The sequence below is a fragment of the Scatophagus argus genome, chromosome 6 (assembly GCF_020382885.2).
Source record: "Scatophagus argus isolate fScaArg1 chromosome 6, fScaArg1.pri, whole genome shotgun sequence".
Taxonomy (NCBI): Eukaryota; Metazoa; Chordata; class Actinopteri; family Scatophagidae; genus Scatophagus; species Scatophagus argus.
The window spans coordinates 2739651-2811739 of NC_058498.1; the positions used below are offsets into that span (position 1 = coordinate 2739651).

The following is a 72089-nucleotide window of genomic DNA, read 5'->3' on the forward strand; positions in this document are numbered from 1 at the left end:
TGAGCAAGCAGCAAGAGAATAAAGTTCACAGACTTTATCATCCCCTGTGCCAAACCCACTTCTCTCTTTTGTTTTGTGACAGATGTGTTATATAAACGTCTCTGGAGTAATCACATGGAAGATGACAATTTACAACAACAACTTTATTCAGCCTCCCATTCATAATATTTGTCCGTTCACCTCATAAAGCCTCTGTTTCATAAGTTCTTTTTAGTGTTGCTGTCTCCTGGATGGTGTTAGTTCAGTAGCAGAGTTGGAGCGTTGGATTGTTTTGATCCCTGCACCTGGAATTGGGAACATTGCATGAAATGTACAGTTCATTAGCCAACCCAAAGCCATTTGCTGGAATAAATAGGCTTCAAAGCCTTCTGTTCTTAATTTATCTCCGACAGGTTGTTTTGAGGTAATATATATATATCTATCTAAGTGTGTGTGTGTAGGCGTGTGTGTGTGCATGAAAAGAGACATGTGCTTTTGTGTTTGGCTTGGACAAATATACCAGGCTTCCGATATTGCTTTTAAATGAATACTGAATAGCATTCTGCTTCTTTCCATTAAGTGTGAGTATCAGAGAGGTAAATAGAGAACATGAGTCTTAAAAAACATCACACTCCACAGTGACGAGCATTTGTTTGGGTTTGGATGGAGTGTTCATAGCTTACATGGTCCCACAGAAGCTTTTCTAGTAGATCTAAATAAGTACAAGGAAGCACAACACTGAAGTTTTTGCGGCTTGTTTTGGATGCAGTGATGCTTTCTGCCCTAGAAACATCGCTGTTATGCATCAGATGTTATGTATGAAGCACATGCACTGAACTGGAAGGGTAGTTCATCGTCTGTGTGAGTCATAATCTCAAGGTGCACTTCATTTGTTAATGAAAAGTTATTTTCAGAGCGGTTTGCAGAAATAATGGGCAGATATATTTTAAGAGCAGGCTGAGACTTTGCTAAGGTTAGCCGGAGAAGGCTGAGATTTACGTCAGAATTCTGCATGGCGTACGGACGGTTATAAAAGAGTTATATTGGTGTTCTGAAAGCCCTTCAGCCAGGAGGGTCACAGAATCACCGTTTATAATGTGTTATGGGGACATTCAGGGTGGACACATTCTTAATGCTACACTACATAAACTCGCATAATGCTTTCTGATGCACTGCATCAACACTCATAAAACATCACAGGTGTGACTTACAACGAGGGTCTTATGGAGGCTCTGGACTGGTTATAAATTAGAGGCTGAGTGACAGGCTTATAATGCATTATGGCTACCTATACACACCTCAACAGTCCGCTGTAGTAAGCACTCAGTGTGTTGCAGCAGTCCATACAGCATCATAATAATGACTCATGAAGCAGTGCAGATTACTTTAAATGCCTGAACCTCCAACAATGAAACGTTATGATGAAGCCTGCAGTGCATAGCAGTGTTGACTTTACTGTCACACACGGTGATAAAACTTATGATACTGCCCTTCCTTTTTTGAGACCAAAAAACGTTTATGCCCCCCCGTTTGATAAAACTCTGCCGCCACAATTAAAAGTGTGTAACACAAGTGTAAGTACTTAAAGTCTAAAAAACAAACAATTAAAACAATTAAAGCAAGGCTTTGTAATTAATATGTTACATTGATACTTGAATACATCTTGGTAAGATGAGCAGGGGTGACATCTTGGTCATTATTTCCATAATTAAACCTACTCTGTTCTATGATGCAGCTGCATGTCTCATAGCTTTGGGATACATATCGCAATATCTTATCATATTCCTGATGGGGAATAATTACTGCAGAAAGAAGAATGTGACTGAAGTGCACATTGTTATGAAAGCTCAATGTGTCCATTTCTTCTAACAAATAAAATATGACAAAAATAAGTCATGATGTGGAGGGAAGAAAATCAGTCCCCTTGGTAACAGCGGTGCATGAGGGACAAGAGCCACACTGTATTTTCCTTTTTCTGTTTGATCCTTAAGAGTTTAACGTCAAATGGCATCTGTTTGGTTAGACTGGGCACCAAAACTACTTAGATTTAGGAAAAGATCATCTGTTATCCAGTTTCCTGGATGAAAATTCTGTTTGTCTGATCCATCCGTCATTCCCGACCTCCTCCATGTGTGGATTCTTCATACGTGACACTGAATAAATGCAAAGATTTTGTTGTGATAACACAGAATGACTTGGTGACGTGTTACTCACACGTGGTGAGACCAGGCAGCGCAGATGGCATGTGCATCAACATATCACTGCCAACCTGAAATCAGTGCTTTGAATGTCATCTCAGCATATCTGGCCTTGAATTTGTATAAGGCTTGAACACATATATGATACACTACACATATGCACTAATACTGGCACACTGACCAGCAGCTTTAATACATTAATACTGGAAATGGAAAACAGCCTTCAGCCATTTATTATGGTTGAATTTATATGTGTGTCAGCATGTGCCTTTTTCTGCAGACAAAGGTCATCAAGTGAAGTTGATGAGGAGAGACGTGGACATGTTGATAAATCTGTCAATAAGATGATTCCCCCCCCCCCCACACACACACACACACTCCTTATGCCTTCTGTCCTCCATTTTCACAAATCTGTGCCTCTGTGGCTGTTGCGAGCTGCATTCTTCGTCTGCAGCATGGTGCAGACACGTGCTGCCGCTGAGCTATTTATAAAAATCCCTGACAAATCCATGTAGTCAGGAGGAAGCAGTATATGTTCTATTCAGCCATGCAGCAAGGCCGGCTCCTGGAGGAAAGAGGCTAAAAACGGCAACAGCACTCTAATGTCTCAGATATACTCAAGTCCGTCTCATGAATCTAAAAGTACAGACTACATCCGCCAGTCCTCTGGGATCTGAGATGCCCATTGGGGTTGGTGGATTAAGAAGTAAAAAAAAACTAGATCATGGAAGTTGTGTCTGTGTGTGCGCGTGTGTGTGTGAACATTTTCTCTGATGTTACCTAACTTGGTGCAATGCAGGTTTTCAGATTTCCCTCCATGTCCTCATTTCTGGATTCTGACAGAAGACACCCTGCAGTTCTACATCTATGTGTAGCGTTAGCTGACACGCTGCAAAGTGATTATGAAACGAGGTTTGTAAGACTATGAATAGATTAGGCTGATTTCCAAGAGGAGGTTTTATTTTTGTTTCGTCTCTTTTTGTCAGTTATGCATATCATGATGAAAACCATGCTCGTTGCCAGCAGGTGAACACTATATCCATGAACACACAGGTGCACATATCAGGCGAAGGAAAAAAGACATGCTGTGTGTGTGTGTGTGTGTGTGTGTGTGTGTGAGTGAGAGGGCGGGGGGGCTGTCATCTCTCAAGTTAAAAGAACAACTCAAGTACAGGTCAAATCCCTGCTCTCACTCCGGCTGACTGCAAGTAAAAATAGCAACATGTCAAGTTGAATTTTTTGGAAAGTTCGGGTGGCATCCAGTTAAAGCTGATCACGTTTTTGTTCTAAATGTGGGACAGTCTCCCAACATACATCATCACGATTTAATATAGCACACTTTTTGGTGATCGTGGTACCAATGCAGTCCTATACAAAACTTTATACTTTACATTTGAAATACAGCACACAAATCAAAACTGCTGTTGATAGGAGCGTGTTTACCACAACCATCAAAACTCCTTAACCTGACTAACCTAAACTATCACCAGGGGCTAATAAACACTTAGTAAGAATGACTGAAAGAAAAAAAATTGAAAAACAGTCATTTTAGAGCGGTAATTCGATGTATACATGATTCTGGCTATGTGAAACTTTAGCAGACATTACAGCGACTGAGCCAGATATTCCCTCCTGTTTTTCGGGCTTTATGCTAAGCTAGCTAGCTAACAGCTTCATATTGACCGAGTGCGGTATCCTATCTATCTATATGTGGTTTATATCTTTTCACCAAACTCTCAGCAAGAGAGTTTGTCCAACAATTCCTTCCAGCAATTCCTTTAGAGTTCACTGTAAAATAGTTCACAAATGTCTGTTAATGTCTGATACATCAGTTAATTAATTTGAATTCATGAACTTGTTGTGTCAGCCTCTCTGGCTCCTCCCATTTGTCATACACACTAAAAGAAGATCATTCATTGGTCTGATCCCTGCAGAGCTGCTGAGCTGTGTTGGTAGCTGTGGGGCCTTGTTTTCCTGATTTGTTTCTTTTCTAGGATACACAGGGTCAAAAACACTCAACTGAACCCTGCCCTGAAGGAATAAAGTTCCTCAGGGATATTAACAGTCTTTTGTTTTTCTCTTTGTAATCACATTCATTGTCTAGCATACACTCTCCATTCATTCCAAGACACACTTTTAGCTTTTTTCAGGCCAATTAAGATGCACTGTGACTCAGATCACAAGACGTCCATGGACTCTGACCAGCGATTCGTTTTTGGCAGGTCCACAGTCGTCAGATTTGGAACTTGAGTCACACGAGCGCAACTGTGGTCTTGCACTTGTGTGTTTGCGTGTGTGTATTTGTGTGTGCCCCGACCCGAGAGCGGAAACCCGACTGCCCACAGAAGTATGTGTCAGACCATCTGATGTGTTGCTACCATGAGGAACAACATAAGGAGGAACATTTCTGTCTTGGCAGACGTGTGCTGTGCTCAGCTGGCTCAGGTGGGTTTCGGGACTGGACCGTCCGCCACACACTGCCCTGAGGAGTCGCTGGCTTCTGCTCTCATTCAGAAACGCCTGCAGCTACGAACAAACATCACTTCTCTCTGACACGTGTTTGTGTTTGTGTGTGTGCGTGTGTGTTGCTAGAAAATGCAACTCAATGCAGAAGCGAAAGTGAGATTTAATGTTGGTGAGGGAGAGAATGATGAGCCTTTTTTGACAACAGATCTTTTTAAAGGGACAAGACTTGTTTAAAGTGATTTTATATTCCCACAAGTGTTGTGCCTGAGGACACTCATCACTGCTGTTTACAGTAAACACAGTTCTGTTGTGTCAAGGCCAGCTCAGAAAACGATTCTGAGAATGCAGCGTGGGGAAAATAATGAGAAAATGCAACAGACCTGAGGTCAGATGAGTAAATGGTGCAGATGAAGATAAAGCATGCAGTTCCCACACATAAAATATAATTTTGTCAAAGACTCATTCAATAACAGTAAGATAAATCGAATAATTGATCATCTTCTTGTCATTTGATTAAAAAAAATATGACCAAATCACTGCTAATTATGGCTTACAGGAACTTGTGATGAATTAATAAACATGTTTCACATGAAACCACATTTACGAGTAATGGTCACATGTGCAGCTGTTATGAAATTGTTAAATAACTGAGTCGATGTGGCACAATGTGTACATTCGCACTTCTTTACTGCATGTATCTATAACCCAAATCTATCTATATATAGATGTAGACTACACGTGTGTGTGTGTGTGTGTGTGTGTGTGTGTGTGTGTGTGTGTCTATATCCTCATAGGCTGTAATATACAGCAGGCAGATATTTTGTTCTGGAAACAGGTCATTAAGAACTTTCTTGCATTTATTCATGAATTACAAAATGGAAGATGATTTCGATGAAAACAGTGTGTGTTCACAGCACATCAGTCTTTGTGTGGATTTCCGTCTCTTCTCAGTTGCTTCATACATCTGTCCCTTTGTCCCACAACAGTTCAAAATGTGTACACTATTTTAATATTCGGTCTAATTATGTTTTTCCAATATGGCGTCCACCTCTGCTTACAATCAATAGGCACATAATATGAGAAAACTATTTAGTCTGAGTCAAAGATGAGTGAATCGTGTTCCTTTAGATCCTGTACATCACATGTGGTGACACCTGAGCGCATTGCTCACCTTGACAGTCTGACAGGTCAGCCTGGGATAAAGCTGCCCTCCCCGGGGGCTTTTCAGTCCATAACGCCCTGCTACTGTTTTCATCTGTTTTCTAGTCAGAAAGGAACGCTCATGCAAGGTGGGATTAATGTCACAGGTCCTCCTCTGTCTATTTATTTGTGTGTAGTTCACAAGCTTCAGCATCTTATAATTTAATCTTCAAGAGAATAGGACTGCGCTGCGCAGACCTTACAGGGACACTGGACATTATCTGTCTCTGCAGCCTGTTTGCTAACCTGAAAAAGATCGCCCATCTGCCCATCACGATCGCCCATCACAAATATGACTGTGTTTATAATTTTATCCTCTTTCCACTCAGGTTCCCTCATGTTCATTTGGATTAATGTTAGTCTCCAGCCTGCAGGTGCTCTGCTGTTGCTACTTTTATGTTTCAGACTTATACTGACAAACATGTAAAAGCTTTTATTAACACTGCAGTGTTTAATGTTTCAATTCACCTGATATGCAATATTATCAAATAAATGTACCAGTTTGTTTTCCATCGTTATTTTGATACTATTATCTCAGTGTTGCTTGCATTGCTTTTGGGCTCAGGTTTGACAGTCTGGGTTGTCCTCGATGTGGACAGCCTCTCTGTGATGGGCAAGCAGCTGGTTTGGGAACACCAAGCAGGTTTTGGGCAGCTTGGGACAGATTATTAATTAATCATTCTTGATAAACAATGACTGGTTTCTTCTAATGGAGATTAAATGAGGTTTAACAGTTATGTGATTACAGATTACCGTAATTTCCGGACTATTGAGCGCACCTGAACATAAGCCACACCCACTAAATTTAAAAAGAAAAAAAACTGTACATATATAGGCCGCAATTGTCTATAAGACGCAGGTGTCCACGTTGTGAGTCTCTCTTTTGTTGTCGCTCTCAATGTCGCTTTCGTCTTGAGGCAAAATCCATAAATTAGCCACATCATTGTTTAAGCACCACGGTTCAAAGCGTGTGAAAAAAGTAGCAGTGCATCTAATTTATAGTAGCAGGACGGTCAATTAGAATATCCATCCATCCATTTTCTATACCGCTTATCCGTCAGGGTCGCGGGGGAGCTGGAGCCTATCCCAGCTGACTACGGGCGAGAGGCGGGGTTCACCCTGGACTGGTCGCCAGTCAATCGCAGGGCCAACACACAAAGACAGACAACCACACACTCTCACACTCACACCTAGGGGCAATTTAGAGTAGCCAATTAACCTAATGTGCATGTTTTTGGTATTGTGGGAGGAAGCCGGAGAACCCGGAGAAAACCCACGCAGGCACAGGGAGAACATGCAAACTCCACATAGAAGGGCCCAGACCAGGATTTGAACCCGGAACCCTCTTGCTATGAGGCGACAGTGCTAACCACTGCACCACCGTGCCGCCCCAATTAGAATATTTGACACTAATTCAGTTTTTAAAAACCTTTTCAGTACACTAAGGCTGCTTGATAGTTGAGATGTTTCTCTGACTTGTGATTAGAAAATACATACATTTAGTAGCCAAACGTCAAACTTTAGCTGACTTGACTGAGCCATACAGCTCTGTCAACAATGTCACCACTTGATACTGGATAGGGATGGCAACACCACTGGGACAAACCAAAGGCAGAACTTTGGTAGAACCATTTATTTCTTCAGTTGGTATTGATCTTGAGTTATTGAACTAAAGTAAAATCACCAGCTTTTATTCAACACAGTGTGTTTAGACACCCAATCAGCTCATATCACAATATGGAAAGCCAATTGAAATCTTTATATTCTGTATAATAAAGCTGGTGTGCATCTTTGCTTTCACCTCTGACAGATCTCAAAACTCACCATAGCCTACTTGAAGTTCAGGGCCAAAGGGAAGGCAAATGAGGCCTCCCAGTCCTCAGCCAAGTGGACTCAGAGCAATGTCAGATTACACTCAAGTAAACCTGCCTGTCGGCTGGATGGGGCTATTAAAAGCACATGGATGCCAGCTGTGTTTCAGGGCGATAAGGGCGACAACACTGACTTTCTCTTCATTCTCTTCTGGAGAACATTTTGCTTGGTGATAAAATTAGAATTTTTCCCTCACTGTAGGCCATATCCACACATGACGGGATGCGCCTGGACTGAGTGGTACTGCTGAATTTCTTGCTTGGGGTGGGATAAGAATTAACCACTGAGAAATTATTTGTGCTTTATTTGGGCTGTGCTAATGAACTGAAAATATTCAGCGCAGTGTGAAGGAGAAATATTCCATGACTCAAGGAACAAAGATAATATTAGTAATATTAAGGTACAGGAAGGCTAGAGGTGATTTCTTAATCCTGTGGCTGACTAAAGATAAGCAAAATGATCTGTTTCTGTTTGTAAACTCTGGTTGGATGTGCTAATCCACTGCAAATATCCAGCCACCCTTATCACCACGCGTAACAAACCGTGTGATACAGGTGAACAGAACTCAAGTGTGTTTTTGAATCTGGACATATGATTTTGTTCCCTTAAGTGCTGAGTACTGAGCGCATCCCTCTTATGGCTTATCCCGCCTTTAGCCATTTATGTAATCAGTTTGTTCCAGGGATTTATTTTGCATTGCAGAAAGCGGCTCTGCTCCGAGGCCCGTGGCTCTGACTACTAAAAGCATTGCTCTTTGGCAGGATTTGAATCTGTGTTGTCATATGCGGGAACAGACTGACTTGCAGTGTTGAGTTACAGTAGCGCACTTGCTTACTTGCTGGAATCACCGCATGTGGTGACGACGGTGCTGCTCACTGTGACAGTACAATCGATTATCTCGTAAACCATTCACAGCAGAATTTGTATACTCTTGTATTGGCTGCATGCCCAATTTGCCAAACTTCAAAACAGGTTCAGTCACTTGCTTCTAAGCTCGCAGATAGTTTGGGTTTTATTTTCTTTTTAAATATCCACATCTGAGAGTTCTGCTGCAGCCTGAATTCAGTGGCCCTGAACAGAATTTTGTTTCTTTGTGCTCACAGCACTGAAAATTACATTAACAAACACCAGCAAATTGTCTCTCCACAATCACTGTTCTGGTTCCTCTGGATCATTCACAGACACAGCTGTTCAGTAGATCAGCTTCAGACCAAACCAAAGGTCCCAATGAAAACAGAATTGATATCACGTCTGTTGATCAGAGTAAGTTTTATGAGAACCAGCGAGAGGCATAGTTAACATTGCGAAGCCAGGTCCCCTTCAAACCACGGCCATCTTACGGCCTTTGTTAGCAACAAAGGAAGTAAAGCAACAAAGAGTCCAAACCACACGTCCTCCAAAAACATATACATAATATAATATACATTAAACTGTTTTGTACTTATCTTTATGGATGAATGTTGCTGTTCAAAGCTATTTTATTGAGTGGCCCCTCCTTAGTAAGCAGTATGCACATCATGCATGTCTAAAACTTTTACTGTGAAAGGTAGAAAAATGGAAGGAGACTGTTTGTATGTGCTTTGGTAGACATGAGCGGAATTAAAGTTTTATATATAATAAAATATATAATATGTTATATAATAAAAGATCAGAAACAGGTTGAGCAGTCAATTTGGCCCTGCAAAAAGGTAATAAAATCCATGTGCTTCTAATGCTCTCTAATTAACACCTGAAATATGATGAGTATCACGGTCCATCACACAAAAAGACAGGGCAAACAGGAGTAGAAGGGTTCAAACCTGAGACAAGTGTTGCGGAGGTGTTTAGAGACACCTCACACTGAGGTGGCACTCGTGTGGGCTTCAAAGACCTACTCCATCTTTGATAGCTCTGGTGAGTGACATTTACTGGGCTGAAAAGCCCTCAGAGCTTTCAGCATCAGGGAGGGGAAGGTGGGAGGGCGTGAACTGATTTTCAGTAGTGCTCACAGGAAATGGTACTGAAAGCATGCATGATAAGCAATCACTTAGGCAGAAATTTGGGCATGCAACCGCACAAACTGTACACAAACTCTCCTAAGATTAGCTGGATGATAGACACCAGGAGGGCACTCTTGCACGGAGCATGTATTTCTCTGCTGCGATAGTTTGTTTACAGTTTCTAATATTAGCCACATTGCCTCTTCAGCTGTGTTTTCCCCTATTTGACAGTAAGCCTCCATTCAAGCGGCAGATAATAATCACTCCCATAAACCATTAACAATGACAAAGATCCACATAATGCCCAGAGCTCTGTGTCCACAGCAGAATTACATAACTCTTTGTCATTCCAGTAGATGAATATGGATCCTTACCTTGAGTCCGGTGTGTACTGAGCTGCTGGACTCTTCCTCTCCTTCTTTCTTATCACTGCCTCTCCCCAGCCTGTGTTTCGCCAGAACGCAGCCTCCGTCTAGCAAACACTGGTGTGTATTTCTATGAATCTGCACAGCTCAGAACTGAAGATATCTAGCGTTTGTGATGCCAGCGAGTGGGAGCTACACGCGGCATGCTCAGTGGCGTGAAATCGGGGGGTGGGGGGCAGTGGAGATGGATGGAGGCAGAAGCAGAGGGGGGAGGAATCAGAGAGAGACGGAGGTGGAACAGGGCTTTGTTTCCACAGGGAACTCTCCAAGGACAACATGAACACATCTGTCAAGTGCAGAAGTGCTGCTGGATGATGTTGTGGTTGAAGAGATGGAGACGTAAATGTTCCGTGCAGGAGGGAGGATGGGGGTTGGTGTGGAGGTCGTAAAAAGACTGGAAACTACGTGATGATGAACATATTTGCTTTTGTGCTGAAAGACCCAGTCGACTAATTGATTTACATTCATTTTATCTGATCCATCAGAACTGGTAATTGGTAAATGATATTTTTGACTGTGCTGACTTTTTAGAAACTATATTTGATAAACAATCATTAGAACATGTGAAAAAAAAACATGAGAGTAATGACAGGACTAAAAACTGGATTGGAGTGTTAATTAAGACATTAATTAAAATCACAACAGTTTCTTTACATTCAGACACTGCTGCATGTCCCGATAGAAACATGCTCTCCGTTAAATTATTTTAGGTGAATGTTCATAGCAAACTGCACACAGAAACGGTGTACAGAATAATGCAAAGTGAAAGACTTCCACTTTAAGTGTCTTCAGGCTCACCTCCATGTGTCCGTCTGTGCACAGAAATGTTACGTAACACAGCATCTACAGTGTAAAGTAAAATCCCAACATTTATGTTCACTCTTGCAGTCAACAACAAGCAAATTGTTTCACTCAAAGGTTAGCACAGACTGCACGTGCACAGAGGCAAAGTACACAGGAATCGCATTTGCACCGTTTTTTGTCTATCCTCAAAAACATATGGAAGATGGTATGTGACAAACGTTACGGCATAAAGAAAGAAGTGAGAGTGGAGAGCATTGATCTTATCACCATCTGAAGAGGAAGATATGATCTGCAAGGAGCAAGAGTGTGGAGGAGGCAGCCTGGCAGAGGACAGATAATTCCTGCCACTGAATAGGCAACCAAGTGTTAAAATCACACACACACACACACACACACACACACAAACAGACAAGAAGACATGCAAAAGCACTGCCTACACACACATGTTCTCAGTCTCTGTCCTTCTGTCTCTGCTCAGTTTCAGACATGGGCACACACACACACACACTTTATGTGTGGGGGGTAAAATGATTTACCTGACACGATTTCATCTAGTGAAAAACATTTACAAACATTATCATCAAACACATTATCATCGAAAAAGGCTCTGAAATTAGCTTAAACACAGTCAGGCATCCACTGATCAGTACCGTTATAGTACTTATGTAATGCAACATGAAACTTGTACCCACCCTCACACTGGATATACATGGTCCTGCATATGTGTACATGCAGGTATAGACACTACAGCCTGCACTTTGCAAATTTATCAGATTTACTGAAGAAAGTGAAGTTAGTGTGTGTACTTCCTTTCCATATTGGCATTGATTATTCAATAGAAACTAGCCTGCTTATTGTATAGGCTACAGTGCACTACACATATTCAGGGTCTCAGAAAAGGTTTAACAGGATCCGACCATGGCTCACCTCCAAAAACAAAGAAAAAAAACCTTTCTGTAACTTGTAACTTGTGTAACTTAAAAGGTTAAAGCCTGCAATTTATTTAAAAAGGTAAGAATACTAGATGAGATTCAAGATGAGATTTGAGGTCCAGACAAGATGTGTGGGATTTCCACAAGTACACCTGTATGTTCTGAGGAACGTCTAAAGGAGTACAAGTCTAGTATCTTTGCATTTTGACACTTGGACAAACTACAGAGAAGGAGGCTACGTAATACCTAGAAAGGAAAAAAGAAAAATGCTGTTCATACGAGCTCTTTCACAACTCTCTTTTTTCTCTGCTAATGTCATTGGCGGGGGTTAAAATTTACAGCGAGCAAAAACTCAAAGTATGTGTAATTCAAAGCCCTTTTGAAACATGAGGAAGTGGACCATAAAGGGAGAGCCATGAAAAATAGTCGCCCACATTGCTGACAAGGGATGTGTGACCTTCATGACGCTGCAGCTGCAGACCTGCTTGTATCACAGGTTTCCCCAGTCAGACGCCGCCTCCTGCTCTCTCCGTGTCTTTGGATGACTAATCGGAAATCCTCTCCCGGAAGCAAACATTTCACACGTCCTTCATCAAGTAATTTGTCTTTTGTATTGTCTGACATGCGCGTCCTCCCCCGTTGGCATTTTAGACGCCTCGAATGCCATTTGTTAAAACATGAAGGCTTGACCCATAGAGAATGTCCTAAAATTATGTCTTGCTTTCCTCCACAACATGAACAAATCTTATTTAAATTTTTTCAAAATGATTTCACAGAGTGTGTTTTACACAACAGTGCATAACTAAGCCTAAATTCCATTGATTTTTCCATTTCACTGTGATATCATTGTCTCATGGCAGAGGTACCTACAAAAGCCCTGAGAGTCAAATCAGGAAAAAAATCTTTTTTATTCCTCATATGTGAAAATTGGCAGATTAAAGCTGACGATGCCTTTAGTCCTATTGGTGCACCTCAGTGAACAACACAACAAACAAAGTGAATCTGACACTAGATACAATAGCTCATTCTTTTTTGTGTGGTTTTTATTAATCACAGGCGCATGAAAAATCCACCACTTTGATCCTGACTGAAATCTCTAAACAGCAGCTGTACGGCTTGTCAGTAACTTTTGTTTTGTCATTCATGGTTTGCAGAGGCTGAGTCCTTTGGTGATCCCCTGATTCTTCCTGTGGCACCACTGTGAGGTCGATTTTAGGTTAAGGTTTTTTAAAAAATATCTCGACAACCACTGGATGGATCTTGTTGAGAGCTTCTTGGTGATCTTGGTGATCCGCTGGCTTTTAATCTTTGTACAGTTCTTCATTTTATGACCAAATACCTCCAAAACTAATGACATTTCTATCAACCTCAGCTGTACTTTGAGTTTAGTGCAAACTGGCAAACGTAATTGTGCAAACACAAGTGTGTTAACGTTGTCATTTTAATAGCATGTTGACATTAGCCGTTAGCTCAAAGCACCACTGCCACTGTCATACAGCGTAATGTCGGGTAGATTTATTGGATGCTAATTTTGGTTTCAAATCCCCTGAATTTATGTTCCAGCGTTTTCCCTTTGGTGTTTATGACCTTTATCTTTATTATTACAGTTTACACAATTAAGAGAACCGTTTTATCCTACACCAGGAAGAGGCTTACAAAACTGCTCAAATTGGTTCAGGGATGTAATAATACCCCTGGTACACCTGTGTATTCCAGAATGATTGTCCCCATGCAGGTCTAAATATATTCACCCTGTTAGTCACTGATGTTGTGTCTGCCGCCATGATTATCTCAGGCTATCAGATTTGATTTTACGGCCTCTATTAATCTCCCTCCCCTTTGTTTATATTGTTTTTTGCACAGATGGCCTTCGTTTAAACCCCCCGTATTATTCAGAATTGCCATCTCTCTCCCCAAATGAGACTGAAAATCCTGTCAATTGTGACATAAAATGATAATTGTTCATTTTGGGACATACACTGCTCTTATTTGCATGGACTGATGACCATCTGCACTCATGTATATGATTTGACTAACAATTATCTCATCAGAAAAAGGGAAAACTATTTCAAGGCATTAAATTGCACATCAGAGCAAGCTTTTATTTAGATAAAAAGGGAAAAGGCCTGTAGAGCATTACTGCAAAGAAGTTGCTTATACGGTGAAATCTTAAATATAAATGCCTGCAATCACCATCATAAATCTGTAATTGGAATTTTTAAGGTCAATCAAGGTGACAACCAGGAATATGGTGACCCAGACTTTATAAAGGCTTTATAAAGGTTCATAAAGACACTTAAATGTCATCCCGTTTACTGTCCATGAAGCCATTCTGTTCTAGAAAGCACCAAGTCTCCAGTATCACAAAAATCCCCACTGCTTACCCTGACAGGCACTGTGGTGTTTTCTGAGGGGAGGAGAATATGTGGGAAAGAGAAATTTGATTACATTCTTCAGTTTTTGCTGCATCACCTAAAAGTGGGTTTGCCGCCCAGTTCTAGCTACGCTCAACAGTTTAAATGCCAGCTAGTAAGTTGGCTAGTGAGCTTTCGCAACTCATAGTGTTACCTTTGAACAATTCCGAGTTTGGTACAGGTAATCTTGACCTTTACAAAAGACATCCTCAGCCACAAGCTGTTTTAACAGCGCGACTGGCCTGGACAACATACATCAATACAGCAAATGTCTGTGCTGCTGCTTTATACTTTCTTACGTCCATGTGAACATGACCAACAAACTTTTCAAAACAGCAGCTGTACGACAGCTGGAAGTGATCATAAAAGAAGAGCTCTTTGCTGTGATGGGTTGATGTTTCAAAGTGGGATGATTTTCACAGTGGATTTTAAATGATGGTGCAGCACTAGTGGAACATGTGAGAGTTATTCAAGCACTCCAAAGTTAAGGATGCTGTGCACAGACGGAGTCTGGATGAAGGCCTTGGCCAGATAGATCATATGTTTAGCACAAACACTAGTGTCACAGCTCCCTTCCGTTTGCTGTTCACACGTATCAGTGAATCATTTGTGTTAACCCACGTGCCTCTCATGTAATATTGACAGATAACCACCCCAGTTTTAGCTGTCAAGGAAGGTTGTAGAATTCCAGCAACCCAGATTGAGGGCATTCTGTGTTATAGGGGCACAGTGACGTGTCGTGATATTATATCGTGATAAGAGGGCTGACCCATGTGTCAAACGTGACGAATGAAACGGCTCTTGAGTAATGCAAGTGAGCGTGCCTACATGGTGTTTGATCACTCGATCGACGGGCGCATGACTGGGGGGCTTCCCTCACTCCTGCAGGCCTTCAGTATTTGAATTTTGTGCCAACATATCCTGTGTTGTTAAGTCACTGAAAATCAAATCACCCAAAATCTGCCCGGAAATGGAAATTTTTGGTGACACAGAAGAAATTTTATTTAATTTTATGAACTGATTCATCAGAGACAGCTATGCTGGACCAGATGGGAAGCCAGTTCAGCAGCTGATGTAATATGTTCTCTTCACAAGGTGGGAGTGACACACAAGAAGCTTAAACAATCAAATCATAAATAATTATGCCCGTGGAGTTACAGTAGTGTTGACTGATAGCTCTATGAAGGGAAATGCCCCAGCTGTTATTACTGAACGCACATGTAGCTCTAACAGGAAGTTGTCTGGAGTTCTGAAGTGCTCATATTCCGGACAATTGGGATTATTATTAGAATTATTGTTGAAGACTGTTATTTTTAATAGTAAATACACCACACAGACAAAAGTACTGGGACAGACCTCTTTATTATTGAATTCAGTGTGGTATGCAGCTTTTTTTTTAGGGTTTGGGCTCGGCCCCTGACTTCTAGTGAAGGGAAATGTTAATGCTTCAGCATACCAAGACATTTTGGACAATGCTATGCTTCCAACTTTGTGGAAACAACTTATTAAAGGTCCTTTTCTATTCCAGCATGACTGTGCCCCAGTGCAAGGTTGGAAGCTGTTAGAGCTGCAAAGCTGTCTGTGTATTTAGAATGCGGCGTCATGGTTAAGTTGCACCAATACTTTTGTCCATGTAGTGTAGCTGAATAAAATTAAATAATCCCACTGCCATCTAACATGTGTGACAGAAAAATGGACTTTGGCAGCTCCAAGCTTTATAGCTGAATAGAAAGAAAACGTTGACCGTCTAACAGTTTTGTGTGGGAGGAACAGTGGAAAATTCTACAAAACTGATTTCAGTCGAAGGAAAAGAATGATGAACGATAAGAGACTACAAGTCTACAGTTTAGACATCACATGGTCAGTGAACACTCAAACTGTTACAATGGAGCCAACGCAGACAACTTTGTCTGATTCTACACAAATGTGCACCATTAACTCTGATAAAACATTAAAACCAGAGAAACTGGTAACCAACATGAACTGGATTTCACTGATCGATGATTTTTCTGTTGTCACTGATGAGTGTGCCAGAAGCCTTTTCACCTGATGCTGTCAGGTGCTGAGATTAAATCATTATCACGCTGCATATAACCTATGTGGCCCATGAGGATTTCAACATGTATGAGGGTGTGAAGAACCATGCGTCAGCCAGAGAATTTGAATGTGAAGGTCATTAATCTTTAGTTCGTCTGCCTCTCATTCAGTAAATCCATCTGAAATGAGCCACAAGTCACTTTCTCTCAGAGGACAGGGACTAATGACTGTATGACCTCAGCAAACTGCAATCAAGTTTGCGCCTGTATTTTTCTTTTACTGAACACCTGATAGCCTGATTCTGAGCTGATCATGGTAGGAGGCCATTTCCTTGTTTTATCTGACAACAGTGCATATTCAGTGTCTCCCTATGACAGGAAGGCTGAGTGTGGGCTTACTTGAAATCAAACCCATAAGCATGTGTTCCTCGAAATGCTCCTCGAGGAGGCTACGAGGAAGTTGCAGCCGTTTCCTTGAAAGGATACACCCTCTTGATTCCAAATTCGAGACTTCTCCTTTATTATCCCATGCTTTGTGAGACAGATGCAACACATCAGTTATTTGCAAATTGCTGATAACTTGACATCAAATCAGCTCCAGGAACTGATTCTCAAAGGTCAAATTATCCCAATAAGCCTTTTTCACAAGACATTTTGACATGTCACAAAAAAAAAAATTAATTAATAAAAGCTAAATTTAGTTTTGCTGCTTCAGTTTCAGGGTCCCACTATTGTGGTACGGTGCATGTTGTTCAGTGTCACTGACATCTGTTACTGACATGGAACAGACATTGTTAATATTATTAATAACACCTGAGCTTTTCTGACTTGGACCAATCAGCTTTTCCACTGGGAAATTTCACCCCACTAAAACAATTTTGGCATATCCTGTTGTATTTGCGCTTAAGTAATGGAGGTAAATAGAATTTGATTTGCTCTTTCCATAAGATTAAAAACTTGGGGTCCTTTGGGTCCTTTTGTTCCACTAACCAACAAAATAAATATTTAGATTTTGCATCTTCTGCTTCAGAAAAAAAAAACTGACTCTTCATCCCACCAAATGCACAGCTGTTTTCACGTTGGGCAGATGAAATGCAATAGTACAGGTGGGAAAAACAACACTGCATTGGCTAATGATGACTGATATATTTACTACATAAAAACACAAGGGTGAAATTCCTAATGTTGGCTGAATTGCAATTATAATATATTTACATATAATATATATGTAAATTTCCCATCACTAGTTTCACTGTATATTTAATAAGGGTCTCAATGACAGCACCAGACAAAACCAAAGTACATCATCGAGATGTGATGTGCGACACATACAGTATGCCAGCTCATTCCAGCTAATAGCTGCCCCTGCTAAACATCTTGGGACCTTAATTATCTTACAGATCTAATTATGAATTATAGGTCAGACGTGACTACACATGCATTATCTGACCACTTATGAACGGTCATTTTCATTTTTGTTCCTGTCTGCTCGATGCTCCACAGTGTGTATGAATGAAGACAGAAATTGCTACCAAGCAAATAAAAACATGCAGAATTAGAGCATCAGATCTTCAAACCACCTGCTGACAGTCACATCACTGAAATGGTGTTGACATGGCTGCTTTTCCAACGAAGATGATGATCACAACACATATTAAGTCCTACGTCTTTAGATTGACTTTCTGGAAATAAATGCAATCACACCCAACACATTTTAAATAAAAGTGCTCATACACACACAAACAAACATCAGCGCTATAGCTGACAGCATCAGACCTTTCTGAACAAGGCTGTACGCCTCAAAAACGAACCCGCCTGTTACCTGGCAACAGCATGTTGCTTAAAGATATGCTGCCTCACTTTGTGGCCCAAACTCATCACCCCAGGCTAATTGTTGATTAAGTAACATTAAGAGCAAGCTGAGATGCTTTTGGGGAGGGTTTTGGGTATTCTAACAAAACCAGGAAGTGTTTCTTTAAGTAGCAAAGGAAAGACCAGCAGTGATACTCAGTGAATATGACGAGCAGACTGTCCTTTCCAAATGCTGCACAGCCTCCTCAGCACCGAGCTTACATAAACCTTACACATGCCAGAGTTTTAAAAATGTTGTGCCTTCAGGTTTGATTGTGTTTGTGCACTTTTTCATTATGCAGCAACAAACATAAGAAGGACAAGTCATCGTTCATCATGCAGGTTTTTGCACAAGTAAAAACAATGTGCATATGAACCAAACGTTCACACAAAATGTGTGATAATTAAATGAATAATATTATAGTATTAGTTCTCATATATTATTTAACACAAAACAATATGCAATAAGAGATAGCTGTGGCTGGAGGTATGCTTACAGCTCGTGATTTCTATGGTCCATCCACTCATCTTTCTGTCTGTCTGTCCCATTCTGATGGATGTGATACCTCAGCAATGTCTTCAGGGGAATTTCTTTAAATTTGGCACAAACATCCACTCGGTCTGAATTGTGAAATAACTGGAATTTGATTGTCATTTGGTGGTCAAGAATTCTTACTATAAGCATGACAAAATTTAACACAAAGGTCTAATATTATGAAATGGTATAAGGATGACATTTTACATCTAAAAGGTGAAAGGTCAAATTCACTTTGACATCATAATGTTCTGCTAAAACACATCACAAAGGCAGATTGTGACCAGATTCCACATGTGGCCAAACAAACACAATCAGTCTTACAGTCTGCCGCTTCTTCATGTTTTATTAGAATCAGCTTTATTGGCCAAACCCATGAACTCTCAGTGAACTCACACACTAATAGACACACAGCAGTAGTCCACCAGAAGCTGACTGGTTTTACTGATATTGAACTTTAGTTGACTGTTGCTGCACCATGTGATGAAGCACACCAAGAGTCCTCTGGACTTGTCTGTAAAAACATCCTCTAAATAAAGACAGCATGTTTCTCACTGGATTTGATCTTGTCTGCTGTGTAATTATGCTGCTCCAGCCAATATCTTTGTTTATCTGATCTTAATTTTAAAGTCTTTTGCCACCAAATGTTTCTCATAAATGACATTCAGTTCAGTGGGTGAAACCAATCAACAAAAGTCCACTAGTCCAAAGTCGGTAAGTGACATCCCAGCACTCCACTGTGGTTATATTAACTTTAAAAACATACATGAATGCCAGTCTAAACCACTGCTGAGCAGCCATTCAGTGTTTTACTTAGTCTATATTGTGCAGATAGCGTCCTCTAGTGGCCACATGTATGTATAGCACTCATTATTTGAGTCACAACATGTCTGAATAGAATTGACACAGAGCAAACCAATCATGCTTTGATGGGTTTGAATATTTGGATGAACATTCATGTACCAGTGAATCCATTTTTTTTCCATGGTGCTGCTGCTGTAATAACTGATGACAGTTATGATGAAAATATGTCTCAGAGAGTCTTCAAGGACATGAGCCCTCTGGCAGGTCGGTGGCTCTTTCTGCCTGGTTGCCTCCGGCGGTACGTTTCAAGCGGAGCGCAGTATACACACCTCTAACTGTGAACAGCAGGGAGACGGCAACAAAGTACAAGGCGTAGATCAGAAACTGAAAAGAAATGTGAGGATTAGTTGTGGATGATGACTAGAAAACTAATGAATTCATTCATTCAGTTTCTGTCTCCCAGCATCATATTGTTCTGAGGCTTTTAAGCAGTACACTTAACTGCTTTTATTTCACTTATTTATCAAATGCACTTACTTTACTTTGTATTAATATTCTTCAGTTTCTAAGTCACTGTAAAAGCTCTTCAAACCCTCCTCAGTTTTAAAAAGTTCATGTTACTTTTCATCTTCTCCATATAATGCTTGCAACAAGTCCAGCATGTGGACTTGTCAATAATCTCATTTCATCCACTGAATGCATTGTCTGAATTTGTCCTGAATTTGCACCTGTGAAGTGATGGTGAGCTGGACAGCCTTGGCATTGATGACAGTGGCGGTGAGGACACTCTGGAGGACTGTTCCCACAAAACTGTTCATGCCGAATATCAATGCATAGCATCTCCTGTTCAGCATCTGAGCAATCTGAAAACTGGGATATGCATGTATGAGAAGCTGCACAGTAAAATAAAGGTATTGATATGCTTAATGAATTTGATTGCTTTTATTAATATTAAGGGTTTATGTCAAAGACCTGCAACAAATGACAATCAAATTAAAGGACAAAACGGAGTATGAGTGCACAGCTGTGCTAGCAGCGTGAAACGTTAGGGGATCAACACAGCTTGCAGAGCTTAGAGCTTGCAGAATAATCAGAATTCATCCCCAGGGGGACATGGACATCTGTTTCAAATTCAGTGGAAATTCATCCAATAGCTAGTGAGACATGTCCCTTGAAAATAAAAATGTCAGCTTCATGGAGGTGCTAGAGATGCTGTTGGTGAGATCACTAAAGCCAGTATTATTCATCCTCTGGAGGCCATGACAGCAGCCTAAGCAAAGCTGCTGACGTATTTCAGTTTGGACCCAACAAGCTGACTGACTGGCACAGACAACGTGGGTGCGAGTGTCACAATGCTTAGAATGAAGTGGGGGGAGGGGACAGATGGAAAACTGGAATAATTCCTTTAATGTTTGGTCTTTATGGTGGATTTAGTTGATCTGCTTCATGCTCAGGAAATATTTTCACAATCTGAATATTAAGGACTAATGACTTTTACTGCTGAAAAATACTCAAGAAAGTCCAAATAAAAAGCTCGATCAACCGACTCAAAGGATCATTAATGCAATACTGTCATAAACTGTGCAGGTACTCTGCATACACAACCATAGCAGTCCATAATGACTCACAAGGCACATCTGGACTTGTCTAAAACACAAAACATCGTGTTGTGTTACGTGGCACCAAATATTTAAATCCTGCACACAAAATTCATGCATGTGTTAATACTGACAGCCAGTATTTGAAAAGTAATCAACTCTGGTCTCCATATGCATGTCTGCCTGCTGACATGTGCATAATGAATTCTTACGTGCAGATGGCGATGAGCTGTGAGTAAACTGTTTTGAAGAGGACGAAGCACGTGTAACTGATCCAGATGCTGTCAGTCAGATCCATTAGGAATATGGCCCCAGCAATCAGGAATGTGAAAGCCCCCAGGACGAGCTCCCCCCACACGGACCACTCCAGAGACATGTGCCCCACAGCAACAGTGGCTGCAGCTCCTGAAGGAGAACACAATCAGCCTGAGTCACCTGAGGAGAGCTGCAGCATGGACAGCAAGAGGGCTGTTTGTCTGGTCTTACAGAATATGATGCACTACAGCAGGTTAAATTACCAGAAACTGAAAAAAGCAAAAAACAAAAAAACAGTTAAAATGAGCTCAACGTAAAGGGCAACAGCATAAATTACGATAAAGCAGCAGTAAAACGCTAACAGGGAGCATTTTACTACACAATGAATACTTTAACTTTTGACACATGAAGTACATTGTGCTGATAATATTTTCATACTTTTACTTTTCAAGTATGGTTTGATAGTGGGACACTAAAGTGTGGTATTAGTACTTTTTGCTAAAGTAAAGGATGTGAATACCACTGAACTCCATCTAACAGTGATAAGCAACTTCAGAATGTAGAGAAAAAGCAATCACAGCACCTTATTACATCTGCATTTTGTGTAAAGCAAGAGAAGGACAAACAATCAGAATGAACTGGAAATTACATAAAAGTATTTTAACACTTTGGTAAGTGGCTATGAAAGCATATGGACCCACTGACAATGGGAAACAATAAGCTACAATAATTATTTGATTTAGGAAGAAAGACAGTCAACAAATGCCTCTCAAAAGGTTGCTATATGGATTGTGTATGATCAGTATGAACAGGTCTGTAGGTTATGATTTGCTTATTTTATGTTGGAAATTTAAAAAAAAAGATCATTCATTCATTATTGAAAGTCATTTTTGTCAAATCTTAAATACATATTTACTGTATATTGTATCATAAATACATGACAATCTCAAGTAGCAGGAACTTTTTATATTAAAGAAAGAATTCATGTTAAACACCAACACTGAAATCCTCCACGAGATGAGTCATTTTGGAAAATAATGTTTCTCATGTCAGCCATAAGGTGGCACAGTGCAGCCCTGATACGACACAAGGCTGCTTTCACCACATGTGCAGGAATCATGAGGCTGAGTGTAATTGCTCCTCTCTTTTAAATCTGTACATTTCCTGTGATTCCTTGTTTATTCGTGGTCAATGAGTGCTAATAGTCCAACATGGACACCGCTCGGACCAGTCCGTGTATTTAACATGTTCTTTATCAAATCCCCCGGCTCTGATTAGTAGAAAGGGGTCATAGGGAGACTAAATAATTAGAGTGGCTTCCACAGCAGTGTCGTTTGGAGGCTTAGCAGGGTCAGCAGGAGCCAACTGCACAGGATCGATAATCCAGCTGGGCTCTACGATATGCTCAAACAGCAGGAGTTCACAATAAATGCCACACTGCTGCTTACACCTGAGTTTAACGGGATAAGTGTTTGTATTTACTCTTGAAAGCAGACGCTTTCCCCAAGAAATTAAATTTGCATACCGCTAAATTATTTTGCAAAATGCATTTTGGAGAACAGATAACTGCTTCCTGGAAGTTGTCCAGTCCAGGAACTGATGCCTTTGTGTTGTAGAGAAGTGAATGATAGTGGATAGTGGAGTGAGCAGGACTTTCAAGCCTGAGACCTTCCTGTCCGCTGTGGCCAGACTTAGCCTACAAAAACACTTTGGTTAAGGCTGGAGAAAGACTGTGGTTTAGAGAAGGCTGGGGAAAAACAGTGTGTGGGTTCCTTACAACCCCAATTCCAGACAAAGAAGTTGCTATTTGGAGATTTTGCAAAATCTCTGCTCGTGTTTTTGAAATTTCTACTGGTTTGTGGCAACTACAGTGTGGTTATGGGAGGGAAGCTGGTACAACAACTGTAGATTTGTGAAGGGCAGAGTACTTCAGCCTCCTGCACTGATAAAGTAAAAATCAATAATAAATAAATAAAGACTTTAATTAATGGCTGATAATGACATAGCCATAGCCATGTCACTAAAGTGGTTAAAAAGGGAGTAAGCAGGTCAGGCTATCCTGTACTTCGCATTGTTTGAGTTCCAAAAACTGTGGGGCATCTTTTACATGCCACATGCCAATAGAGACTCTAAATGAGTCCTCTAAATGCCCTTGTCTTTCGATTTCCACGCCCCCGCTTTGTAACACAGGCTTTCTAATAAAAATTTGCAGTCATCAAACCCAAAACAACTTCTCTCCAATGACTTCTTCAGTTTCATTGTAGCTCCATGCAGTTCACACCAAACCGTTATGTAACATGTGTGGCACAGATGGGGAAATGTGTGACCTCATGCTGTGTTTGGTTGTTCACACTGAGTAGATAATATCATGCTGTCTGTTTGCTGTATTCAGGAGAGTAAAATCTGAATTTGCACACCTTGAACTATGCGCACACACCAGTGTGTGGACTGCACTTTCATGCCAAATGAAATGGAAAGCCTTGGACATCCGGACCCGGGGAAGGGAATGTCCTGACTGAAACTATGTTCTGAATACATTATTGAGTTAGTAGTTTGGACGAGGTGGGAAACAATGTAACTGAACGTAACTGTATTTGTTCTGAATACACATTTGGTTTTTCATCTTAATATTAATGAGCTACTAAAAAATGTTGTTTTCAAACCCCAGGACATGCAGTTATTAATATGCTGAATATGAAAATAGTAAATTATGTTGTGCTTTTCCGCCATATTTTATCATGTTGGTAATCCATATGCATATTTTTCCTATCAGTTTCTACCAGGTTTTTTCCTCAGGGATGTTTTCTAAGCATGGAACAGAGAAAATACAAACAGGAATCTTTGGGGAAATATCAGACATGGGCCCTACAGCTTGACTGCATGTTGGGCAGAACCATTTACAAGTGAAAGGCATACAGCTGGATGTGGTTTACACAGAGTAATTGCCTTTGGTTTCTGGGGAATACAGGAATGTATCAGTACTATAATCAATAAAAGTGCACTGGCTGGATGGCAGCAGCTGCTATACCCATCTGGGGATGAGAGCAGGCAATTAAATAGTCTAATTAATGCTGCTCATATTGTCTACTGTGCTTTGGGAATTGTGAAATACTGATAGTAAAGAGGGATTGTGTTTTCTTTCTGTCTATTTATTCAGTTGTGTTTTTTTTGTGTGTGTGAAGGAATGCATATAACATTCACGTAACTTACTTTTTAATAACCTGAACCAGTTTTGTTATTCTGGATATGCAGTGGTTCCCGTTCAGAATTATTCAGCTTTCAGATATGGCACAATAATTCGTCTTGGGTTTGGAGTGAAGTTGATCAGACTGTCAAATTAAATAAATAAATAAATAAATACCAAGGACAATCAGTGGAGGAAGAGGTATCCATGGAAAAATGGCTTTTGGGAAAAATGTATATTTGCAGATGTATGCAGTTCACAGTCACTTTAAACTGCTGAGTGAAAAAGATCCAAACTGCTTTAAGAATTAAAATCAGAACTGAGAAAGCAAAGCAAATGAGTTGAGCTTTAGTTACCTGACAAAGTGCCGATGGCGTCCACAGCGCCATTGCAGGCTGTGAAGTTATGGGGCTGAATGTGTGTCCAGAGGAGCTGCACGTAACCTGTAACCTGGTAAAAGCCACATCTTCCTGTCGCCGCCCACAGACACAAGAAGGCCACAGCCACAGAAGAATAACATTTCTCAAAGTCCAACACGAGCCTTCTGAACATCTTCCAAACATGCTTGGCAGCTGCCACACTTTTCACCCAGATGACAAAGTCATGGCTTTCACAGTCCTGGGCGCCCTCACCTGAGTTTTCATGTTGTGCAGAACGTATCCCCTCAAAAAATAAACTACTTTTAGGCACAGGCAGAAAAAAGGATGTTATCAGTGCCATGGAGACAGAGATGAGAGTTAGGAAAGCTAACCAGAACAAGGACACGCCACCTGAAGACACAAGCAGCTGAGCCAGCAGGGCACCCACAGCGTAGCCCACCAGTATGGCCCCTCTGACATAACTGGTCACTCTCTGATAATAGCAGGGTTGAACTATGCTGTAAATGTAGGAGAAATAGGCCACATCTGCTGCCATGGCAATGCTGTAGCAGAAGAAGGCCAACTGAGCCGAGTGGACCCCGGAGCCAAGTAGTGCCAGCAGGAAGGCTGTGACATAGGCGAGCCCCTGGAGGATTATTATAGGCTTGTACCTGAGGAGGTCTGTCAGCAGGAGGACTGGGATGAGGAGAACCAGGCTGGAGTAAGTCCACACAGGATACACCTGCCTAGTCACCTGGATATGGAGGAAGACGCACAGAGACCTTATTATTTTTTATGATCCACAACTGCTGATTGCGGTTGAGTATGTGATGACAGCATAGCACAACAGATGCTGTTCATTGTCACTGAAAAACTGCTTCTGCATGCACATGATGGAACAGGAAGAGGCACAAATGAGACTCATAATGTGACAGGTTGATACATTTTAATATTATGCAAATAAACACAATGGCTGCAGCTTGAAAGGTCCATTTACGTAAAACACGGTTCTTAAATTGCTCTCATTAAGTTGTTTTTTGTGTTGCACTTTGGCCTTGATGGAAATTATATTTAGAGATGGAATTTCAAATCTTCACTGGATGTCTCCGGGTGTTGGTGCTCCAAATGTGTACCACTACTTCTAGTGCTCCAAAATATTTTATTTGCTGGTTTAAGCCTAAATTTATATTCCTTAATGTTTAACCCTTCGCTTTGCAACAGCTTCTCAGTGTAGTACATTCAGTAATTAACTTGCTGTATAGTAGGTATTGTTGGTAATGGCAGAGTCCACCATTCCCCCACTCGATCCAGATTATTCTAGAAGCAGCCTTCAACTCTTCAGAAAGTAATGTAACCTTTCTGCTGTGTGGAAAACTACTTGCATTTTGTGCAGCATGAAATCAGACTGTGGTTACAGTCAGTATTGAATCATTTCTTTATATTAAGGTGAGTTTGCTCGGCTGTACTGTAAACACACACACCGTTGCTCCTCTGTTGAGTATTCGCAGAGGTGCAGGGCTTGGGGGAAAACAGGACTGAGAATACAGGGCCCTCTTCACATGGGGGTGACATACTGGAACGAACAGCTGTGGATGGAGGGAGGCATTCTCGCCTGCGTACAGGCTCCACAGTGCTACGCTCCTCAGTGTTTAACCGTACTTGCTGTTACCACAGTAACCACAGGTGTCTACAAATCTGCAGGGACCGAAATCTTAGTGTACAAATTTAAATAATGGTTTGATATTGATTCGTCTGTCCTGAGAGAATCCTAATTACCTTGATGTCCCCTGAATTTCTTTAGCACCATGAGTGCATTTGGGTCTGTTCCTGCAAGTTACACAGTGCAAGAGCAATTGCTCAAGGTGGATGTGTGTGAATCACAGAAGCACTGTCCTCCCTACGGCAAATTAATGTGCCATTTAAATTACTGTAAAGCTGTTTTTAAGGTTTTTTAACGTGAAACAGTTAACATAATGTTGCATTAATATAAACGCTCAAAAGCCACTCAAGACCACGAGCTGAAAAAGTAATTTGCACCGTATATGGCCGAGTATCAAATGAGTGCACCTTGAGGGGGCCAGCCATAATTTGTGTGAACAAAGCAGCTCCCATCCTGCTTCATGCATCCTGAAGTAGCTGTCATTGCAGAGGTGTGAAGGACCCCATTTAGCTTCTTGTCAATGCCACTGTGTGAGACGTGATACTGTAGTGGCTCTCTGTACCAAACTGCACTTCAGCACTGAATTCACTTAAAAATTTTACTTGTAACCAGTAACTAGTGACTTTAGCTCTGAGTCTACATGAACAAATATGTTCATCTGTAAATTTCACCTCTACTTTAAACCAAACATCATTATTGTTCATACTGTAAACTTTGTTTTTCACATTTACGGTATTTACATTATTCACATTATGTATTATAGCAAAAACTGGGCAAATTGAATAATCTCAGGCTGCCGTTGCTGTACAGCCGTCACATATCTCATTTAATAGCTCATTACTTCACCTGTTCAGTGGTAAGATTCTTGTAAGGTCCTGTAAGAAACTCCGTCATGAAGGGCTCTATGGGCCTCATCATGGAGCAGAAACCATAGAAGCAGAGCAGCACGGTGGGGCCCACCCAACCAGCACAGCAGGGCACATAATGGTCTGCCCAGCAAGGCCTGTTGCCACACTCCCCGCTCCAGCAAAAACCCATCGCTCCTCCACGGCTCCCCCGGGGACGTCTCACCACGTCCAGCGAGAGCACAGTCTAATTTAAGCACTTTAATCTGTTGAGATATGGAAGTCTCAGATAAGGCCAAGGTGAGGCTGACTGTGAACACCAAGTCACCTGCTTTGCCATTGTTTTTCCCCTCCTCTGAAGTTTTCCTGGCCGCGGTGAGACAGGAAAAAAATGTGAGGCTGTGAGTGAAGATACATTAAGATGAAATATGAGGTGGCGAGTCCCTGGGGCTCCAGCAGGTTATAATAAATACTGTCTCCTCCTCTGTCTTTATACAAAACAGCCTCATTCTTGCAGATACTGAGGAAGGGGAGGAAGTCAAGCAGAGGAATATGTATGAGTGTGTGAGTGCAGGTGCGCACACCAACAAGCTGCCTCACACACACACACACACACACACAGTGTGTACATACAGTGTCCCATATATGCTGTTTAGCTTCTGCCACCATTAGCTAGTGGAGTCTAAAACAAGGTGACTAATGTGTATAATGTCTCAACACTGTGCCCGGTCAAATTATCATTAACTATTATTTTATAAAATACCATGTGTTCTCTTCAGGCTGCTAAATAAAAATAATTGGACACAAATATCACTCAGCTCTAAATTAAACTCAGCTCTTAAACTCAATTTTGCAGAGTGGCTCATCTGATCAGATAATCTTCACATTCAGCTTTTTGTCTTTGTGACTGTCATAAATAACAAGTTCATAATGTTAAAGTCAGAGTTTTCAGGGTGACTTGGCAGTGAATTCCTAATACTTAGGGAAAAAAGTAAGCAAGGCAGGCAATCATCCCAGAGATGAGAATTACTGTAGTCTGTAATTTAAACTATCCAACGGCAAATTATGACTCACCAGCGGAGTGTCAACCAAACGAAGCTCTGCCTCAGCTCAAACTGTCAGACATGAAGGTCACCAGCAAAGGAAATCTTATTCATATGGATATATTTGCCAATTATAGTTCACATTATAGTTCACAAATGTTCACATTTACAGTATAAGATGTTCGATGACTATGGCTGGAAGGAAGTACAGAAACACACAATTTGACCTTTAGACTGTCAAAGTAAAATTCTAACATTGTCTTATTTTTGTCTGTTCTACTCTATTGAGGCGTGTACCCTTTTGGAGTGTCATTATCACTACATGTTGTAGAACCAGTAATAGAAAAGTCAGATGGTCATCACTTTCATCCACGAGGCACCAGCATACCAGTGTTTTCATTTGTGCACTTAATATTCCTGAGCTATTTAACACCCTCACTTCCACTCGAAGCTAAAGCCATTCCCGGGTCCTCGAGGATATTCTTTATATGCTACTGATTTGTTTGTCACATTTCCCAGTGAAAGAAGTGCTGCCTTTCTGGATTCTATGTACAAGTCATGCAGACGTGGTCATGGTGTGAGCAGAGGACTTGGACACTGGAGAAAGGGGTTTGCATTTTGTATCCAGCAGGTGTTAAGTAAAGACAGTATCTTCTGTTAAATGTTATGTGGAAAGAAAGCAAACTTTTCCATTATTATATTCAAAATACAGCATGTAGAGCTCAGCGCACTGCACTTTATGCAAACAGACAAAAAAAAAAGAAAAAACAATCATCAATTTGACAGCACATGCACAGCATTTAGGAAATGAGATACAGCAATACACACAACAGGAAAGTGCTGCAAACAAGTAAAATAACAACATGTTTCTATAGGACACTGCTGCTGATCATGGCTTAGACACACGTGTTGCTACAGTTTGTGACTCTTGACTCTGTTATGGACTCACATCCTGCTCTTGCTTTACACTTCACACGTGTGAAAAGTGAAAGCTGCACGCACTGTGATCTTTTTTTCCCCTTAGGTTGGCCAAGCCATAGCCTGGCATACTCTGCCTCTGACAGCCTTACTCCAATATTCTTAACCCTATACCAATCAGACCGACCGCTAACCAACCCACCCAATGATGCCAATGAGTATTAGCCAATCACAGGCAGAGTAGGGTGGATCATCCCTTCGCCAACTTAGGACCCGAAAATTGGCACCCATTCGACAGTAATTTCATGAGTCACAAACTGTGTGAACAACAAGATTGTCCAGACATAAAAACAACAATAACACAGAACGGCTGTAATGTGCTGTGCCAAGATCACTGTATCTTAAACCCTCATCTTCTTCCCTGAACTCATTACACTCTTAATCATCTCTGACCTGCAGTCTTATTCCGATTAATTTACAGCAGACAGAGATGGACCTCATTCTCATTATGAGGAGCCAGACTGCCTAATTTTCTTTTTTTTTCTCAGGTAATATCCTCCAGTTTGTATTGAAGGGGTGATCAAAAGTATCTAACTACCATTTCCCTCCCTTTCCATCTCTGACTTCATAGATAAAGACAGCGTAAAGATAGACAGTCTATGATAGCTCGAACTGAGTGCGGACCGTGGGAGGCAATGGCAGGTAAATGTCTGAAATTGCCTGCTGTGCTCAGCCGGGCCAAATGGAGCTCAGCATGGTGAAGGACATCAAAAGGCTCTTGGTACCATATTGCTATGTGTCACCTGCACAAGCTCAGGAAAAAAATATCCTCATAAGAAACTGTGTGGAATGAGATTTTGGGGTGAACTTGGGCTGAGATTGACACTTTGTTGAGTAAGCTGCGAAATGCCCTGGTTGATCCTGCTGTGAACGAGGAGTTTGTCCTCACAATCAACCCCTTCCAGAAACCCGAGTAACAGCATAGCAAAGACAGAACACGAGAGCCTCCTTAGACAAAGGTGAGATTTGAAGAAAAAAAAATCTTGTAAAGGGAAATCTTTTACATGTTTGTTCGCAGCAATATTGCACTCGAGCTATCGGGCTTCCTGCCCATGCCCTTGCTTAATATTTCAATTAACCTATTCATCCATTTCTCCTCATCACTACAGAACTGCAGCATCTGACATAGTGAGTGTTCAAAGGCAACCCAGATGCATTAATTCCAAACGCTCCACAGACCAAACCCTTCTTCACACAGTCTCCTTTTTTTCCTCTTCCTCACTGGCAAATCATATGAAGCTGCTGCAGTCAGGAGCCTGACTTTGAAACAGTGTGTGTGTGTGTGTGTGTTGGGGGGGGGGGTCTATATTGAGGTGTTTGTGAGGCTCAGATAAGCACATGTGCACAGTGGGTCGGCTGCAAAACAGAACTCCCACTGTGCTGGGCTGATAAGACGTGGAAGTTCGATGCGTTTTTGTTTTCTTGTTGATTTCACTGGACAATGCCTTATCATAGGGTTTCTAGTTTAGACAATGAAGACAGACACAGTATAATACAACGCCACTTATACAGTATGTGCTTTTTTCTTTAAAATATTGATGATGTTCATGTGTTTCCATTTATTTTTGATGATGATGATTTTAATTAAACAAACAATTAATTAAACAAAGTGTTGTTTACTATCCATGGCTGGATTGACTTCTGGGGTAGTTGTTTGGTTAAAAAAAAAAAAAATCGGCTGCTGCTGTGGAACTACGTCATAGTAGTCCACACCAATTTATTCACAAATACAGTAACAAATATCTGAATATTATAGTTCGACTACAAAATAGTAGAGGTAATAATTTGCCTGCTTCAGCTGACATTTTTGTATGTGACCCTGGGACAGTTATCCATGTCACCCAGTTGGTAATTCAGCCTTTTTCTGATTACTTGAATATAATTTTAACCTAAGCATTAACTCAGGCCTGAACTGAAGTTCATCAGCCTTATCAGAAGGTTGGTGGTTCGATTCCTCCCATGTGCGTGCCAAGTGTCCTTGCGCAAGACAGTGAACCCCAAATTGCTCGTGATGCTGCGCTGTAGGTGTGAGGATGTGTGCAAATGTTTAGATAATTCCCTCTGATAGACAGCAGCGTCTGCCTTCAGGGTATGAATGGGTGAATGTGGCAGTAGTGTAAAAGCACTTAGAGTGGTCAGTATGACTCAAAAAGTGCAGTCCATTTTCCATATTTAAAACTTAGGCCAAATAATGAATATTAACACACCACAGACTACATCTCACTGTACTGTCCTGCACCAAATAAACACAGTAGCCATGATATACCAGCACCTGACTGAATTAGAAAGTGATCCCTCAGTAAAGAGTGCATTTCATTCCCGTTTTCTGGACTGGTGAAAAACATCATCTCGTAATCATCCAGTTGTTTTAGATAAAGTCTCAGGGCCTCTGAAAGCTGGTTGCCGTCAATAGCACACTAGATGGAGCTCTTGCTTCATCATGCACCCGTAGAATCACTGCTCCTCCTCCTCCTCCTCCTCCTCCACTCCTGAGATGCAGTGTGCTCATGACACATTGCTGACAATTCTGACAGTCTGAGCCTGAAAGTTGTGAGAGCTGCAGGAGGAGCAGCACATGATTGACACACCGATGGACAGACAAACAGTGAAAACCTCAAAACCAGCTGTCCTTTCCACACGGCCATCTGCCGCTTCCTGTTTAATTCGATGATGAGTGCTTTGATTGGACGCGGGCTTGATTGCTAAATATTTTGTTCCCATATGTTTTGAATTATCTATAGGCTTTTTAGTGTTTCTATACACTAGCAACAGATGTAGCAGAATTAGTAATAGCACCGCCGGCACAAGCAGTCAATAGATCAGTGCTGTAGCTGACAACAGCTATGATCTACTGACGTGCTTGTGGTGAAGATATAACTTGGTCCACAGAATCATATAAAGAGCTGCATTGTTGGCTTACAGCTAAGCCCCTCTGACATTTTGTTCACTCAGCCATGGGGTAACATTTCCTGACACGGAGAAATATTGTAAAGATCCATGACTTCACAGGATGTAGTATTCACCTATAGTGATGCAGGAATAAAAACATGCTTTATCCTCCCAAGACTGACCAGAATCTGTAATATGATGGACACTTCTGGATGCCTGGACATCACTGCCATGATCAATACCAGAAAAGAAATATGATTCATGCAGTAGAACCAATTTGTCATGGTAGCAAGTTCCTGTTTTTCCACTGTCAATCAGATGAAAAATGAAAAATAACTGTTTTCATCATGCATTCTGGTATCGCACTGTCTTTGGCAGTCCTGCTGAATAACATAAATATTTTCTTCTGGCATGCATAAAAAGGTGATCTCAGTTTCTACTGGAAACACTGCCCTACCAATGACTCTGGCTAATTATTTCATGTGCCCAGCCAAACATTAAGGAATACAGTAACATGATGTTGCAGTGCCTGTAGGAATCAATGAATATGGTAATAAAAAACAGACACTTGTGGCATTCAAATGTCACTGAATATCAATACGTCAAACACACTGTATAGCTCGCAAGGAGCTGCTTCTCATCAACACTTCACATTTGAGCTAAGTGGACCCACGGCTGTCAGCACTGAACCCAACCCTGTGACATTTAAAAGGGGAACCAAGGAAGGTTTTCACTGCTCCATCGCAGAAAATGACAGTAATCTCCAGGTGTGTGTGACAGGGATGATAGCTAGAATTCCTGGCATTCTGAACTCAGCTCTCTTGGTCATACTTGTTTTGTACTTTTAGCAGGAGCCTTCTGCACATTAATTTTGTTTACCAGGAAATTTCAGCAAGAAAACACCACAAGACATGAGTGCTACACTGCAATTGTTGATTGAGTGCCGTGGTAGAGTACGATGAAGGTGTACTAAAGCACTTAAGAGTACCAACGATGTGTGAAATTCACCAGGTCATTTCATCAGGTTAAATTGAACGTAAGCAAAACTAAGTGGTCACAGAAATACCAGTGTTTAGTGGCCATATATTAGCATCTTAAACTGCAGTGTTAGCATGCCAACATCTGCCGAGCATCAATAGCAAAGTACAGGGAAGGGTATGTGGTCACAAACCATTGACCTGATGCTGGCTGTAGATGAAAGATGCAAACCCTTCAATAGTTTCAATAGCTGATGCGATGTTTCACAGAAATCAAAAATGTCAACTTCATGATGAGGGGAAAATGAGAGGTGAAATCCACTCTGGACAAAATTTAATGATGATCCATTTGACAGCTGCTAAAATATATCAGTCTTGACAGGAGTAGCTGACTGGCTAACCAAGGTATCAACCAACATTGCCATCCATAAAAACTTTAAAAACCTTTTTATTTTCCAGCCTGGAATCTGCAATCTCTCTGATATGTTGTGTCATACACAACATGTCCAGTGTCAAATACCAAGTACTCAGTTTGAACACAAACTCTAGGAATTCACAAAAGGCATAAAATGACCTTTTCCCATTCTTATCTACAGTGAAATGACACAATAACTCACTTGTCCTGTCAATAACAATAGGTCATACAGGTTCAGTGTATTTGGTGGTCAAAGCTGCAAAACCTGGTGGGAAAAACCATGGATGGGAAGTTTATTGAAAATAATGGCTTTACTGTGTGCGGTGTTACATGGTTGTTCAAGAGTCTTTATTGTCATTATGCAAGTAGAACGAAATTTTGTTTCCGATTCAAAAAATGGGATGCTGTACTAACCATAAAATATAATGTGATAATTTGCTAATCCCACTCAATGTCTACTCAAGCGAAAGCAGCACAGACAATGTGTTTAAAGTTTTACCTCACCAGTCTCATTGATCAGTGCTCTATGATCTTTTCTTTTCATTTTGAATCCAATGCTAGGAACACATTTCAAACAAGGTGAGACTAGGGCAACAACACAGTTCACTTACAATTGATTGCATTGTTTATACTTAGGCTATATTTTATGCAGTCCCAACCTTCTTGGAATCGGGCTTGTATGTTACAGGATACTTAAAGTCCAGAGGACGAGAGTCGTAAGACGAGTGGAGACGAAAACAGACGTGTTCAGGAGTTCTTGGTACAATTTCTACAGGTCCTACAAAGGTCAAGGATGACTTAATACCACTGTTAGAAGTCCTAAACAGATGAATGAATTGAAATAAACTAAGTCAATGTAGCAATTTTCACGCCAGTTAAAACATATCCATTCGGAGCCATAAATTAGAATTCATTAGGGTTCATTTGGAAAGGATGGGAGGTCTTTGGCACCAATCAATCAAGGTCACTGCTAAGATGATGCCATGGCATCGCTGGAGGGCTCTTAGACTGATGAGTGTCAGCGGCTTCCGGTGAGCGCTTGAGGGCTTATGCTCCCCTCACTGGGTTCCCCTCCTTCCCCTCCTCACAGACGAGGAGTGTTCTGACAGAGAGAGCTGCAGGAGGAAGGAAATAAAATCTGACATATCAGCACCCACTCCACATCTTGTCAGAGATGTCCTCTTTTGCCCCAAACCACTATCCAAAACCTTTTGTTCTCTTTTCCTCCCCCCCCTTCCCTCCCTGTCTACTTCTCATTCCCATTGGCGGCTCAGGCTACCTGTGAAGAGGCTGTCTTTTACCAGGTCCCTGTGTGGGTGCATGCAACATTTTATACATTCAGCACTCCTTTACTGGTCTCTTGTTCTCTTTAGCAAGAGTCTTCCCGTTTTTGTCTTTCTACCTTTTACTGTCTTAATGTTTCCACTTTATTCTCTCTGCATCTTGCTTAAAGTATTAGATTCAAATTTGTGGGGGTAATAATGGTAGAGGATGAGGAGGAAGAGGAGTATACGATGGAGGAGGAGGGGGAGGAGATTAGCTTAACAGTTATTTGGTGTGCTGCGTTTTTCGTTTTGAGCACCACTCAGCCCGTTTGACAGCTCTTATCCAGATCCTTCAGGGTGCTTCCTTCCGCAATCAACTAATCATATTCTTTACAGTGCTGTCTTTCGTGAGACTTGCTATTTCTGGCTCACATCCGAACAGGAAACGGTACTTAGCCCCTGTCATTTGGGGAGAAATCGGAGAGCCGCAAAAGTTCAGGCAGGATTTCAATCCTGGTAATAATTGACATAACTGGTCATGAAAGCAAACATGTAGCCAGAGAGATACATAGACAGACAGACAGATAGATAGATGGCAAGGCAATCAGTTTGTGACCTTTTCTTATATGTGAAGACTAAACAGAGTTTAATAAGCCTGGATATCGCAAGAAATACAGATTGTTAATTTTAACCTCCAGGCAGGGTTCCCAGCAAATGTGCCGCTTTGTGTCTTTTCTGTTAATTGGCAGTGGAATTTGCAGCCATCCCATTAAGGCTTATATGTTAATGGGAAACATTAAAGAATAAAGAGAAAGAAAAGTCCAGAGAAAATAATCAATCCTGCTTCATTTAGGCATTAAATCTTCTAATGAAAGCAGAAAATCCAGTTTAAGGTCAAACTGAGCTACCTGCAGATACGTTTGATATTGGAAGTCATATCGTATGTATGTCCATCTGAGTGCGGTGTGCCAAATGCTTTCGAATGACCTTGCTGAGCGACTTACCCTTGTGTTGGTGCTCTCTCTTAATGAGATTGCCTCATTCTGAACGAATACTGTATTGTTCGTCGTCTGAAAATAGCAAGCAGTCGATCAATTCTCTGTGAAATGCAGTCAGTAATCGCCACATATATTTATATAACATACTACATCGTTGAATCATTGCACCCATTTTCAATTTAAGGCTGTATTTTAGCAACTTCAACTTGTTAAACATTTAATTAATGAAAGAAAACTAGTCTCTATCCCTCAGCATTTGTTTTGACATGTGTATTTGTATGTGTGTGTGTGTGTGTGTGTGTGCATTGAGTGAAAATTTTAATGACCCAAAATGCTTCTCCAGTAATGACACTCCCTACATTAGAGTTCCTCTGCGGGGGCTTGGACTTACAATGTGCAATATCTGTGTAAACTAAAAATAGTTTGTGTTATCACTTTGGTTGCACCACACAGGCAGTTAACCAGCTGTGGGGCTAACATAGTTCATAACATAGATGTTACTTAGTCCCATCTATTATTCATTGGAACACTAAGTTACTTTGTGACTGTGCAAGTTAGTAAATGGTACGCATTCACGATGTAACGTACACGTAAGAGCATCACATGCACACATATATGTGTATGTATTTATTTGGTAAATGTATGTTTATATATGTTATATAGGACATATGTAGCCTCTTCAAACATTTTGTTTTATCTTTTACTTTCCTTTATCATTGAAACACGTATAACTTTTGACAGGAATACACATGAGACGAGAGGAGACGGTTTGTGGTGTAACAGGGTGGACAGAACTCTGAAGGTTTGTAACAGATAATAGTACCATAATTATGAACAGAACATCAAGTCAGTAATGGATTGGGCTGAGATGTACATGTGAATAAAAATCACTTGCTATAATGATGAAATCAATCTTAAAATAAACCCCCGTTTTAAGTTTTCCCTGCCATCTTGAATTGCGATTGTATTGATTTTTCGCGAGAGAGCAAAATTTCTTTGGAACATACGTCAAACCATGAAACCTCTCAGACTATCTGACCTATGGAAACCTGGAGAATGGTGAAACCGTATGGAGCACTAGAGTCACAGGATTACTCAGTGTTGTGACTTCTGACAGTGTGGACATTTGTCCTCAGCACAACTCGAAAGAGGGACAATTCATGTTAGCATAGACCACCTTCAACACTGAGTGTGTGGGAGCTTCCAATCCCTCAGCATCATCACACCGAAAGTAACACCTAACGTTTGGAAGTTAGGCTAAATAGTTTTCGCTTTCTGGGCTGAGCACACAACAGCACAACGTGTCCTGGGACAGGGAGGGACAGAAAGATGAAAACAAACAGTTTATTTCCCAAGTTGTACAGGTAAAAAACAAAAACGCAGTTTGTAAGATATACAGTACAATTACCATGTAAGTTGCTGTACCAAAGGTAGGAGCTTTTCAGACAGAGAAAAGACACTAAGGCACAGTTTGATGTGTGTATACCTCAACTCACTTCCAAAATCCAAATTACGCCACATCTCTGGGATTTGACAAACTTGTGAACATGAGCATTTGAGCTACTGTCAACTCTAAAGTGCTCCTTTGGCAAAGAGAAGTAGATACGAACTTTGTGAACTTGTAAAATGTTAGTTTGAACTTGTGCACCACTCACAGCGGCACTAACAGCCCTGAACCAGATTACAGACCCATACACCCTGTGCTCTTCCTCAGCCACCTTTTCCATCTTTTCTAATTAATTCTCTGTGGAGCTTCACACCTGCAGGGACCAGACCAACTCTGCTCTCTTGTTTCTGGCTACAGGAGACAGTAATAGATGTTCGCTTATACAAAAGAAAAAAAAATGTCTCAGGTCACAGGGATGGAGGATAACGTAGGAAGTCTGAAGCTCCCTGTAAGGCCATTTTCACTGTAGGTTTGTTTGTTGGCTGCCAGAGTTCGATTGTCACCCCTACCTTTAACCTTTCTCGTCTGCTTCTTTACTTTTGTACTGATCTGGTGGTCTGCTTGAGTCCTGTTGTCAATAATGGGCATCTGTGCACCACTTTTGCCTTGAAATGAAATTGGTGTCCTTTTAGGCAGGTGGAGCCACGGAGCACAGCTGACAGGTGCACATCGTTGTGTGAGTCAAGTGTCAGTGAAAGAGTGTATAAGTGTGTAAGTGAACAAAACTTAACACTCCCACGACACCACATCCCACTTTAGGCCAGGGTATGTTTGAAAAGAAATAGTTTAGTAGTGGAGTGGCCAATAAGAGAAAGAAAATATACACTATATCAAGACCATGATTCAAGACATTCATCTAGCACTCAGAAAATGCATGGACGCAAGATACGTTTCACTCTCATGTTTTGATTAATTTGCGGGCACAAGATATAAGATTTGTGATGTAATGGATGAGTATATCTACAAAGAACAAGCCCAGTGGGATGCGTCTTTCATTTTCATGCACATGACAAAAGTCCTGAAATCACATGACAGCCACAGTAGCTTGGAAGATAGTGACACAGGACAGTGAGTTTGATGAATTTACTGTTTACACAACAAATGAGACAACTTTATTTGCTGAAAGTGCATTATATCTTATTGTTTTATTTCTTTTCTTTTTGCTAAAGTAACTGTAACTGACATTAGCTAGTTAGTCCTGTTTGCCAGTCCTGTTAGTGGGCTCTGCCTGGACTGGGACCTGGACCTGGAAACCTCCTCCTGGTGGTCTGATGCTCCTGTGCTAGAGATGTAAATACCAACTCTTCCTTGGTGATCTGAGCTCTTATAATACATCCATGCCTATATTACAATATTCCAAGCTACTGTAGCTGCCATATGCCACTTTGTCTTATGTAAGTGGTTTCGTCATCATCATGGCTGTTAGGACATATTTTGCTTTGCCACATTACAAGGGTGTAAAGAAAGAAAAAGAAGGGAAAAGAGTGTGGCATCAAGCTTGACTGGAGCACTTTTATCTCTCCCTTTTTCCCTGAAAATATTGTCATGAAATGAATATAATGCTGATAATGTAATGTGGATTTGAGATTAATATGTGCTGTGTATCAGTTAGCAGCTGTTAGCAACTTTTCTTTTACATGTATTTTAATATCTGGTTTGCTAATGATATATTGTTGCTCACACCCTCACCTTCACCTGAGGTGGACCATTTGTGCTGTCCAAACTTTGTCAGGCTCATGAAGAATTAACCAACCACCGGAAGCAAGATAGAAGAGTGAGGTTGGCTTACGAAATGCAGATGGGACTTGTAGCGTGCTGCAGCTCTTCTGGAACCGATCTTGTGCCACCTTGTTCCAGAAAGACAGTTTATATTAACCAGTGATTTAGGCAAACCTCTCCCAGCTTTGGATGAAAGCGCCAGCCTGAAAGCGCCCTAAATTTCATCCCCTTAAACTGTTGGATAAGGATGCCACCTTGGCTGCTCTCGCTTGGCACCTAGTTATTTCTGATTGGAGGCCTTCGAGCTGAGCCAACAAAGCAGAGCGTCTCGTTTGATCTGCCAGGGCTCTGTTCCCTCATCCAGACAGAACAGTGTGAAACATAAAGGCAAAGCCAAAAAAGACATCTATAATTAGTGAGTCAGTTAGGCTGCACCGCTCTCAGCTGGCCTAGACCCCCAGTATAAACACACACACAGTCACTCACACCCACTATGCCCACCCCACACTTTAAAATTCATCTAGACTTATGGCTGTAGTTTGTAATTGCCTCACAAGCCTGGTTACTGAGAGCCAGCCTATTAGGAATGCACCGGAGTGGAACATAACATTTTCAGTTTCAATTAGATCTATGAGGGCATACATAATGCACGGGGGAGGTTTGGTCCCCTCGGAGTGGTGAACTGATGAACTCATGGGGGGAAATGACGCAGCAGTGGTCGAAGGAGCTGAGCTGACTGTTTATGCTGGCTGCAAGATTTGTCAGCCTTAAGTGAATTAGTGTGTGCTCATTGGAATGTGGAGATAAGTTTGGAGTGAGCATTTGTGAGTGCGTGCGTGTGTGTGTGTGTGTGTGTAAGAAAGAAGCAGTAAGCTATAAAAAGGAAATTGCACCAGACTGAACTAACTGAATTACATTCAAACTCATGACCAATTACCTGGTGTGGATTTTAGCTAACTGAGGTGCAGCAGTTTCCACAGATTGGGACTTTCATTGTGAATTGTGTAATCTGCTGCTGATGATATAAGTATAATGTGCAAAAAATATCATCTTATACCATGTAGTTGTCTTATCTGTTTTGTAATCAACCCAGCTGACCTCCATCCTCCTCCAGCATTTGGTGTCAGATGGCTCTACAATGCATGAATTACATCCAATGCAGGAACTTTTGTGCATGTAAAATGAAGGAAGTTGGAGCTATGAATGGGAGTGTTGTGGATTTTTACACAGCACAACAAATATTAATACATCTTTACATACATCTGAATCTGAAAGACAAGTTCATCTTCACTGACCCAATCAAGACAGTCAGAGGCAGTGCCTCAAATTCATGTGTCAGTCTTTCACTGATGTGCATTAGTTTCACGATTTGGACATTACGTGGACATTTGGACATTACGTGGACATTTGGACATTACGTGGTCACTGACTACTAAGCTTCATGCCGAACTGCGTTAAATTATTCAAAGTGTGTTCAACTGTAAACACAACTTTTGCTTAAACCTTTAAACACCTAATTTTACTTTAAAAATACCTCAACCACTTTATTTGCTACAATTGCAGTCTTTCCAGAAAGTTAACAATTAACCAGTTTAAGTTGCCCATAACCATATAAACAATATTGATAATGTAGTTATATTGTGTGGACACATGATTTATTAATGGGAGGAAAATGCACTGGAAAGAAAATGAAGTTGAACATAGTAGTTCAGCATCACTGCATTCACACATTCATCTCCATTGGCAGACGTTTTATCTTTTCTCTGCAGAGTGTGCCCTCTTTGGTTCCTGTATTAATGAATGCATCCCTGAAATTAGAAGTGCTTGCATAAAGTTTTATAGACTCGTGAGACAGATGCTCTGATTAAATTTGAGTGTCTCATGGCCCTTGGTGCTCACAAGGTTTCTGCTTCCCCCTTTTGACATTGCGCACCCTCAGGCTTCCAACCTTCATATCTGTGCCATCCTCTCCGTCTGCCAGTTAAATAACTTTGCAGGCTCTGAACTCTCTGGCTTCCCTTCACCTTCCAGTCCCTCATAGCCAAAAATCTTCCATGGACTTTCTCTCTCACCAGCTTCTTACAAATGCAATGTTTCAGCCTGCAGCAGCGATGTAAACCAGTGTAAAATCCAAAGTGAAAATTGAGACCTTGCACATACGGCTCATTTGGATTATACTACAAAATTTTCTACATTCTACAATTCCTTATGTAATTTCAAGATGTTTCCAGATTTATTCTAAAGAAGTCTAAAGAAGAGAATTGCTCGCCTGCCATGTATGCAAAAAAAGTTATCTCGCTTTCTTTTTTACTTCCTGTTTATGCAGCCCACTGAATATGCACAGGTAGCGAATCTCCTGTTGGTTCACCGGCAAATTCTTGCTCAGCCCACATTTTTTATATTTATATCTTTATATTATTATGACATCACAGATTTTAAAATTGCGTTTCTCGGCTTGAGGTAAGTCTTATAAATACAAAAAAATCCATGGATTAAAAAAAATAAATCATAATTGAAAAAGAGCAATAATTGATGGTGTTTGTAGTTCAAACTGAAACTGATTTTGGCATGAAACTGAACTGAAAATTACATCTGTTATATTTTAATTGTGTTTGGAGCACATATTAATTGTCACTTGCTTTCAATAAAGCTTTACTGGAACAGAAGCCAAGTTAAATGAAAGAAGTGATTACATATAACTGAAATGAGCTCATTGTGGGATTAAGTTGTCAAAGTGAAAAATATTGTTTTCTTTAGCTTGCTGTTGGACTTAACCGCCTCCTGCATGGCATAAGTCAAATGTCCACTGGGCTGTTCTTTCTGTCTGTGTGACACACAAACAACCCCTCACTTTAGGTTGCATCGTGATGTGTGACCGTCCACGGGCAGCAATTGATTCTACCAGAGAGTGACAACAGGCAGCGGTTCTACTCACCGGCAACGACAAGCTCTTTGTGTGTGTATTTATGTGATCGGTCAGGCCAGAGAGGCCAAGTATGGCCGAGTGCCCGCCTCGACCAGAGCAAGCGAGTCAGGACAAAACAAGCCATTTTCTCCCACCCCCTCTGGTTAAACTCCCTATTTTCACACCAGTCACCCTGGAATTGCTCTGTCTCTCTCTATGAACGACATCCTGATGGCACACCAGGCAGCACACCCAGCAAGCAAATCAGAGGAAACCAGGGCGTGAGGCGGCAGCAGGGAGGCTTGGGTGAACAAATTAAACGCAAGGCCACAGAGAAGCAGCTGATAAAATCTCAAATGCGCTGTATGGGTTTGTTTAGTTTAGATTTGGTTGACCTGCAGACATACCTCTCTCTCTCTCGCAGTCGGATCATGTTGACATGTTTATGTTCATCTGCTGTTGTTTGTACAAGTCAAATAAGAATGGGCCTGGGTTGAACGTTGGTGTCTTGTCGGCTCTAGATGGTGTACACAACCTTCCCTCAACCCTCCTGTGAGCCTGGCTGGCCACAGCCTGTGATTTAGCTCAGTAAGTCGAGTGGCTCTCAAATCCCCCCCAGGTCCTGTTTCACTACTGGAGGATCACAGGGTCAAAGGACCTGGTTTTACTCAAGTTTGGACTCCACGTCCCGGGGGCTAGATTGTTAAAAACCCACTGTCTGTTGTGTTAAGGTTATTACCTGAGACTGGCCAGGTAGCACAGCACAGGCAGTGGACTTTATTTTCTTAACTTACCCTATCACACTGCAAATTCATTATTCATTGCTGTATTGTTTCTTTGTGGTGTTCCAATGGTGCTTTAAGTATTTATCATGTTGGCTACATCCTGCGTTTGTAATTTGCACTTTTAATTGCATTTGGATGTATGGATGTTCATTTATGTGCCTGCACAGTGAATAACTGCCTGTTTGGGGATAACAAAGTTAATTAATCACTCAATCAAAAAGAGGTTTGGAGACAGTTTGGAACTGATATCAGCAAAATAATGCACATGCTCTTTTAATAAAATAATATTGATGCACAACTACAAATACAATGCAGTATAATGAGGCCCAGTACTGGTATGTCCCACAAGTGTATTGTGGGATGAATGAATGCAAATTGGTCGGATGGCTGTTCAATCAATTTAATTTGACCAGCAGAGTTTTGAGTTTGATGAACTCATTCTCTGATGTACTTTTTTTATTATTACTGACAACAGTTTCTTCGACTATCCTGGGGAGAGTGGTGGGACAGAATGATGTTTCTGTGAAAGTGCTGGTGTCAAAAAACCTGTAACACCTGGGCTATAACATGTCTGACGATACTTAAACAATATAGACAAATGTATTGGGACACCTGACCACTACACCAACAGGGACTTCAGTGACATTGAATTCTAAACACTCAGACAGCTCTGCAGCTCTAACAGCTTCCACTCTTCTGTGAAGGCTTTCCACAACATGTTGGAGTGTTTCTGTGGGAATTTGTGCCCATTCATGCAGTAGAGCATTTGTGAGGTCACACACTGATGTTGGACCAAAAGGCCTGGCTCACAATCTCCATTCCAGTTCATCCCAAAGGTGTTGGATGGGGTTGAGGTCAGGACTCTGTGTGGGCCAGTCAAGTTCTTCCACACCAAACTCATCCAACCATGTCTTTATGGAGCTTTGCTTTGTGCACTGGGGCACAGTCATGCTGGAATAGAAAAGGGCCTTCAACAAACTGTTGCCACAAAGTTGGAAGCATAGCATTGTCCAAAATGTCTTGGTATGCTGAAGCATTAAGGGAAGTGTGGAAGGGCCAAGCCCAGACCATGAAAAACAGCCCCATGAAGAGAGATACTGGATACTTTTGTCTATATAGTGTACTTTTACCAATGTCTGTATAGGGAAATACTGCTGAGTGCCATAAGTATTGAATGTTGGCAACAGACGCCTCAGAGAAAAGAACATTTCCAAACAGAACCAAGCAGCAGCAGTGCGGCTGCAGACCACAGGAGCCCACTGAGCATGTGCGGGTCTGGTTACCTGGCTGAGCCTGAAGAGAATCTTCTCTCTCATCGTGTCACTCATCAATGTCTTGGCATGCTGAAGCATTACGTTTTCCCTTCTCTGGAAGTCAGGGACCGAGCCCAAAGCCTGGGAAACAGGGCCGAGTCTGGGCTGAGTCCAACACCCGAAGAACAGCCCCATCAAGAGGCGTGTCTGGATACTGTGTGATTTCTTTCACCAAACAGCTGCAAATAATTTCATATGTATTTCAACGTAAATTATTTGCGTTGATATTCATGTCATTTAAAATGAATGCCAGCACTTTCTATCACAGTATGCAGTCACCACACAACTGCACCATCTCTAGACAGGTATAAAAGATTCAGTAATCTAGTGGACTACCAAGACTAAGAGGCTGCATCCAGTGAGTTTAAGAATGCGGAGGCCTCATAAATAATAGCTGTCCAACAGTCAATGGATCTCCATGCAGGCTGACTTGAGAGAGAGAGATGCTCTGCTTCTTATCCCTTCATCTGAGCTGCACAGCCCAGGAAAACAGAACACAAAAAACACTGTGCATTTTTTGAAAGTAAATTACTTACTCCTCACGGCCCCGCAGGGCTGCAAACTGTTTGATCGAGAGAGCGTGATCCCGCTCTCTGAGGAATCAAGCAGTTATTTGCTTGTGTGTACATGTTATGTTAATTGATTTGGTTTCTGTGAAGGAAAGGGTTGAAGGGCATCTGCAGTCCCCTTTATAGTCCATGCTGAACCCGGATTTCCATCATTGCTGGCACTGATATTTGTATTTGTATTGACACACGGCCATGTGCGCTGCAAAAGTCACACTGGTTTGAAAGATGCTTGTGACGTACAAACACTCTTAAGTGTATTCATGTGCGCATGTTCATGCCTTCAAAAACAATGCAGAGAACTCTTTGTTCATGCTCACACTCTTTAATTCCTCGTGTGTGTGATTTTTCACACACACACACACGCACACACACGTACACATAGAAAGCAATGTATGCTAAACATGCACACTTGCAGTCATTAATATCATATATGTACATCTTGCATCTTCTGGTAAGCTCACAGAGCCACTTTAGCTGCTTCATAAAGCCATATTGACCAACATGATTTTGTTTCCGGTGGGCTTGATCACTGAAAATCCATCAAGAGTTTCCACAGCGATGCAGATTTTACTCGTGAACATTCAGGTGTGCTTTCGTACTGCATATGCAAAGAGTAGACAGGAGTCAGATTATATGCAATAACACAATGTAATGAATAATTGATTTCTGACTCTTGGGTGAGGGAAGCAAGAGGTTGCCAAGACAACCAGGAAAGCACGGCTGTTTCTCTCTCTCTGTCTCTCTCTCTCTCACTCTGTCTCTCTTTCTGTCTGTCTCTCTTTCTGTCTCTCTCTCTCTCTCTCACACACACAGTATGTTATAAGGCTGCCCGACCTCTCTCCACATGGACAGCCTTTAATTGTTTAACATAGAGGTTCTCCTTCCTTCTCTTCTGCAACGTACAGACATGTACGCAACATAAACACACAACAGCCACAGCGCCGTGCATGTATATCACAGTTGTAAGAGGATGTTATATTCTTTGTACCTTTTTGTTTTATCCACAGCATATTGTTTCATTGCCAGTGTCAGCTCTCCCACAAGACCTACACAGCCTGAACTCATCAGTATATGATATGTTGGTGAGCAATCTAATCAGAATACAGTACGTGAAATTAAGCTGTTAAACTGCAAAGCAGATGAAAGTTTTGCATTGCCATGTGCCACTTCTGAGGATCTATTTTTATTAAAATTCAACCAAATCCACTAGTTTCAGCAGTACTGCAGATATTCAGGCTGGATCAATGATAAGTGTATTGGCACAGAAATGAAAAACATGCTAAATGTATTACAGTTGTTTAAGGAAGGGGATTTGGGGATTTAAAGCGCAGTGAGTGAATAAGGAAATCTGATTAGGAAGTTTCGATTAATATGACTCCCAGTCTTTTGGCCAACACACACACACACACACACACACACACACACACACACACACACACACATCATGCATGCAGGCTCTGTCACAGTTGCAGCTATTCTTGGAATGCAGTAATTCTCACATCCCCTTCTGATTTCACTGATGTTGGTTGTGTTGTGTTGTGTTATTAATTAGTGAGCTTAAATGAAACTTCTCAAGGAGCTGTCTGAGGTAGGCTTTTGTCTTGCAGCGAATACTCGCCTTTCATCTGATGGGTTTGAAACATACTGAATTGATACAGATGACTGGCCCCATACAGAACTCTTCCATTCACATTTTCCTCTGATTAAAAAGCCTTCCTCAAAGCTCCAGGTTCCTTTGATGCTTTCGAGAGTGAAAAAAAAGGTGTGGCTGAATGATGCAATGCTGAGCTGCTCCTGCTCTTGTCAAACAAAACAGATGGGAAAAAAACAGGCTTTAATTCAGACAAAAGCATAAAGGGACCTTACACATAATGTCTGTGTGTATGCAAGGGGTGGAGATGGCTCGAGTCTGGAATGTTTCTCTTTCTTGCTCTCTGTCTCTATCTTCCTATCTCCCTCTGCCGCTCCTTTCATTAATCAGCCCTTTATTAAACAAAAGCAGCCTCCAGTACTGCCTAAAAGGTGCATAGATAATCTTGACAAGAAGACAGAGTATTTACCCTCCTTTACCCTCTACCTCTGCACAGCAATGCGCATGGTAATGGAGGGAAAAGCTCTTGCGGTGTATAAAGACTGATACTGAAACTAGCAACCTTTGTAAATATTACATACAGTTCTGTTTAATGGCCTATGAGCTATTGTGCCTCAGAAAGCCAAACATCTGCTGCCAAGTACAGTCTGCGCAGATGATGTGCACGGACGAAATGAATGGTGAGGTGAATTATCCACTGCGGAGAGAGTCTGGAATTTAATTGCCATCGTCATCAACACTGACGTCTTTAAGGACACGGGCAATTTCGAGGACCATTGTCTCACTACTCACAGGAACAGTGATACAGCAGAGCCACAATCAAATGCCTCACAGCAGAGGAAACTGGGCCAGGATGTACTTCTTTGAAAAGCAGACAATTTGGAAGTTATAGTTTACTCGTCTGTGGTTGAGACAAAGGCACATCGAGGGGGAAAAAAAGAATAGTGTATAAAGGTTCGATGTGCACAACAATGACAACGAGGCGTCGTGCTGGAAAGGAGCCCTTAATAGGTACCTGCCTGCCCTAGGGACCACACTCGCATCTTATTGGTCATCCATTCACAAGACAGGGGCGCGTTCTCCTGCACCGCCAATCAGCCAATTATAGGCTCCCGAAGAGGAGGTCTGCTGGCAGCAAAGCTGTCTTTACAAGCCCTGCATCTCGGGCAGGGGAGACGACCCTGTCACTGAATCATAACTATGATGAATACGGCCGACGGTTTATGGCAACTCCACTGTTTCTGGTAATGTGAGGTGGGCGTGAAATGGCCATTCACGAGGAATAGACAGCGTGACCCTCTATGAGGCCTTGGAAAATGATGTAAAATACTGTAAAATGATGAGAGGGGCAGGAAGAGAAGTGTTAATCCGGACGTGGTGAACATTTATTGGTGTTAGAGGGAAGGGGGCGGCACTAATGTTGCTTCTCACCGGCTGCTAATGAAGCCCGTTATGAGGGAGACACTAGTTTTGAGTTGAGCAGAAGGGCAGAGAGATGGGATATTTTGCTGCCTCTGCTTTAATATTCAGTTCTTTTATAGAGTAGTGCAAGTCCATTTTATCCTGCAATTATTAGTCTGTCTGTTTCAACGACGTCTAAGCAGATTCAGATCAGCATGAGCTGCCTGCCTGTCTGGCTTGAGTCCATGTCTCTTTGATTGCTGCTAAGCACCAATGACTCTACAGCACATTATCTTCCCCACCAATGATGCTGATCATTTGGTGAGTCTATGCATTTTAATGCCTGAACTGCAGCCGAGCCCTGTCATTACAGCCTTTAAGCAGTGAGCGTGAGCAGCTATGATGATACAACACAAAAGTGTGTGTGCACATGTGCCAGAATGTCCGATTCCTGGAACTCTTATTATTTGTACTCCGTGTGATTGTGTCCCTCAGTACCAAGAAGTTGTAGAGTAGAATATGTAACAGACGCAGATAGCGGAGTCAAACTCAGGACTCGCAAGAGCAGCCGTTGAAAGCAAACAATAGTTTGTCTGATAAGCAGTTCAAAGCGGAGTTCAACAACAGGTAGTCAGTGAGGGCAAACAAAATAGGCGGAACTGAGAACACAGGCTGGAACACTAAGACTGCATAGTACATTAGGCAATGAAGAGACTGGAGAAAGAAGGCAGAGAGGGAATGAGGACAGCTGAAGGCCTCTGCAGCGGTGGTGGACTCGGGTTGTCTGGGGGCCAGGAAGGAAAAACATGATGAGGGCTCCAGATGTATGCAGTGGGGCACCAGCACAAACAGAGTCATGGTGCATTTACAGTGAAACGGTCAAACGCTGGTTAATATTAAAATTGTTTTACTATGTGACACATAGGGAAGTATTATTAATTTAACCATTTAGAGGCATATGGAGGCCAACTTATTTTTGTATGGCCCTGCGTCACATTTCCGTTTGAAGATGAGAAATGATTTGTCTGAAAGCCAAAATTAAGAATTGACAGGAAGGAATAAAAATGCACTGTGCAGCATCCGTGCGTGGGTACTCTGGTAAAAAAAGAAAACACCAGCACTGAATGTAATCCTGTCTTTAGCAGGATCGTCCAACGTAAGTATTTTTAGATGAGCCACTATCTACTGGACTAACAGCACTGCAGACTGACTACGCGCACATTATACAGTAGCAAAGCATGTAAAAACATCCTGTGTGTCCATACCTTTGATTGCAAACCCATGTAAAATAATCAGTCTACAGAAAGCTTGTCTTGTCATTAGCTGTATGTTCTCATTAGTAAAAAACAGCACACCACCCAGAGGGATATCCTTTTTAAAGTGCTAGTTAGCTAACCCAAGCTCATTTGAAATTATTAGCTAGATGACACAGTGTTGCAGTATCTCATGCATGTTATCAGCGATGGTACAGTATAGCCCGCCTTCCTTCATCCATAATTCAGAGCACATAAAAGATATAGGACGTTTTGATCTTTATTCTGTGGAATGCAAACTTGCCAGATATGAGTGCTGTACATGCTGGTACAAACACATGATCCCATCTCTCTGGGCTTAAGGCTACTGACAACTGCTTCCTTGGATGAGATTTTGCTTGAGCAGTTTTTAATACAGTTGGTGTATTGGCCAACGGAGTCGCAGAGAGATGAAGTTTGGAGATTGCTGCACTATCAGCAGAGAGGTTATAGCCACTGGCCACTGTGAGTGGAGCAGAGCAGAGTACACTGGACCTCTGCTGACACAGGTAAAGACCTTCACAGTCCTTATCTGCCCAGGTTGAAAGGAGCAGAGGAATACAGATATTATGCATATTACAACAGCTTTCTGTGGAAACACTGCTCCATGCATGCGTCACAAAAACCTTCACAGACAAAATGCACGTGTCTAGTAGAATTACCAACCAATAACATCTAAGTGTGTCGTCAGCCTGTTGGTCAGTCACTCCACCTTTTGGTTCAGACTGAAATAATGATCATCTGCTTTGGAACATTCAGTCTTTGGATGTTTTGACATATTGTGAATCCAGAGGGTTTTTTCTTTTTTCTTTTTTTTTTTTGGCATTTTATAGCTTGGAAATTTAGCTTGCAGGTTCGCCAACCACTCTCAAAGTCTGTCCCGCTTGTTAACAAATCTCATGTTTTTTTCTTATCCAGCTGAGAATAAGGATAGAGAGTAATCACAATGGATTGTAAAGCCCTCTTAGGCAAACTTTAGATTTGAGGTTTTATAATAAAATTGTGATGCCATTTTTCTGTGTAAAAGTTTTAGAATAATTTTGGTTTTAACTAATTTAGTAATCCCACAGTGTAGAAACAGGTACCACAATGCAATGGGACAGCTTGGTCTCAGCTGGGTGAGCGGGTGAGGGAAGGAAGAGGTCGCTGATGGGTGAGCAGCTGGGTCAGTTACACTGGGACATTTAATCAGAAAGCCAGTGGTTCAATGCCTGCAGGCTACATATTAAAGATTCCTTTGGGAAGATGCTGAACCCCAAGTTGCTTTTAATGGCTCCTCCATCAGCATGTATTTTTGTGTGGATGTGTGATGAGCAGGCTGGCTTGTGTTGTAAAGTGTTTGAGTCATTGATATGACTGAATAAAGTGCCATATAAAGACCATCCATTTGTGGTTGACCATAAATGGCTTCTCTGCTCTATAAGTTGAAAACAAATAGAAGTAATTTGAGTATAAAAGGATCACATTACTAAAAGGAGTGTTGTTACCTCTGAAGCTTAAAACTTCTGAAGCTTACATGCTACAGCACTGTGCCTGATTTACACAGTAAATCAGGTACATTTTAAATTTATCACTGCAGTGTTGGCCGAGAAAATATCGACTCCTACTGCATCTGGTATCACTAATGTATTCCAATTTATGCCCTAAAACTGAATCGTTCCCTCTGCTGCCACACCCTCTTGACAACTTCTCACATTTCCTCTGTCATCACGTCACGAGCTGATGTTGATGCTGTGCATCCCGAGCTCCATATTCATCTGGCTCTCCTATTTCTGAGCGATTCGTACTTCCCCTTTTGCCATCAGCCCCCCGCCCAGCTCAACTCAGCCCAAAAGCCCTTTGATGTGTCACTTCACATCTCACCCTCAAAGCTGTGAAATCTCAATTTTCTGATAAGAGCAACCTCAATTTGTCAGGAGATACTATTTATAGATCTGACAGCGATAGAGCTGCACGAGTTGCTGTAATTATTAACAAGCACTAAGCGACCAACGCCACATTTGTGTGAAGTAAAAGCAGCGCTGCCCCAGTCGATTCACCTGATAAAGACACATTGAGGAAGTAGATTTGAAACGACGCTTGGCAGGGCTTTTATTTTGCCACTGTATTACACATGGGTCCAGCATGGCCCAGCTTCCTGTTTGAACTTGTACCTCCTGAGGGTTGGAGCTCTTTAATATCTCAATTCAACCCACTTTGTGGTTCTGAGACATAACTGTGTCCATCCACACTGCAATCAAAAGGAAAATGTAGTAGTTTCAGCTGCCTTTGGCACAAGGCACATGCAGTCACATGCACCAATGTCGGAGAAGCTTCTTCAAAGATTCAGTCATCACTCACATAAGAAATGTCTGAGCTACAGGAAAAAGTGCTGGAGATAAATAGTTACATTTGACTGAACAAGAATAATTAATGTTTTATTTTTCAAGGCTGTAAATCCTAATAATGTAAAAATCTCCAAGGAAGTTTCCTGAAAAACATTTTGTATTTGGGGACTGATTGTACATTGGGTAAAACAGGGACAGTGAACTTCCAGCTGGTCCACTACTAAGCTAGCACACAATCATGCTCACTATTTATTCTTACTGGCGGTGAAAAATGAAGTGAACTTGATGGCATCCTGCACTGAAAAGGTTGCTGTTCAGCAGCCGATCATCAAGTCATCTTGTCCCTTCCAGTCGCAGTTAACTGCTGAAAATATGGTACGTTTAGCCTAGGCTACATTTTCCATCAGATAGCAGGGTAGCCTGAACCAAGAGGAATCCATATTTTTTATCTCAATGCAGCAGAGCAAGTGTGTCACAGTCAACACAAACCAAAAGCCTGCTGTGCAGCACTGACACCAGCACGTAAATACATGTGACCGCAGTGCTTTCTTCACACTTTATTTGGCTTGTTTGTCTTCACATCACTGTTGACCATGTTCCAAAGTTCATCATATAGCTTTCTGCTTTTCCCACTTTTCAGACGCTGCAGGGGCCCCATAATAAAAGGTACTGGATGGAGAGCAAAGCCAGGTACTGGCTTCAGAGTGTACTTTTGGCATTGAAAGGCAGTTTATTCTTACTGAAACTATCCCAAGTTTCATTGCTCGGGCTCTGCGCACTCTGCACAAAGAATGCCAAAAATACTTTCAGAATGTGCGCTGCAGATGGTTTTCTTTGACTCGTATCACACAGATGCACACATACCACAGGTGCTTCCCTCACACTTGAGCAATTTAATTTCATTTGGTTTTTGTGATGTGAGAGGGAAGTAGAAATAAATTAAACTTAAAATAGTATTGTTGAAGAAATGCAGAAAACTGGCTCTTGAGAGAAAAAGGGGAAAGAGAGAAAAAAATACTTCCGTGCAATAATGGACACTAATCTGAAGATGTGAATATGAATGAGCAAGTTTGGGGATTCATAATCACTAAAATTGAGTTGCCTTCATGAAGTTAATATTCTGATGATGATTTAAAATTCCAGACCTTTCAAAAGCCATCAAATTAAAATGCTGATCATTCACACTCCAACACAGACATTAAATTTCACTTTGGGTGAGATGTGCTCATGTAAATTAAAGTCATTTACACATATTAATCTTTTAATACAAAAGTGTGTTGATGGCTGCCTCACGTTGTCCAGCTGAATACTACCCAGATGGTGTGAAATAAATGAATAAAATCAAACAAGCATTGACTGTGCCAGAAATATTTATCCTCATTGAAAGTCATGATTAAGTGCTGGACTAGTGCTGAAATGTTGATAAGCTTTAAATCCGTTTTAGTATACACATTATGTTTAAGAACATGCTTGGCATTGCAGCCTTTAAAAACAACAACTGCTCCCAGCCTGAACAGTCTAATGGTAAGAGATGTTGATTAATTTAATTAATTCTTTTAGAAAGCATTAGCAGTTCAATGTACTTGGAAATTTTTCTTTTTTAAAAAAAAAAATCAGGAAAGTTAACGAGCCACATGACTTCAATGCAGCTTACTTGAAAGCAAACACTGCAAATTAGGAAATCATTAGGAAATGTAGCAAAATCTGCCATATATCAGGTATGCTTCGATGTGAAAACACACAGACTTGTGCTGTGATAAAAAAACATTTCTTCTTTGTCTGACTGAAGAGAAAAGAAGTGTTCAAACGGACGGCTCTGTGGTCTTTCACGGTGAAACGGTGAAAACAGGGCTGGCTGAGTGAAGCAGCTTAAATAGAAGCTAAACAGGTGAACTGAATCTGCTTGATGGCCTGACCCCACCTGCCAGATTCCTGCAGATGGAGGGAAAATTCTCTTTTGTGCTCACTCTTTTCACTTCTGTCATCATAAATATTGTCAGAACATCCTTTTCAGCATGTTTAGCCTCATCTGAACTTTTTCACATTTTGTTGAATCTAAACTGTCTGCTGCAGTGTGTGTCCCAACATACTCAGCCACAATACAAATGAGATCATGATTTTCTTGACTTGATGTGGAGTTTCCTGAACCACCTGTACAAGCACATCTTTGTAGGTTTACACTGTGATCTGGATTAAACATCCAAGGTCAAATTGTGGTGGCACTGTATTTATCTGCTGCATGTTTGGAGTGTTTTTATACTGAATACAAGAAATGTGATGGCTTATTGAACTTTTGTAGTTACTTTGATTATCCCTGACTTCAAACACCTGCACTTTCAAAGGTCTTTATTGTGATTTGGCTGTGAATTTGGGTATAAACCTGCTTTCTTACCTTGGTCTGCACAATGCAGTGCAGAATAAATAGTGAGATGACAGTCAGATACTCTGGTGTCAGTTTAAATAGCAGCTCTGCCACAGGTGAGCTTTCCCTCTCTCGTTCACACATACAACACAGGAGCAATGTGTGTGCTTTGAGGTCTGTTGCTAGAAATCTTCAGCTTATGTTTTAAAATTTGAAATTTTACAGATGTAGTTTGTGCTTTTATCTCCTTGTGTCTTGATTATTGCAAGTTTTTTGTCATGTCTCAACCAAAAAACAAATGACTACAGAGTGCGCAGATATCAGCTGTTAGGCTTTGACTGATGGTAATCTTCAAGTTTTTTTTGTTTTTTGTTTTTTTTTTAACAAAAATTACTTTCAACCTTAAATTAAAACTCATTGTGGACACATTTATCTGCTGCTAACATATTTACAGCATGGAAAATTGCAATAAAAGCCATTATTTTTTCCATTTTTTTGTTGTTGTTGGAAACAGCTTTGAATTAAATGCCTTGTTCAATAGTTCTCCTGTGGACCAGACTTTTCCCAGTCGGTCTTGGGAATTGAAATGACAGTTTTGTGGTCACAAGCACACTTTGTCTAACCTTTGGGCGGCTGCTGGCCCAGTTTGTCTGAAATGGTAATGTGCTGCTTTGAAATTTTCCCTATCGAGGAGAAGGAAAAGTCCAGCCTTACAGGAACAGATACTATATGACCAACTCACACAGCTCTGATTTTATATTATACACACAGCAGCTCGCTTTTTGAAGGTCTCGGTGTTAGATCACTCCTGACCCTCAGACAAAGGCTTTTACCGTACCTGTTTCTTGCCATCCAATGAAATATTTCAATTGCAATTTGATTACCTGCTGCTGTGGAGGAAGAAAGAGCAATTTGAAGACAGATTGACCTTTCCTCTTCTCTCTCTACAACCACTTGCTCTGTCTTTCCCATTTACTGCATCCCAACCATTCACTGTGCACTACAAGTTTCCAGGAAATATGTGATACTGAGAGTATTTTACTGTGAACCCTAACAGTCTGCACATAACAGAAATGAAACATGTCTGTGTATGCTTGTGTATCTGTGCAGCATCACTGTTGTTTCCCTGAATGGAATTTGCTTTGGATATCCTTGACTTGTAAGTAGGCTGCGAGACAACATCCTGTCTGCACTTTTAATAAAGCAAAGACAATGTAGTCTGGGCTGTTGTGCTTGGTGTGTGTGTTGTGTCTGTGTGTGTGTGTTTTAGCAGAAGAAAGGAAGAAAAATGAGATAGAGAGACAAATAAAGAGAGGGAGTGGGGTGACACTGCCCTGGGGCATCCTTATATTACTTCCACAATGCGATGCTGAATTCAAAACATTGTTCCCTCATTCTAGCTAGGGAACCATGGAGCTATTATGTAGCAAATGGAAACATGTCATCTTCATGTATCAATTTACAAATGAACCCTAAAAAATGCCTCAGCAGCAAGACGTAACCCAGAAATGTCAAATGACTCCAGCCTTGTGTCCTAAAATGGGAGGAAATTATGCAAAGAACAAACCCACTGGCAGAAGTGATCAGCCACAAATTATGCTATTCATATTCACAAAGCACCGGCTAATTTGAGGGAGTGACACCAATTTCCCACAGGCCAACCTGTGTGCCTTTTTTTCTTTATTTACTATTAAATACCAAAGAGACATGCATCTAGTGAAAGAGCATGGGAGAGACATTAATGAAGGATGGTTTTATTCAGCTCGCAGTCCCTCACACCTTACCCCAGTAATAATAATTATACAGGCTTTACAGTTTCAGAACAAATCTCCTAGCAACCAGCTTGTGCAATCATTCTTACAGTAGGTCTGTTGAAATTATGGCAAAAACCTAACAAAAGTCCATGCAAATACGCCAAAGTAAATGACGCTGCCTGCTCAAGCTGGCGTAATGCACTTCCCAGATGAACACGAACTCAGCATACGCTGTTAGCTGTGGAGCTAAAAGGGACGATACAGAGCCAATCAGAGCATTTCTATGACCACTGGGGTAAACAAACATGGCGCTGAACATGGAGGAATGTGTATGGTTCGTTGTTTTGAATGGATGTTAACCATGAACAGAAGGGCTAAGCTTTCTCTTGTATCAAAAATGTCAGCCTGGGGCTGCTAAACTCAGTGGATTACCAAAGTCAGTAGGATTTGTCCTCTGGGAACCATTAATGTCTGTACTAAATGTTATGGCAATCAGTTCAGTAAGCTTTAATATATTTCAGTTTGGACCAAAGGAGACAATTTGTGCAGCTTTGTTTAGCATGAAGTTTGGAAGCAGACTGTAACAGCTAGCCTAGCTTTGTCAGCAGAATCTCTGTACCAGCAAATCTAACGCTGACTAATTCTGTACAAAAACCCATCGACCAACGTATGTCAGACAGTATGCAAATCAAATAATAGCTGGCTTACTATGAGATATCTTGCAAGGAGCTCTTAACACAAAATCAATTTAATTTTCAGTTCAAATCACAACATAGAATGAATTAATTTTATTTGGACATGCATTTCAGACTCCACTGATATGATCACCAGAGTGTAAATTGAAAGTCTCTTCTCTTTCATTTTCTAGCGTCTATTTTGTGTATCTTGCTCATTCACATGCACAAACAGCTTTATATTTGGTGTGAAGGTTGGGAACCTGAGAGGCTGTTCTGTAGCTGTTGCTGCAGTCTCAGACTGGTGCCTCAGTCTGTCCTGCATGTCGCCTCTTGTGGCTTGATTGTTTGGACTTTGTGCTGCATGTATCCTTGACATTTTCGCTCTCTCCCTCCGTCTTGCTTTCAGTCTCTCTTTCATTTGTCCGGACTATATTTCTGAAAGTGTGACAGCACTCCGGGGATCATTTTACAGCAATTTAACATCATGTCAGAAGTGAGGATAGTTAGAAGAGGGCAGCTGATGCGTATTTCCTGTGTTAACCATGTAGTAGTGGTGAAAAACCACACTCTGATCCTTCATCTAAGTAAAAGCAGCATTACATGACATTAGATTACATCAGTCTGCCAAATGGTTTTGTCCAGTGATGTACAATTGTTCCTTAAACACATGAGGAGCACAATCATTTTTAGTGCCTTACTCTAGACACTTTAACTGGTAAGCAGGAGGAGCCGGGAATCAAATTACCGATCCTGCTATTTATCAGCCAGCTGCTCTACCACAAAATCCAAAATGTTTAATCTGAGGTAAAACGTTCTTCTTTTCTTTCTTTCACCGAGCTGAGGTTCAAAGGCCAATGTTGGAAACAGAAATTTAGCAAAAAAAAAAAAAAAAACACCCCAAGCTCTGTTTAGTGGCTGTTCTGTAGCTTTGCATCATACCACATGATCTTCATGATCTTCTTCACCTCTACCTGTAAATAAATGTACTTATAACTAGTGTTTGTAACACAAAAACATCAACTGGAAAAGGCTTTAGCAAATGTTTCAATTACAGTTACAACTCAGTCCTAGTTTGTGTGAAATTGATTTTTCATTGTGGACATTAACAAGGTAAAGAATGAACTGTGCTGTTACATATTCACTAAGAGCTGCAGCAGATACTGTACATGTTCTGCAGCTGTTTGTAGTGACTGATTTGGTGAGACAGGATTAAAAATGTAACAGGAACTGGGGAAAATAGGTGACATTGTGTTTTGAGTTCACAGACTGAAGTGGAAAAATAGCAAAACACAACTATTTGTGGAAGTAAGGATTTGGGGGACAGACTGGCTTAGCAGGTTACGGCAGGCAAGTTGGAGAGGAGCCGAGTTTAAAGGCCTGCTAAATGAGTCCAGGCACTGCAGTGCCAACCGAGGCCTCCTGCAATGTTGTGATTTGATTGTGGTGTGCTATTAAGGCTCTCTTTGCTCATAATGGCACTTCTTTATCCACTGTAATATATTCAAATGAGAGTCCAATGACACACTCCTCCAGGGTACAAAAATCCACCCAGGCTTCAGATTAGTTCAAGGGCCCCATGAGAAATAGCACAGCTAAATGGAGAGGCGTTAAGTTTTTAATTTCTATACTTTCTGAAAGTGTAAGAAGGGAAGAGAAAGCTGCTGCAGTGGAGGAGAATCTTAATATAGAAATATAATGACATTGCAGCGAGTTGTGAGCGATGATGTCTGTCTGCTTTGCTTGCAAACAAAAAGATCAATTTGGAGAGAAAATGATTTGTTATGCTAATTTGTGTTTGGTGTGGTCTCAGCTGAGATAGGTTGCTAAATTACAAAGTGCAACAGCAACAGCAGTAGCCTAAAACAAATTTGCTCTTACCCTTGCACACATATGCACACACAGCTTCACAGCTCCAAGTATTCTCAGGCTTGTCAGGAATTATGCCACCTTTACATTCACTGTGATGCCACCAATGACTGTTTATTGCCAATAGATGGCAATCTGTCCTTGTCACTCAGTGTGTTGGGTGCTCATGCTCATCTGCAGAGCTTTAATGTATGCTGAATGAGGCTTTTACAGCTACATGAGAGGGAGGACAGATGAAGAAATGCAGAGGAGACAGACAGAAAAAGGTTGTGAAAGGAGAGGAAGGTGGAGAGGGATGAAGGGTGGACGACAGGGGTGCTGACTGGTCAAAAGGTTTGCTCCCTCCACCTGCTATGCCTTCTGTCCATGTGATACCAAACCCCTTTGGTGTTTTAACACTTCTCACAAGTAAGGTCACCTCCCACAATGCCTTGTGTCTTTGTATCCCCCAGTCACAATATATGTCAGGAGTGCATCTATTCTGCATAAAGGTTAGCGGCAAGGACGCAATGGGTGTAAGTCATTTGGCTTGTTCCTCATTAAAAGGCTACCGTCAAATGAAAGCTCGGGGGGCAGCGATGTGGCTAATGATTGCATATTTTACTGAGGTGGCGGTTGTGTCTGCACAGCTGGCTGGCACAACACACCAGGGTCTCAGTCAAAGCCCTCGCAGAACAAATAATGCCAATCAACCTGGTGCCTCCGGATGCCTCTTCACGTGAAGTAACTTGAGCGCCGGTTGTCTCAAAAGTCTTCTTGGCTTTATTACATTGACCTGAAAACAGACAGAGGGCAAAGCAATATAGTCAGTGTCTAGTTGAAAATAGCCATTTAGTTACTCTACTTTCAAGCAATTATGCAAAAACTGACTCTCTGGTTCCTAGTTTTTAAGCTGGGGGAGAGCCAGCAATTGATGCACATCATCACAGCTTTAACATCACACACAGACTTACCATTCCCACATGGGATGTTAATAAGACCATTTCCTGCCTTCGACTATAAAAATGACTCCCAAGTATTTGAAGACAACTGAAGGCAAGGGCATTGCAAGTAATTGCTTTCTGGCTCTTTTTAAAGAAAGAAGCAGCATTTTCCATGAGGATGCAAATGCCTTATGCATTACATATATCTCTGTGCAAAAGAATAGAGATCTATTGAAATATAGAGATCTATTTATAGCTAACCAAAAAGGGTATTGGAATGTCAGAAAGTAATATCTTGGTGGTATTCTGGAAACATGTTTCCCATTATTGCCTAGTAAAGAAGCAATGCATTTCTTTGTATCAGATTGCAGCCTTGCCATACAGAATAAAATAGGTGAGACAAGCTCAGCACGAAGAATAAGTCATCAGTGAGGGAGAAAAAACTTCTATCTCTTCATCTTGTCCTTGATAGGAATCAACAAATGAGCGCATAAAAAGAAGGGAGATAAAGGAGGCACAAACACCAGACAAAAAATACGCTCTCAGTGGCTTCAAATCAACTAAGCGAGACCTTGGAAAGATACAAGGATAGTCTCGCTCTTTCCCTATTTGCAATGGTGGAGGTCTAACCTTTCTTTAGATCAGGCCTTGCACTCATGGGTTCTCAAATGAATAAATATTCATGCTAACATACATGTGTAGATTAACCTTAATATTTGATGAGAAAGTATTGTTCAGAGGATTGTGGATGGGGAACGGTGGAGGTTCTTTGCTATGTTGAAATTAATGAATCTTGACAGACATTGTGGTTCATTGAAGCACTTATGCATGTCCTATAAATAACTTTCACTACTGAAGATATACAGAGTGTATGACATAATAAGACAATGTAAAAACATTGCAAAACATTGCGCATTCATCCAGTAAATCACAAACAAATGACTCTCAAATTCTCTCCTGAATGCATCTTAAAGTGCTACATGGAGGGTTGGTTGCTGTTGTTATGCTTGTTTTATTTTCTAATGTTACCATTCAGCATTGCAAACGATGCCCCATAACAGATATGGCATCAACATTCTATGTTGATCAAGCCATCTGTCATTTTCAACAATTTTTATATCATGTGTATTACCTTCCTTTCAATCATGTTTTGAACACAAGTAAATTGGATTAAGATCTGTGGGGAGATTAGAGCTCTTCCATACAGTATGATATATTTATCTGATAATCTTGGTCTAGAACATTTTCAATGACAGTGATAAAGACAATAACAGTACAGATGATGTTACTGCATCATATGGTGAGATCAGGACCAACTGGTGAAGGTCCTGATAATGTAATCATCAAGGTGAAGGTTGTTTCAGTGAAGCAGTTCTATTACATGGCTAAAACACATTCTAACTAGAGCCCAAACAGTTAGGATTTCTGAGGCTGATATGAATATTTTGCAAAGAAAGAAAAACAATTTGCGAAGTTTTGACAAAGAAGGTTCTTTTACTGTTGATCAATACACTTTTGTTATCAAGGCGACAACACATCTTAAACAACTCTCCCAAATAATAACCATAAGCAAGAACACAAATATCAAAAATATGAAATCTGAAGTGTCAGATAGTGCAAATAAAATAGTGACTCAGAGGGAAAAAAATGTATTTTTTGATTGCTTCATAGATTGTTTAATTCATAATTGTTTGATTCTAAAATACAAATAAACACTCCACCACATGTGACAGCCAAAGTGCAGGTTTCATCCTTTCCCTGTGTGCCTCTGCTCAGGCTGCCTGCCTGGCTTACACAGACACACAGACCTACATCTCTTTATAACAGATAGAGACACCAGTCCTAACCTCATGCTGTTGTTGACTGGGGGCTACAAAGCACTGCACAAAGACTGCAACAGCCTGACCCAGCAAACCAGTACCAAACAGAGGGCAGGGTCACTGCAGATATAGGTGACACTATACACTTTTAGAGAGTCATAACTGATGATTACTTTTTTTGGAACTTTCTATATATCATAACTTTAATGTATACTTATGTTAATATATGCCATATATGTTAAATTTATTTATTTATAAGTGTGTCTGTCTGAAAAGCAATATTTCAGCCAACAGCACATCATATTCTCATTAGGCACTCATTCTTATGACTGTATGCTAAGACTTTTCAGTCAGCTCCCATTTATTTATAGTTCCTATATGAATGCGGTAATACACTTGAGGATGTTCTTTGTTGTGATTATGGATACTTCAGTGCTGCTGACGCCGCTCTGCTGTACCTCATACCTACCTACAGACATGCCCATCATCTTGTAGTGAACTGCCTTTGGGGTACAATTGCTATATTAGCTAAAAGCTGGATTTCATCCTAGGATGTCAGAGCAGAAATAAAACTTGAGACTATAATTCAGCCTTCAATTCCCCAAACCTATCAGATCTTGTTTTCAAGCTTTTCATTATCACAGTTTCACAATTTCAGAGAAGTGACACTATGTCAGCTTGGCTTTACATGCTGTGCTTGATGGATCAATTAAGTGAAGAAATTCCGGTCACTTCTGACCCGGCTGGTCAATAAGGGTCTACCAGATCTGTGCAGACGGCGTGTTGACACTGATGACTGCGGTGGAGTTATACCTCTCAGGACAGCAGTGCCACCTAATTCACAGTCATGACCTGAGCACACAGAGACCGTGGCGGCTACAGGACCGTTCATGGCCACCAAGCACACAGCTATCTCCACATAATGAGCACTGGTGTGCTGCTTGTCTCCAGACTGGTGAACGTTTCTGGCTTGGGCTCAGAAGTCAGTTAGAGTGGTGACAGAGCTTCAGGGTACTGGATGAATGCCTGAGCAGCTGTCATGATGCTACATATTTGACAGTTTTTTTCTGCAGAGGGAAAAAGTGGGCTTGTGAAGCTGGACATGTGGGTTCTGATTTGATTTCTATTGGCATTAATGACTTAATTAGAGCACAGCGTAACTTATTTTGCAGGTGAGTCTGTTTTTTATTATTAAAATAAACAAACAAACTATATCCCAGTCAAATACATTGAGCAAATCAAAACCTAACAGACAGTTTCTCCTTGCACCGTGCAACAAATCCTAATGGGAATGCTGCATTGCCTGTGCTGGAGCTGATGAGGGGATGAGGGGCAGGTGTTCAGGCGGGAGGAGAGGCAGTTAATGAGCTGAACACACTGAGAGCGACTGGTGGACAGGTGAGGAATGGCAGGTCTGCAGGGATTAGCAAGAAAAAACACAGTATATCAGACAACTATATGTAGATATAGACGACACAACAGAAGGCAATCAAGTTCAGAATGGCGGGATCCTAGTGACTAAATACACAGCCTGTAGACTGTTAATTAAAGCCCTGGGAAGCAAAGCACCGATCAACTGTCATTATGTTTTGATACAAATATTGCTGAATTTTGACTGATGTGTGACATCACATGTGTGACCGAATCAATTAAAACAAAAAACAAAGCACAAATACAGAAACCTGAAATGAAAAACTGTTTTAACTTGGGGAGATACATTTATTTTCATGTATGACTCCCATTCCTCATAGTGAGAAACTGATTGAGTCTTTAAGGCAAATAAATTGTGTGCTCACCCTGTGTCTGGACCCCAAGCGTATCAGACTCTTTATTTACTTGCATGTCTCAAGCAAAAGAAATGCTCCCATTTTAATCTATTCAGCTGTCTGCACCAGCTCTCTCATCTGCGCCTCGCGTCCATGACCTCAAGTGTTTATTTAAACTGCATTCTGTTTTTCGACAATATGTCAGTAAACACAAGGTTGATGCCCATTAAAAAGACACTAAATAAAAATATTTACAGATATCTATATTTTTCAGCAGCACGCTCTGCTCTGGATTGTAATGAGACAGATTTCCTGCCTCCGTTGACCTGTATGATTACAGACAATACAATGCATCCACGTTGATGGTCAAATAGATCAGAAATACTCACACATAAGAGGATAACAGCACATTGCAAACAAGGTTTTGCTATGTTTTGAAATAACACATTCATGTTTGAAATGCACAGACAAGACAGGATCAGTAAGATAAGAGAGGCTTTTATTTGTCCTGCGCTGGGGAAATTCACATTGTAACAGCAGCACAAGAACTGTGAGCATCAGAATTTTTATTTATTATTATTGCATTATTTGTAACAGTAATGGCTAGCAGGAGTACTTTTGGTCACCAAGTCTTGAGAATGGACGCCTGTCATTCTTGATCACAATAACAATGAAATAATGACTTTGCATGTGGAAATCCAATTAGTGTTGACTGTAATCCCTAAGGTAATTGAAATGTTATTTCACATTGGGCTCTAATTAACACTGATTGTTGTATGGTTGAGCTGTCATTATGCAATATTTTTTAGGCACGGAAATAATGTCAACCATTAAATCTGTTTGGGGAATATCCCTTTGATGTTTTAACCTTTCAAGGAGAGCCACTTTAGTTCAGAAATTGGATCCACATCCTCAGTAAGCCCTTCACCACCTGTAAGTCAAACCCTCTGTGGAATAAATGTGAAAAACCCAGTAAGTGAGACGGGGTTCAGTGTAGGAATGAAGGGTTTTCGGTCATGAAAATAGGAATGCTAATGTGGCAATGTCTAAATGCTCGCTGCTTAAATTGGCTGACGTGAGCACCCATCTGCCGAAGGTGAGCAGTGGTGCAAAGAGCTCGCTAATTAAAATGCTTGAAAGATAATTTGGGGAACTGAAAATTATTTAATGCTCATTTATGTAATTCCAGAGCATTAGGAAAAACAAGGTGAGAGCGTGTTGTCTGTTATTGTTTGATGCTATTGTGCATGTAGCAGTGAAGGTAACAGAGGAAGTCGGAGGTGAAGAGGGTGGAGGGTTGGAGGAAAACACACAATATTTATGAAGCGCTGTCAGGTTAATGTCATGCAACATTTATTGATGCGGTAATGTTTAATTTAGCATACGCTCCTGTAATAAGCCATTAGGTGTTGTGTTATGATTCAAAGTTTGATGGTGCTGTAATGACAATCAGATGCCCTTGAATATCTCACTAACACTGTGCCTGCCACATTTGGAGGCAGAAAATAAATATAAATCAGGCTCAAAATATATTTCTGCCGGCTGATGTGCAGTTGCGCTGGTTATCGATAACATGGGGATCTGTCTTTCAATGAAGGGCTGTAAAATATTCAAAATTTCAGACAGGAACACGATTGGATTAGCTTTGATAATGGATGTCATAAAAGCAGGCAGTTCCATTTTAATAAATCTGTCATATTGCCAAAAGGTAGCGATCATACAGAAGCATCTCATTGCACCACAACAGAGTCTTTTCAAGCCAGCAACCCTTACAAGACACACATACACAACACAAAGACGTCTTGGTTGCAGCACTCTATAGTTAGATTTGTAGAGAACCACCTATCACTGCCTCACAGACAGCACAAAATTACCAATGTCAGATCAAGGAGGGCTGACCTTGGAGATAAACCAGCAGACTCTCAAGTGTTGCCTGTGATTGCATGGCCAGGTGTCCTTTTGTCCTCTATGATTAATGCCCTTAATTTGCTTGTAGCCTTCCTGATAGATTGTGTGTGATTCAGTTGTCTCCAGTGAGGTATTCCAAAGCATTTCTTTTGACACTCAGAATGGGTGACAGTGATTTACATAAGGATTAAAGAATAGATTATCATATCAGACGCAGAGATGGATCACTGAAATAACTCCTGGAAAACAGAGCTATCAGCTGGATATCATATCATGTTATGCATATGGATGAAGAGACTGAAATGTATTCCTCTTTGCTTTGCTGTGCAGAGCAGACATGAATGCTTTTGGTTTGTGGCAAGATGACCCAAAACTATTTCTGGAAGGACTTTAAAGTTTGTTTCGATCATTATTTCCAATGGTTGTCATCAGAAGAGCTCAATCATTGCATAAGGGGAGGACTTCACAGGGTCACATTGTTATAATTGATTTCCTCTCCAATGACATGACAATAGATGGCCACTGACAAAGACATCAAGAGCACAGTCCTGTGCACAGAAGCCACCATCAGTTTATGGGAGTATATTTTTCTTTTCCTGTCATTCTCCCACAAAACCTTTTTGTATCAGGAATATGTAGTCCTGCAGACATGTTGGTGCTGATGGTGTCTCACTGCAATGAAAAGGCAGAATTTATCTTTATAATGGATCATTATACATCTGCCACAGTGTAATAGCAGCAAGATAAAAATAATGTTGCTTGATTTACCTCACTGGCATACTCCATTAAGATTTTAGTCCAGTAAATTAGCACAGAAAAGGAATCAGGATTGCAGAGCAGACAAGCTGTGAGATTGAGAACATTCGCACTGTAAAATTGCCCCATTATGAAAGTTGCATCAGAGGGACATTGTAAACAACCCCTGCCAGGGGATTTATTAGTACTGAGCAAAACCTGGAGAGTAGCATCAGGGACAATGTCCTTTTTCTTCCAAAAAGCCATTAGTGCACTGCTCTGAGTAGCTGTGAGCAGGGACAGCAACCGTGCAGGGACAGAAGAAAGAAAAGAAGGGGAGAGTGGCTGACACATAAATGAACGCAAGGGAAACTGAATATATTAAAGTTATGTCCGGAACTTTGAAAATGAACTTTAAAAAATGTTTCATATGTTTCGTAAGGACTTATTTTCAATTTAATGTAACAGTGAACAGTTTGGGATTGGATGGTCTTGCTGAGAGCTGGTTACAAGCTGATTTGTCTGACAGAACACAAACTAGCTGTCATGATTGAGTCTAAACAGCCACCCCATTTTAAATTGGGGGGAGGGGGAGTTCAATGCTAAGTCGCCTTTTGTTTTAATTATGGAAACAATATTTTATTATTGATCTTCGTGAGAATTCTTTGCTCAATGAAAAAATCTTGAAGTGGATTTTCTCCCACTATTGAGTTAGTAAAGACACACACTAAATGGACATATGGAATGCAATCCATTGGGTGTGTGGGGATATCTGAATCTGCAGAGAACCTGCCTTTTCACCTTATTTTCTGATTCTGTTGGTATTTTGCTGCGTTTGGGATATTTCTGGGTGTCAAGAATTCTGGAAAAAGATAACTGATTATTGAGTCTCATTCCCGTGTCTAGATGAGACTCCACAACGCACTGTCTATCTCACTGCACATTTGAATGGTGTGAAAGCGCAACTGACAAATCCTGCATTGGATGCCTTTTATGTTGCAAAATCGTTTAGTATCAGCGCGGTCTTGGTCTATTCAAAGAGAACAGCTGCTGTTGCAAATACATAAATCTTTTGCCCTCACATATAACATCACCGAACATAACATCCACACGTCTGTCTCTGCTCCTAACCAAATGATTCAAGTGAAATTCTACTTTCCTTGTGATGTTGTTCAGACATCATGTGCTCTTAAACCTGTGTACAAATACTGAGAAGATATTTTAGCTCCACTATTGGGGAAGAATACCGATGAATTTATACAGCTTATCTTTCATGTCATGGAGAACTAAAAGTGTGGTGGTAACGGCCTCAAATGAGACTGTGATTTGTGAATGAGGAAGCAACACATACTTTTTCTTACAAATCAAAAGTAGATTCAAAAGTAATAACATGCACTCATGCTTTAAGTATGTCACTGATGGCTGTCAGCAGCTGTATCACGAAAGCAAATTAAGATGAAACTGAGGTTTAATCAGTCAAAATGTTGTAAATACATTATGCATCTTCCCTGTTTTTTAAGATACTTTTCACTGGACCAGCTCTTGAGATCTGAAAATTCTAATTTGCAAAGTAAATAATTCATTTGAAAAGTACATTCCACAATATATGTTAGAAAATACAAGTTATTTTAGAACTTCAGTGTCCCTTAAGAATTTTAAACTTTTTACCATGGACCTGCTGAGGAAAAGCTGCAAGTTTCTAACATTCTTTCTCTCTTTATTCACACTTAATTCACTGCAGGATTCCTGCAAAAACATTTCATTTCAATCATTTCAGAGCGGATTTACATGAAGGCTGTACCACCACAGTGTTTGCAGGTGTGATCCAATACATATAAATTCCACCCATGAGAACATTCAGTACATTTTGAAGTATGTCAAATACAAACCTTATGAATGTAAACACTCATCGCGGCGATGCATCTGCTAAGGAAAACAAGTGAATATTAATGAGATAACTAACATAGTTGCCTGGCTCATTGCATCTTAATGTATGATTCATAATGACCTGAAGTGACTTGGAACCTCGATCTTCTCTGACAGCTGAGGAGGCAGTTGTGGCGTATCCCAGGGAAAGACAACGACCCCGGTAACTTCAACGCAGATTGGCAGCACACAGTTCCCAAGGTCGACACAGCACTAGAGCAACAGCAGAGGTTATTTCATTGCATTTCGCCACTGACTTCATCACGTCTCACACAAGCCCTGGGCTGCTTTCGACCGCCCGGTTCTTTCGAAACGTTTTCCAAGCACAGCCTGACATTTGTTATTTGCTCTGGGAGTTTAATACAATTGCCTTTTTCAGTAGCACAAGTGTCTTGTGTAGATTAGAAAGAGCACAGGCTAACAAAACCTAAAAGCCACTCAAGTCCAAAACGTAAGGGCAAATTCCCCATCACTTCAGACCTCGGCACTGTCACTTTGACAGGCCATAATACTTATTAAGCTGACAATGCCATGATGACTTGAGCCTCAAAGAGAAAAGCGTTTCATAAGGATACGGGCTAGAGCTGTGGCAATGGTCAAAGCAGTCATGGAGATAGGGAGAGTGAGCCTTCCCTGACCTTGTGAGGGGTGTTATGAGTGGAAGAAGTGATAGTTTTTGTCAGCATAAAGTTATTGTGCTTGCTGCTGTAACAGGATGAGATCCTGACTCTGCACTGTCTGGAATATACACACTCCCCCGATAAATTTCATCTCTTTATCCCTTGCAGTGGGAGCACAGCAGCCCACAACCCACTCCCTGTGGGTGACAGAGAGGAGGATTAGGAGCTCCCCATGCACACAGCTGTACGCTTGGAAGTTGTTTTCATATGTTGATAGAGTGAGACGATTTGTCTCAAAGTATGACCTTATCCTTTTTGGCACTCGCTTTCCATCAGAGTGGATAGCACTGATGGAGTGATGGATCCTAAAAATGTGCTTTGTGAGGATGCCACCGGCTGACATTGAAGCAGAAAAACGAGAACATTGCATCATCTTTTCCATCACTCAAAAGCATTTGAAGCCCTTAAATCAAGTGGCAGTGCACCAAATTGGACTGACAACCACACGAACATTCCTACTGAGTTTTAAACGGATTAACAAGTGTAATAATTGCTCTTTTCCTACTAGTTTGGCAAGGACTTCACAAATGAGAAGGTTTCTCTGTTCAAAGGAACTCAATTAAAAATGTTTAACTTTTTTGTTCAAATATGACTTTAACAGAAACTTATGGTGGAGTATTTGTAAATGTTTGCACTGATGATGATGTTCGGTTGGGCTGATCACATGTGGCGTCACATGTGGCGTCACATGTGGCGCCATAGTCTGATTACTCAGATAACAGCTTAATCCCTCGCTGGCTGGCAGTGCCAATACGTATTGTTCAAACCACAGTTATATGCAAAGTTTCATTCTGTTCTACTTCGATGTGCCATTCATTTTGTCTAATTATTAATATATGAGGAAAAAATAAGTTGTTTAAATTCCAGCTCAATAACAATATACAGGAAGTTATAAATTGCTACTTTAAGCCACATTCCTACTCATTATGAGCAGGATTATAAAATGAGATGCAACTGTTTAACACTCAGCAGCCCTGCGATTTCTATTCACTGACTATCATCAACAGGCTTAGTGACTGTGTGCAGCACTGTGGTCCCGCCCTCACTGTGAATCCCCTCCTGGACAAGACCTTGGGGATTCTACCAGTGACTAATGTTGTATGTAAATAAAGTGGAGTTACTGGAAGGCATATTCTCCTGGTGGATGTTAGCCTCCTCCCCCCATCCTCCAGCCACTGTGTCAAGCTAGTACATATACAGGAACAGTCTATCCAATGAATGGATGAAAAAGAAGATGAAACTTGTGAAGAAACTGATGTGATTACTTTTTTCAGTAACAAGCAGTGATGAACAAAGTACCTAACTGCATTTGAGTCAAAGTACAGATACTCCTGATTAAATATTACTCTGACTCAAGTGAAAGTTGTTCAGTTACATTCTTACTTGAGTTAAAGTACTTGCTTTATAACTACTTGGCAGGCAAATCTATAAAATCCCCTAAAAGGTCATTTGATATGGTCAAACATAGCATTTCAAACTGCAACTACAACCACTGAAAACTCTGTTTAAAATGCTTATCTGGAACTAAACAAATACACTGTGACAGACCACGTCGGCGATGTCAGATTTGATGATGAGTTTTTGTATGCAGTGATGAAGTTTGCATGCAGCGAACAGAGCAAACATTTAAAAGTTTATGAATCTTTCTTCATGTGAAAAATCTCAAACACGGACTTCAGATGTGGCCATGCGGTTGTTCTGGTGGTGAGGCATCATCATCTTTATCTGCTGCAGCCATCAGCTGCCACCACCAAGTCCAAGCTGAGCTGTTCAACAAATGCAGCAAGCACTTTGAACTTGACTGACAGGTGAAGACGGAGGACTTTGCTCTCATTGTTTTAGAGAAGAAGATAAAATTCATCCGCTGACTTCAAATAGTCAATAGTGGGAGTCAGACACACATAAAGCAGTTTTGAGGATCTGCTTTGCGGCTTCATCAGGCCTTGAATGGAGGTGTTTAAATTCATAAAACGATCAAGTGAAGAGTGACTCAAAACCTCCATCAAATGCCATCTTTTTTTGTATTTTGTTCTATCACTTTATTAAAAAAGTTCATTGCTCTTACACCCGGACATCTGCAGCTCAAACATGGATGATGACACATCCTAATAACACAAAGACACACGATTTAAGCTATAAAGGTTATGTACATATCAGCACAGTGTTGGAAGGTGATGATTGTGGGTAAGTGTTGCACAGTTCTGTAAGGATAGGGAGGAAATGAGGACTAGACTGTTGTGTTGTACAGTCTAACAGCAGTGGGAATGAAACACCTGCGGTAGCTTCCTGCAGGGTGTAGCAGTCTGCCGCTGACGGAGCTGCTCAGAGCCTCCACTGCCTCATGCAGAGGGTGAGAGGTGTTGTCCATGATGGATGCCAGCTTGGCTAACGTCCTCCACTTACCCACCTCCTCCACAGAGTCCAGTGAGTAGCCCAGGACAGAGCTGGCCCTCCTGACCAGCTTGTTCAGTCTCTGAACAAAATAGCGACATGGTCCCAACTCTGTGAGGCCCATAAAATGAACTACAAGATAACAGAGTAATGTTGCTGTGCTTGTGATCTCTTTGCACATGTTGTAACATTCATTTTAAAAGCCAGTGGTAAACTCATTCTGTACAGAGTCAGTGTTTTCATGCTATATTTTTACTTTGCCCTGGACTCTTGTGAGGAATCTGCAGGTTTCTGATACCACTGACTAAATTCTGTGTCATCTGCCGTGTAGTGGGCGATAATGTGTCAGCACAGCTCCCTGCTCTGACCCCTCTGGGCAGGTTTAAAGGTTATGCACTCTGGGTCACATTCAACTACGCCGCCAGGGTTGCTGCAAAGAGGGGGTGGGACTGGCTGTGATTCTCTGGGCCCAGGGCTGACAGGGGCACTCAAAAATACCACATGAATACAAAACATTTATCATCGAAGGAAACTGTGCCCATAATATAATATCTTAGCCCCTTGGAATTTCAGAAATCAAATTATGGTGTGTTTTTCTGTTTTATTATTAATATCATCCAGGTATAGTATATGTTTATATTCAGGGGTGCCACCAGAGATTTTGGCCCTTGCAAAAGAATATAATATTTGGCCTCCTTGAAGACAAGTATGTTTGTGTATCTTGTAATAGTATCACCAACATTTTCACTGAAAGCTGACTGATTATTATCGAATGATCTGGGAGAAGTTCCCCAAAGACCCGCATTTTCTATCATCAGCTCCATGAACTGTTCTGAGGAAAACTATCTAGCTGCTACCAACAAATGCCTGCTCAGCCTCAACTAGAGATGGGTAGTACAAGGGAGGACTAATGGTGGATTTGCTGGATCTGCAACTGCATTAAGAAGGCAGAACTGATTATTGATTGAAGGTCCTGATTAAAATTCAGTTAACACATTGTAACACATTATAAGTGAATAATGTTGATCTATAGAGGGTTTTTGAGTCAAATCATCTGTTGCCTGTGTCCAAATTTGTTTGAAAGGTTGTTGCTGGAATTAAATACAGACTAAGCTGATACAATAACACAATTAATATTAATATTGTCTTTGTTTTGCTTTTAACAGATTATATGTCAAAAACCATTAGCATATTTATGCTATCATATTATGAATTCGGGTTGTTTATACCTACATGGGCTCCAAAATCTCAGACAGCAGCCCAGTGCAGCACTTACATTCATTGTTCCAGCAGTCTGGACTTCTCATGTCAACTGCCACAGCCCAGAGCACTGCATGACTTCTGAACATACAATATATCCCGTTCTGCTTTTACCTCACTGCATTATGCTATACCAGCCACCACCGACATCCTGTGGAATGAAATGAGCATATTTGTCTTATGAGCTGAGTTTATCTTGTGCATGTGCTACACTCAATTTCAATCAGTGTCTTTTTTCCTTTAGAGTGACAAATGAGATGGAAAATCTTCACGTCAAAAACAAGCTCTCACACAGCTATTCTCCACAGTGGTGACAGAACTGAGCAAGCAGTGTGAAGAGACGCTGCATCAGAAAGCGGGAGGTTTTGGGCTGTCACAGAATGGTGACATTTTGTGTAGAGCATCATTATGATAATGAACATTCATTCTCTGTCACCAGCACCTCTCGGGCACCCTTCCCTTTAATGTACTTCTCTGATTGTAACGGCCTCTGACAGTCTTATTTATTGCATCGCACAGCAGGGTTATTTCTGGAAATCACTTTTAAAAAATCTGCTTCAGAGAATATCTGTGATAATCTATATCAAAGCAGCTTCCCACAATATAGTGTTGGGTGTTATGGGAAATAAACTGCTGGAGGTAATAATGTCTGCCGATGTCTTCCTGCTTAGGCCTGTTTGTTGACTCTGAATATGCATGATTGCTTTTTGA

At 41.0% G+C, this 72089-nt stretch overlaps 2 protein-coding genes across 4 annotated transcripts in view; both read right to left on the reverse strand.

The window, feature by feature from the left end:
- LOC124061102 (regulator of G-protein signaling 8-like) overlaps positions 1-10375 on the reverse strand; it is a 20230-nt gene extending 9855 nt beyond the window's left edge. Inside the window, exon 1 of one of the 3 annotated variants that reach the window (XM_046392645.1) lies at positions 10069-10375. Coding sequence is in view for 1 of the 3 variants with exons in the window: in XM_046392643.1 (XP_046248599.1) it covers positions 181-185 (5 nt within the window). In the remaining 2 variants the exon portion in view is untranslated. Of the gene's footprint in view, positions 1-180; positions 290-10068 lie in introns of those variants that run through there. The other 2 variants (XM_046392643.1, XM_046392644.1) reach the window with 2 other exon arrangements.
- Positions 10376-21301: 10926 nt separating this feature from the next.
- Positions 21302-27589, reverse strand: LOC124060673 (thiamine transporter 2-like). Its single transcript, XM_046391913.1, has 3 exons — positions 27398-27589; positions 24889-25645; positions 21302-21498 (listed from the first exon to the last, which is right to left on the reverse strand). Exons 1-3 carry the CDS (start codon positions 27587-27589, stop codon positions 21302-21304), a joined length of 1146 nt encoding a protein of 381 aa, XP_046247869.1.
- Between the last annotated feature and the right edge of the window lie 44500 nt (positions 27590-72089).

Excerpts from the sequence above, each read along its gene's own strand:
- LOC124060673 (XM_046391913.1), bottom strand. The coding sequence starts at position 27,589 with ATGGGTTTTTGCTGGAGCGGGGAGTGTGGCAACAGGCCTTGCTGGGCA. Across the intron at positions 25,646-27,397 it reads AGAATCTTACCACTGAACAG|GTGACTAGGCAGGTGTATCC; the intron begins GTGAAGTAATGA and ends CTCCATATCCAG. Across the intron at positions 21,499-24,888 it reads CGCCATCGGCACTTTGTCAG|GAGCTGCAGCCACTGTTGCT; the intron begins GTAACTAAAGCT and ends GTTCTCCTTCAG.